Source organism: Lissotriton vulgaris, chromosome 3_1 (assembly GCF_964263255.1).
Source record: "Lissotriton vulgaris chromosome 3_1, aLisVul1.2, whole genome shotgun sequence".
Classification (NCBI taxonomy): Eukaryota; Metazoa; Chordata; class Amphibia; order Caudata; family Salamandridae; genus Lissotriton; species Lissotriton vulgaris.
The window spans coordinates 22886212-22958300 of NC_141689.1; the positions used below are offsets into that span (position 1 = coordinate 22886212).

The window sequence follows — 72089 nt, forward strand, 5'->3', positions numbered from 1 at the left end:
ATATATATATACACAGTATATGTAGCCATTAACTGATCAATATAAAATAATAATTAATCATTTCTTAATTATTGCTTAATTAACTACCCACCCTCTACAAAACCAACAACCTACACTTAACATATAACTTTAAAAACAAATATTTTCTAAATGTTTTACAGAATTACATAATAAATATTTATGAATACATTATTACTTAATTAACTTTGCATCCTATACCGTTGCAAACCTAATAGCCTGCACCTAAAATGTAACTTAAACAAATAATATGTACACAATTTACATAATTATCCATTTAATAATTAGTATTAATAAAAACATAATTAATAATTAATGATACTTAGTAAACTTCCCACCATTTAACACTATAATACTCCTAACCTACCACAAAAACATTAACAATTATATACCAAATATATAACATATACAATTAAAATAATATTTAAAACACCTAACAATACATTTTTTTTACAATTATGTTAATGCAAACAATGTTAACAATAACGCTAGTCTTGAAAACAATATTGCTGGCCCTAAAAATCTATTTTTTTTAGGGATATTCCTGTACCAAGATAATATTGTGACACAATATTAGCATCGCTCAATATTTATGACTCAATACTTGTCCAAATACTGGTCCTAGTAGATATTAAGGCAAGGGGATCTCAACTTCCTATACATCAGTCTCCCCTAGTTACCCCAGAGGTATGGTGCCATGTAACTAGTAGGGATATTATAAAATGTTATATGTTCCCTGGTGGGGATAAAACTTCAAAAATTTCGTTGTTATCCATTGTAGATAATTAGCTCCGTAGGCTAACAATGGAATATTTATTTAAGTATACATAATGACTGGAACAAGCTAAAAAGTACATTTAAGGACTTAAAATGATAAATCCAACAATTTGCCAGTATTAGATTTGTAATAACATCACAGAAAGTAAGTTGTTAATCTTTCTCTTCTATAAGCTTAAATCTAGCCTTCAAGGAGCCCCCTCCTGATCAGCTACACTCTAACACCTGTTTGTGGTGAACTGGAGCTGCAGAGGCATCAGGCAGGATAGGAGTGGAGTAGCCACTCTGGTTTTCAAATGGGAAATCCCACATTTGACCAGCACATGCTCCCTCTCAGTCACACAGGAACCCCTGTAATTATTAGTTTAAGGAAGAGGAGTGTTAGGAAATGTGTAGCCACACTAGTGGGTCTAATCTCCAAGGAGAGACTTTCTCGATTATGGATTTTGGAACAATGGTGTTTTCTGGGGTAAATATATGCTACACTTTTGAAGAAGAGGTCATGAATTTGGGTGGCACCCTGCATCCCATTGTCAGGCGTGCCCCACCGCTTGACCTCCAAGAACTGTGAATAAATATGGAAGAGTTGCCATGCAACTCAGATCTGGAGTATGAATCTACAAGGAAAAGAAGGACTGCCCTGGAAACCTGATCTGCACCCCAAAGGTCTGCACTCTGAAGAACTGTGCCTGCTGCACATTCTGGGTCTACAGCCCTAAGGACGTTGACTTGCTTCAAGAATGATTAAGGAGTGGACTTCCTGCATGCTACAGGTTAACAGAACCCACCTGAGTCATCATCACCAAGAATTTCCTATTCTAAAGTACATCCAGTGAATGTTTAACGATCTGGCAAGTTGAATTGTGGGAAATGTAGTTCCAACATCCCAAGGAACATATCAGAGATTGTAGACCTTTGGATTGGTGTTGTGCAAACTTTGATCTCTCAGGGAGATCTTCTGGAACAAGATCTATAAGCATGGTGAAGTTTGGGAGCTTTTTGATTAAACGCTCCATAAGGTGACCAACTCGATGCTCAGAATAAAACAAGCGACTTTCAACTTCAACCTGGCCTGGATTTCAGGTTAATTCTGCTGAAAGCTAATGAGCTCCAGACTTCCAGGATTTCAAGGGTGGCGTGCAGAAAACCAAGCAAATGATGTTGATGGGAATACAGCGTAAAGACGAATCTTGATTGACTTCAAGAGAAAAGGAAAGTAAAATTTGGACCAAAGCCTCCTGCTTAGTGCATCCGATCAGGGCTCCAACAAGGTCAGCCTAAAACGTGTACTTTTTCATGGTCAAGCTTGACCTGTTGTCCCAATTTGGTGCTGTAGGTTTTTTAGCACTAGAACATGTTTATCTTTTAAAAATTAATATCTCTGGTTCCTTACATTGGATTATGTCATTTTGGTGTGTATTTGTTCTTAGAAATATAATCGTTTTTTATAAATTGTTGTTCACTTTTTATTGAGTGTTGTGTCTTACCTATTTAAATTATTGATGTTTTCAAATGCTTTACACACCGGTTTCCTAAGTTACACCTGCCTGCTGTTTACCAGCCACCAAGGGTTGAGCAAGGACATAATTTATTGAGACCTTGAATTAAGTTTTTACTTTGTTTGTGGGCTTATTACTTGTGGTAAATCCCTAATTATCACTACTAATAACCAACTTTCCAACACTATCCCAGACAACCCCTGAGCATGACCATGCAGTACCATGCCCCCTCCTCATGGCACTGTACTTGCCTCCCAAGTGTCCACAGGTCCCAATAGACATTGTGGCTTGCATAGTATGGGTATGGAAAAAAACCCAATGGCAATCCTGAATGGGATGCCTATTTGCCCCCTCATGCTACTTATTGGATACCCCTCCTTCCCCATTACCATTGATGTAGGACCCATATCTAGCTGTGCAATCTGCTGCTAACTTCCACTGGGCGCGTTGTATCAGATGGCACAGATACTCAATAGGCCCTGTAGGCCTCTGATGTCACTGCACATGTGACTAAAGACAGTCACAAATGATCAAATACATGCTTCTGTTCGGTCAATTCATGACTCTACTCCAGCAGCCCCACCTTAATTTCAGATTCTAGAGGCAATTATAATGGATCCCTCCCCATGCAGGCTGGTCATGTGACTCAATGCAGGGATGCAGGAAACGGCACCAATGAGTGTCCCCAGCAGCCAGCACGACTGGGAAACAGACGTGGCTACCCTCTCACTGTTGGCCAGTGGAAGTTCTGTTACAGCAAATCCTGGGCACTCTCCCTTAATTACAGTCTGCAGTTAGAGCAAGCCAATTATTTATACAGATTGTAGTGAACCCTGTAAAAGATGCTCATAATGGTCCTGATTGAGGATGAACGCTGTGTGTGATGTGTGGTGCCCTCATTGACTTTTTACACTTGGCATGAGACTGCCCTTCTGGCTCACCGTATTTGATGCACTTGAGGTAATCACTGGTTGCACACCTTACCATTTACAGCACATAGAGCTTATGGGGATATGTGAAGGAGGTCCCCCCAGACACACACACATTGACAGCAATCCTCCTTTAACTAATGAATCACCGACCTCCTATGTGTTGGGGCTGGCACCCTATGCTGGTGATTGGTATGGCTTTGGGACGCGCTTTCTGTCTGGAACAGTTAACGGCCTACAGGGAGTTAATACTGGCAGAATCCCTCCCCAAAGATATATGGTACTCCTTGGAGTCGTTTCTCGCTATCCAGGTGCTGTCCACATGCATCCCAGGCTTTGATGTCGGGCCCAATCTCGGGAGCCCCACAATGAAACATCTTCAGTTTTTGTCATAGTAAACAATACTTCCCACACATGGAACTCAGGGGAAATAGTGTGGGCTTTGTGTGCTCGTACTTACCTACAACTCTTGCAACCCCATAATTGGACCATTTATCATCTGAATTTTTAATCCCTGGTGAAGTTCAATGGCAATTGAACAAAACAAGTTGGCTGGAGCCTGTTTTGTGATTTCATTGAAATAAAGGAAAATAAACTCAAAGGAACAGTTGTACATCTGTATCTTTTGGAAGAGACACCTCTGTGGTGCACCTCTCCATAATGATTCAAGCTTTGCAGATGCTACATCACTCAGGGTAACTGGCCAGCCAGAGCCCTCTACCACTGCGATCCCAGCTCTATAGTTTTACTGGTTTGATTGCAATCCAATATGACTGTCAAAATCGTCTGAGCATGTGCCATCGAGATTTCTTTGTAGAGTCTTTAATTGTTTTCCCTAGCTGAGCAGTTTGCCCCCTCCTTTTTTCTCTACTCATTGTAGTTTGTTAATTGTGTGAGTAGCTGCACTGTAATTTCAGATGTTATTTGCAGGACACACTACCCCCAACATTATAGTATGTACTGGGTTGTATACTGCATGCTTATGCTTTGTTGAAATCCTAAATATTTTTTGAAAGAAAAAGTTGCTACAAGGTCAAAATCCTATGTTTTGGAGGGCCTATGAAAACAGTGTCAAGTCTTGGACTTTCAGAGTGCTTTGCATTGGCTTCCAGTAAGGGCTAAAAAAAAGTACGGCTGCATTGACTTCTGCGGTGTCTGTAACAAGCCACCAGTTTGTAGAAGAGATAAAACAATATGTATACTCCACCAGGGAGTTGACGTACACAGAGTCACAGTCTATTTGATTCCTTTTCGTCTTATCTCCAATAAATAATAAGCCATGATATTACAAACAAGGTCCACAGCACACGAAAAGAGTTCTTTGAAACGTAATCATAAATGTAAAAGAAATAAGATCATTCACAAATGGTTGTTTCTATTTGCTTTATAGGTGATCGTGGTTCTCCTTGCAGAGGAGATCCAGAGAACATGAAACCAGCCGACACGTGTTTCGTCAAAGCGGGTAGTTACCCGTGACTCTTCAGGGCTGAATAAGTACTAAAATGGGCGGTATTGGGGGACCGATGATAATTCCAACCGGGTCCAGGTTGGGTGAAAAAGGAGATGCCAACTACGGCCATAATGAGTATATAGGTCACAAATAAAGGTACCTGAGACGGGCTGGTCTCGCCGTCAATGTCAAAATCTCCAGCGTGGCAGATGCTGAGGCCAATGCGGAGTGCAGCGGGTACAAACTTTTTACCAGATACGGAAACTGCTACTTGATGAGCGCCACAGATTTCTGAATACTTTAAAACCCCTCCCATAACTCTCACAGTAAGCCATAGTATGTCTTCTCTTGGAATGATTTACACAATAGCATTCATTTTAAATTTAGACAGGTGAGCTCCACATTGGAAAATATCATACATTCCAGAAACAGAGATAATTGAAAATCACAGAAAATAAATGTTTAACATACAAGGTAAAACGGATATATGTACAGGGGAGGATTGCACATAGCAAATGTGGAAGCCACAGGCAGACAACATCAACCTAACACAGTAATTTATTTTCTTGGTACATAATTACTCAACAACATACTTTAGTTGATAACTTTTAGTTACATTATGAGCCTTTGTGCTGAGCTCTTTACCATGTTTGGGATATGAGTGAATGCTTCCATTGAAACAGTAATAGATTTTCTAATAGAAAAAGATGGACAAGCTCTTTGTCGAATCCCATGATGACAAGGGTATACATTTGATATTGTGATTATAAATTACTTCTGACTTCTAAATGCATTTTTTGTTTATATCTGGTCTGAACAGAATGATGTAACACTTGGGAATGAATATGCAGCCGAGCAGCCCAGCACTGGAAGCCAAGATGGCAAAGATCTCCACGGCCACCATGTATCGACCCTTAGTGCTAAGGTAGGCTGGAAGGAAGGATACCCAGACGCTGCAGAACACCAGCATGCTGAATGTGATGAGTTTGGCCTCATTGAATCTATCAGGAAGGTTTCTGGCTAGGAAGGCCACAGTAAAGCTGGCAAAGGCCAGCAGACCCATGTAAGCAAGCATCCCATAGAAAGCAGTGACAGAACCGTTGTCACACTGTAGGATAACCTTTCCAATTTCAGACTGAGTGTCAGTGGCTGGATGAGGAGGATAAGTGAGCAGCCAAGTGAGACAAATGACTACTACCCCCAGTGAGCACACGAGGACCATAGACGCAGACACCTGAGATCCCAGCCATCTGCTTAACCTGCTACCTGGCTTGATGGCATTGAAGGCAATTACAACAGTGATGGTTTTCACTAATACACAAGACACAGAAACAGTGAAAATAATCCCAAATGCAGATTGCTGGATCAAGCATGTTAATTGTGCAGGGTGTCCAATGAATAGAAGAGAAGTGAGGAAGGCCAGCAGTAGAGATATAAGGAGAGCGTAGCTGAGATCCTTGTTGTTGGCCTTCACTATTGGGGTGTCCCGATATCTGAGAAAGATTCCCAACACACCAGCTGTGGACATGGATAGTACAATAGATACAGATGCTAACACTGCTCCAAGGAAATCACCATAAGAAAGATAAACAACAGCTTTCTTAATACAACCATCCTTTCTATCAATGGGCCACTGGTCCTCCGGGCATCTTACACAATTTTCCATATCTAAAATACAAAACATAAGAATAAAATTTAGTTAAAAATATAACTATTGCAAAACGGTTGATTAACAAAACACAGCACACATGAAACTGAAGCTTCCGTTTGATACGAAATGTTCCAAAAGTTTCCACCTGAAAGAGCTATAGCTGCTACTGGCCTGTAAATCACAGTGATACTAAGGGGTCAATACATCATACAATTATATTTCCTGTGAACAAGATAGCACTGTCACAACACAAGTAATTACTGCAATTTGCTTTTCCATTTCTCAATGTAGACAATCTGGTGTTGAGTTTAGACAATCTTGAGTAAATGAAAATATTGATCAATGTGTTGCTGTACGATAACGATAAATCATTTAATGCTGTTGTGTTACCGCAATTTAGAATGCACCCCTCTTATTTCATGCATATCAGGTTTTCCTATTGAGTGAATGCTATTCTCCATGTTATGTTATGTTATTTGGGAATTTATTGAAGTGCACGTACACCAGCAGGTTTCTTTGCGCTGAGGTTCAGAAAAAGAGAGATCTGCCAGGCAAAGAAGCCACTAGTTATAGGCCAAAGTAAACAGCCATGTTTTGAGCTGCTTTCTGAAACGCATGTAATCCCCCTCAAGCCTCAATGAGATGGGCAAATAGTTCTAGAACCTCGGTCCCAAGAAGGTGAAACGGATCCCACCAGAGCGTATGCGTTTGAATCTGGGAACCACCAGAAGATTTAAGTGCATAGATCTCACAGTGCGCTGGGGAGAGTACTTGCTAATTCGTGAAGAGATGAAATTGGTCCCTGTTTCCTGAATAGCTCGAAAGAGAATGCAACCAGTTTTAAACATGGCTCTCTGTTCCACTGGGAGCCAGTGAAGATCTACGGTCTTTTTGATTACTATGAAACTACGAAAATAAATGGAACTTGGGACAAGACATGCGAAGATTGTAGACTCTTGGATTCATAGAATCAGGGTGGTTGCAACCTTAAAATACATTTTTGGAGTACAAACACCAAAATGCAATTCTACAGAATCATAATTTGGGTTTGCAATTCAGTATTTAGAAGGAGCTAATAATGATAATGACTCTCCTTGATATGTATTAATGTTTTGCAACCGACTTCCATTTGCAATACATTTATATTTTACTACCTCCTCAAGGGAGGTTGTAACCCATTTGCAAACAAAAATGGGTGGCTAGTGGATCCCTTCGCCATTGAGAATGTGAAAAAAATGAAGGGTAAAAATGTCATTGTTTTCTTGTGAAACACAACCCATTTTCCTTTGAGGAAACATGAGGAAAACATTCAGAATTTGTTTTGTAGCGGGTTGTTCTTATATTTAAAAAAAAAATTGTTTTATTTATAAGCAATCATAAATATGGTGCTCTACTGACCCCAGAAGACCAATATCTCTGGGATGGCTATCATTTCTGGATGGTCTCTACTGTGACCTACCTCATTAATATTCATGAGGTAGGTTGATTTGTGGCCCAAAAGGACTTTAATGTAAAAGCAATGCAGTATTTTTGGCTGCTGCACTGCGTTGCTAGAGAATTTGGTAAATAGACCCCTAGGTCAATTAATTCTCAAATGTTTATAAGAAGGGTGTGCCATAGAAGATGATAGTTATATTAAATATTTTACCAGATTTGCGACTTACAGGTTATATTTGTCTTACACTCTTCAGAATAATATAACATCAGTGCTATTGCTGTAATGAGACATGAAACATGAAGTAGTATACATTTTAATTACTTCTTTCACCTGTGATATTTGAAAACTCCCCTTCTGCACATGGCAAACACTCAAAGCAACAGATGGGCTTCCCTTCTATAGGAGCTTTACGGTATCCAGGAAGGCAACTCTCAGTGCAGGCTGAGCGGGGCATCTGTAGCTAAACAAGAGAAGAACAAGAAACATACCTTTTAGAAAGAGTGTGCTATATAAACACAATCACTGCAAGAAGGGAAACACATTCACCTACTGATCAAATAGATCTTTATTACAAACATCAGCTCACAGAGTAGATTTAACAGGAACATGCGGTTTGGTGGGTTTTAAATGAGGCCGGAGGATCCTTTCACTCAGAACACTGAACACTAAACATGAAGTAGGGTACATGAGGATAACAGATGCAAATATAAATACCTATTTAAAAGGATTCTTTTTTGATTGAACCCGGTTGTGTGCAGCACTGGATTTGAGAATGATTCCAAGACCTAGATGCTAAGTTATCCACTGAACATTCAATTGGGACCCATCAGAGTTCTTTTAGGGCTCAATTTGAATGGTTGTTCTTAGGGTAAATATACATTTCATTGAAAATTAATTTGACAAAGGAAGAATACTCATTCAACCTTAGAGTTAACTATAGGATGTGCAGTGAACAATCACAGGCTTCAAGTAAAAAAGATTCCAAGTGAGAAATCATAAATAGCGACTAACAATTATTTGCAATTTGTGATTTCTTATTCGCAATTTAGTGAAATGAATTCTGGAAAAGTAGTCGCAATTTGCGCTCCGACTCTAAGGAATGCTTTGGTATTTTGAAAACCGGCTTATGTACCAATAGGTCAGTTCACAAAAAACAGAATCGTATTTGGTCACAATATGACATTCCCTCATCAATATTCATGAGTTAGATTGCAAACTATGGTACACTACGATTGGACACAATGAGAGGGATGGTTACTGGGGTTAGCAGACTGCCATGTCTGTGATTGCTTTTAAATAAAGCAATATTCTTTTTTAAATGTAGTCCACTTTTCTTAAAGGAAAGCAGGATGCATTGAAAAATTACACAAACATTTCTTCTAAACAATCTTTGGCCACATTGATTGAAATGGGACTCACTTGCCACCATTTCTGGATTACCCCTTAACACTAGGATTTTTGGTATTACTTTAAAGTAGGTCCTAAGCGAGGGGGTCACTTTGATCTTATGAGCGGCACTACCTCTCTTTAGATTTTTTTTTACGAATTGTGCTTTCCTTACCCAATAATCCTCCTCTAGGTTTTACTTTCTTTACTTCTTTCCTGCTCATTCCTCACTCTTTAACACCTTTAGGAGTATTATCCTGCAGCTTGGGGACTTCCACCCTGCTCCCCTTACCCACTCTCCTCAACGAGTATCGGGAGATTCCCTTTGCAGTAGTATTCACATCAGTACCATTGCCCCTTCCCCCACTTTCTGTACTTGCTTTGTTAATTATTGCTCGTTTTCTTTACCAATTATCTTCAATTCTGGGGGCCCTACGGATAGAGGCACCACTAGTGCCTGTGCTTGCACCTCTGTTGTACCAGAAACAGAGTGGTCCTTGCTGTTATCGATACCCCCTCTAACCTCCACACTTCTGCTGGCTCCTCCACCGTTTCCCTGGAAGGGAATACTTACAGCTACCCAATGCCCCTGATGCACACCCAGTGCCGCTATCAGCCACGGCTGCTCTGCTGTGGTTGCTCTCTCCTCAGGACTCCTCCCAACCCCAAATAAAGGGACTCAATAGAGCTGCGATTGATCTCTCCTGCCTGGCCACCTGGGTGCTTTACAGCACCGAGCAGAACCATAGAATATACCGGTAAGCTTTGTTAGTCTCCAGCCGTAACTGTCTTTACTGCTACCGCTTCTGTTTTTTGTTACTGTTACTCCCCGCAATCAATCACAATCAATCGCGTCTCCCGCTCTCCATCACCAAAACGCAAAAATGCAAAAACTTCACTTGCCGCCTCCCAGTTCACCCGCGACCTGCCATGTTTTCCTCCTGCACAGCACTAATGTTTCCAACAGTCCAGTTTTTGAAACATCAATTAGTTGGAGAAGGGAATATAAGTGGAGATCCCAATCTGGGGAAATGGACAGGGCATTTGAGCCCAAATCGTTTTTAAGGTGTTGGCCTCAGAGATGGGGGGAGTAGATGAGTCTCTGGAGGGGGAAATTTCTCCAAATGCTAGTACGGGACTTTTAGACCAGTCCCACCATGACTCACCGGGTAGATCCTGAAACAAAAAACGAGCCAGATTGAGCTAATGTCTGTGGACCATCTAGTGCTGCGCAGAAAGAGATGTGCAATGTCGGTACAAACCACAAGAATGGGGATACCTCTATCACTAGTTTGCTTGCCAATCTCACGCAGGAGATACGTAACAGATTTGAAACCTCAGAGTTGAAATAAGGTCAGCGTGCAATGTTTTGGAGAAGAAGATATATGATTTAGGTGGAAGGACTCTAGCTTTAGCAGCAGAAGTAAGAGACCCTAAAGAAGTGGTGCAAGTCAACAGAAAATATAAAGAAGGTCTTAGGGCAAGGGAGAGAGATCAGGATGAAAGAGTGGGGCGGCTGGAGACTTTCCGGAGGAGAAATAATTAGAAAATGTTAAGACTCCCTTAGGGTAAGGAAGGAAGTGATATTAAGAGTTTTGTGGTTTGAATGCTTAAAAAGGAGCTTCAGTTGGAGGAAACAGAAGATGAAATTGCCGGAGACATGCAAAGGATCCACAGAGACCCGTTCAGGATAAATGCAAACAGATCTAAACCTAGGAGAATTTTAGGTAATTTCCTCTCGTATTCGTTGAAGGAAAAGATCCTGGCTAAGGCCTTGAAGAATAAATCGTTAGATCTGGTCGAACAAAATTAAAATAAAATTGGATCTCTTAGTAGTAACATCCAATAGGCAATGGGAGCTGGGGAAAAGCAGGGAGCCTTTAAGAAAGTTAGGAGCTTTGGTTCAGTTGAAGTTCCCAACCCTACTTAGGGGTCGATTCCGATTACGTTCGGAAATCGGCCCATCCGACTCGTTCCGGGAACGGAGTATGACCGACACCTACAGGCACCATATGACCCGTGCAGTACGATGTAAAGCCCGTGACCTACAACTGAGCCGTACGGAACACAAGCCAAACCGAACCGTAGAAAAATCAGCTATCCGGCTGGAAAATGGACAAGAGCCGCACCGACCGACACGAACCCGCAATGAACCCGACCAATATGTACCCGCGATGTCCGACACGCACAGTACGATGCAAAACGCATGAAACCCGACCAATTCACACGGAGCCCAAGCCGCACGACCGACACGGCCTGAAAACGTACCTGAAACGAGAGATTCCACCTCGATCGACTCGCATGCAACACAGAACACAATCAGCAGGAAAGACACGGAGCAGCCCGTACAAGCCAACATTAGCGTCCGACTTGGTCAGAAGAACGTCTCCAACATGCCCACAAAAAACAATGGGAAAAACACAAAAAAAGACCAAACAAGCATGACAATAAATAACAAAGCAAAGAAAGTCACAAAGACACACCCAAAACTCCACCTATAAAAAGGCAAAAAATACACTACCATGATCCTTTGCAGATACAACAGAGCAGCCAGCACAGAACAACTTGAGACACAAACCACAGACACACACACAACTCACCCATCACACAACCTACACACCATCAGCATCCCTCCAAAAGCTCTCACACAGACACCTACCAAAACAGACACCCACCCACCAACCCTCACTTGCACCCACCCATCCACCGACATCAATCCTCACCGCCACCCATCACCATGCCCCCTAAGAAGAATCCACAGTTCACAGACACTGAGTTAGAAATATTGGTAGATGAGATCCTCAGAGTGGAGCCACATTTGTTTGGCACATTGGCACAAAGGACCCCCATGTCACATAAAACCAAGATGTGGGAGAGGATCATGGACAAGGTGAATGCACAAGCACCAGTGTATCGCACAAAGACCGACATCCAGAACAGGTGGTATGACGTGCGCAGGAGGGGTCAAGATTAGATTAGAAGCTCCTCTAGAAGGAACACCGCTTGAGCCAGCGCACTGGCAGTGGCCCTCCTGCCAAACCAGTCTACTTCAGGTCCTGGGAGGAGAAGGTGCAGAACCTCCTACCACCAGAGGGCATCCATGGCCTAGAAGACATACCAGAGCCTGGTGAGTACACAACCAATATACTCAATATTGTGTCGCAATACACACACATTACCATTAAGGGGACGGTGAAACCCTGCACTGATAGCAAAGGCATAGTAAACAAAAGTCAATCAGCCCAACAACTGCATGCTAGTCAGACAAACACAATAATGGCCACATCATAGTGATTTTTAAGTGTGTCATGACATGTACAAATCTACCAACAAATAGGGCAAGACAGTGGCACTAATCTGAGTAAATATTGTCAGACATTCTTGCCATCACAACCACTATCTCACAGTGAAGCTGACTGACAGGAAGGAATAGTGAGTATGCTGGTGAAGTGTGTGTATACAAAAGCATAATCGGGTTGTTGTGCACAGATAATGCCCCCCCCCTCCCAATTGGACCATCAACATCTCTCTGAAGAATGAGTCAGAAGGAGGGAAGTGAGGGAATGCAGGGAAGGGGGTGTAGCCCAGAACATGGTGGGAGTTGCAGTCACTCACTGTGAGAAGTTGGCCTGGTATATAATGCTCACTAATTCTAGTGATCACTCTGTACCATGCCAAGCAACCCTTATGATGATTGGTTGTAATTCAACCTTGTAGACCAGTTATCCTAGTGGTAACGTGGACAAAGCAGTCTTAGGCTAAACTCTGAAAGGCATGTGAAGCCAGCTGTAATACCATACACAACCCCCTTGAATACCAAATGAAAGGGACACTACACAGATATATATTGAAAATATATATTGATTTATTAACTATAAAATCCCCTGGACTCCTTATGAGCACAGAAGCACAAGCGTTAAATCACAAGACAGTTTAAAATACACAAAAGTTGCACAATATGGATGAGCCCTAGGGGCCACCTAAACCATATACTAAGAAAGTGGTATAAGAGATACCAATAGGAAAGGGAACAGGCCTAGGGCCTTGGGAATCGCTGGAGCTATTCGAGACTAGCAGTGACTAAGTCGGGAAAGGCCCGCGGGACTCGGGTGCAGTGTTCAAAGTGCACGCACTTTCCAATGTAAAGTCTATGGTGCGTAAAAAGTACAAAGTTAAAGAGTTAGGAACCTTCCGAGTGACCTAGGACGCTGAAACTTAAGACACAGGCCCTTGAGATGTGTACCAGTGTAGGAACACTGGCGGAGCTGAGTTACCTCACCCACAGGAAGCGGGTGAACAGGGTCGAAGTAGTGTTGGGTTTCGTCCCGCTGGTCGATGGTGCTTGGAGCTGAAGATGCTGCAGGCGGCTCGATGTGAAGAGTTCCGGTGGATCCAAGGGTGGATCCGAAGATGTGAAGACCTGAAAGCAGAGGGGACAATGTTCAAAGTCACTAGCCAGTGACTACCGTGGAACCAGATTGGAACCAGGCGATGTCGGGTGCAAACAGGCGTTGTGGGTAGCTTCTCTCTGCAGCCACGTGGACACCGGGGGTCGAGGACGTCCAGGCGTCGGTCACGAGCTGTCCCACGCAGGCTTCTCGCTGTTGGCGGTATCGGCGACCTGATCGGAGAAAACAGGCCTTGGCTAATGCAAGCCATGCAGGAATCAAAAGATGCTTAACACTCGGACCAGCAAGGTCAGAGCGAGTGCTCCTTTTTACAGGAGCTTGGTTCGGTCTGGAGCAACCAGACCTGCTGTGTAGTTTGTCGGTTTCGTTGCCAAGATGGCCGCTGACCACGTGGCTAGTGGCCGGGATGGCGCGTCGAGTGGCACAATGCAAAAGGGCCCCACGCAGATCATGGAGATGCTGGGGGGCTGATCTTCGGTGCAAGGGCTGCTCGATGGTGGGGGTTCTCAGTCCCCAAAGCACAACATCGAGGATACCTCAGAAGCTGCGCAGTCAGCTTTTCGAGTGTCTTCCAAGAGGTCCGGTCCCACGTCACTCAAGGCCTCCACGGGTCCCTTCTTTGCAGGGACTGTAGATCGGGCTCTGAGAGGTCTGAGAGTCTGGTTCTTGTCGGGGTCTGGGCTCGGGCTCCGGCAGGAGGCGGCGGCAAAGCAGACGTCGAGTTGCTGGTTGGTGCCTGTGTTCACAGGGTGGCCACTCCTAGGCCACAAGGGAGATTCTCTTCAGTCTTCTGAGCAGCAGAATGTCGAAGTCCAGTCGTCTTCTTAGTTTCAAGTTGATTCAGGATGATCTGCTGTGCAATGGCACTGCTCCCACTCTTATTCCCAATCTGAGGGGTGGATCACCTACTAGGTCCCTCCTCTGGGCGGAACCAGGAAGGGGGGCGGTTACACCCCCTTTCCTTTGTCCAGTTCCGCGCCAAACCTGTTATGTTATGTTATGTTATGTTATGTTATGTTAATAACTTTTATTAGGCGCACAGCTGCCCCAGCAAAGGGGCGTCCTGGCGCCTGATCAAGTGCCACAACACAACAAATCGATGCTGGAAAAGAAAGGGAATCAGTCAACGGTAGGGAACAGATAAGTTTTTATGGCGCGTCTGAAGAGAGTCAGACTGTTCAGGGCACGAATATGGACAGGGAGAGAGTTCCACAATCCTGCCGCTAAAACTCGAAAGGAACAACCTCCCATCCTACTCAGTCTGAACCTGGTCTTAACCGCCAGATGAAGAGATTCCGACCTGAGAGCCCGCGTAGGAACATAGGAGGAAACAAGATTCGCAAGGGCTGGAGGAGAGGAAAGTTTCAAGATCTTAAATGTCAGACAAAGAGCCTTAAATTTAATTCTCTGTCTGACCGGCAGCCAGTGAAGAGAGGTCAAGACTGCAGAGACAGAGCATCGTCTAGGAAGGCCAAAAATGGCCCGCGCCGCGGCATTCTGCACCCTTTGCAGCCTAGTAGCCTCTGCCTGATTCACCCCGAGCAGCAGCGCACTCCCATCGTCCAGCCGGGATAGAATGGAGGCTTGGACCACCAGTTGCCGAGTAGGGGGGTCAAAGAATTTGAGGACTGGTCTCAGTCCTCGCAGAATACCATAACAGGTAGCTGCAATCTTCTTTGTGTGGCTGGTAAAGGAGAGTGTAGGATCCAGCCAGACCCCCAAGTTCTTAACTTCGGCAGCAGGGATGGGAGTCACCCCCAATTCTGGAGGCCACCACTGGTCTCCCCAGAGTTCCGCCTGCTTCCCTAGGATCAAGACCTCGTTTTTTTTGGCATTTAACTGTAGGCAGTTAGTGCGCATCCAGTTTGCCACGGCTATGAGTCCTGCGCGGAATCTGGGAGCATTTACCTCAGGGTCCCCACTGAGTGTCACCGCCAGCTGCGTGTCGTCGGCATACGATGTCATGGTTAAGCCACATTGTCTGACGACTGCAGCCAGCGGTTTCACATATAAGTTGAACAAAGTGGGGCTCAACGCAGAGCCCTGAGGGACTCCCAGCCCCAATAGATGGAAAGAGGACTGACCAGGTGGAATAGCCACTTTAAAAACCGGTCCGAAAGGAAAGAGCGAAACCATCGGAGGGCCGTCCCCTCAATTCCCACTTCCTCCAAACGCTGCATCAAAATGTCATGAGACACCGTGTCAAACGCGGCGCTCAAATCTAACAAGAGGAGCGCCGCTGTCTGCCCCGCATCCAGCACCGTACGCAAGTGCTCAGTCATAAAGAGCAGTGCAGTTTCGGTGCTGTGTTGTGCACAAAAAACATTCTGGCTCTCGTCTAGAATATTATTTCGAGAGAGGTGGGCAGACAAGATGGAGTTCACGTGTGCCTCAGTGACCTTGGCGGTCCAGGGCAGGAGGGAGATGGGACGATAGTTCTCAGGTAGCAGGGGATCTAGATTAGGCTTCTTCAAAATGGGGCTGACCACTGCCTGCTTCCAGGAGGAGGGGACCTCGCCCTCAGTGAGTGAGAGATTGATCAAATCCAATATAGGCTCACGACAAAGGGGCGGGAGAAGTGTAAATAGCTCTGGCTTAAATGGATCTAAAGGAGAGCCAGATTTAATTTTGAGGCTCAGAGTGTCAAAAGCCTCGGCAGACATAACAGGCAGGGAGGACAGAGTTTCGTGGACCGTAGCCATCACACCAATAGGCTCAACCCCAGGCACAGATGGCATAAATCCTCGGTAGATTGCCTGCACCTTCTCCACGAAAAAGGATGCCAAACTTTCACAGTGAGAGTCCGTGCAGATTTCTAGCGAGGTGGCCCGTTTCCCCACCAGGTCTTTGAGAACCTTAAAAATTAATTTAGATGGGTTAGGGCTGCTCAGAAACTCAGAAGCATTCTATGCAGCCCGGATTGGCAAAATGCCCTGTGATAGATTTTAAGCTGGGCAAAATAGAGAGATTTTAAAGTGGGATAAAAGGATTTCCTCCAGGCCCTCTCAGCTTGCCGGCACGTTCTCTTGAGCTCGGCAAGAGTATCATTATACCATGGGCTGCGCGTTTTAGCGTGACATTTCGACCAGCGCAATGGTATAAGAGAATCAAGGGCGGTTAGGACCCAGTTACAGAACTGCTCATATCCTTGTTCCACATTCAGCAGATTGCCCAGGGGCTGCGCCTCCAAGATCTTGACAAACTCCTCCAGCTTGAGCTTACGCCAATTCCTTTTAAGGATCAGTCTGTCCACAGGTTTACATTGTGGGTCATCTAAAGGGCAGGAAACTTTAACCAACAGATGATCAGTCCAACCTACCACCATCGGGTCAGATACCCTAGCCCGAACCAGTGTGGTAAAGAAGGGGTCAAGGATGTGACCTCCTATGAGGGTAGGGGAGGTAACTAGTTGGTTCAGTTGCATGGCTTCAAGGTCCGCTAACAAAGAACTGATGGGTGAGGATGACGTTTGGTCAAGATGTATATTAAGGTCACCTACGATGTTAAAGTTAGCACATCTAGGAGCTAAGGAGCTGACCACATCAGCAAGAGCGGCCTTGAAGACAGTGTCGTTCCCTGGTGGGCGGTAGATAAGCAGGCCGCTAAGAGTAAACTGATGACTGAAAGTGACCTTAAAAGAAGCGCTCTCGCACATCGGTAGATCAAGAGCTTTTCAATCAACCGGAAAGCAAGATTTTGTCGCCATGGCTATACCACCTCCCCTAGACGTGCGGTTCAGAGTAAACACTGTATAGGTGGAAGGGAATGCCAGATTGATTATAGCAGTGTCAGCGTCCTGAAGCCAAGTCTCAGTGAGAAAGATAAGGTCAGGAGAATCCTTATCGATCATGTCCCGTAGGGACTGATGGTGCTTGACCAATGATCTCACGTTCAGGCTCCATATGCTGAGTACACGCTCAGTAATATTAGTACGAGTACTTAGGGCAGTCCTTTCAACAGAGCGCACCCCAGTGGGGGTATCAAGAGAAAGACTGCCACAGGCACAGTCATAAGGCCCCGAAAGTGGGAACACCGAGTCATGAACACACACCGAGAGCCCGAATCTAATAGAAAGGAGATCGGCGTGATTATACCTGATCGTTGCAGAATTATGCATGGTGGTATAATGGCTAACAGCCAGAGTCCATAGCCCGCACCCGCTACCTCGACGCGGACGAGCGCAGACGGGCAGGACTCTGGCACGACTCCGGCTAAGCGACGGCGATCCACTGCGCGTTCCCGCTGCGCGGGAGAGGACGACTTTAAATAGGCGTCGCAATGAGCAGCTCGAGCGCCGGGACGCTCCAAGATGGCGCCCGCGAAAAAGAACACTCACCCAATCCAAAATGGTGCCTACAAGAATCCAGCCCCGGGACCCGGACCCGCCAAATGGCGGTGCGTATTCCACAAATTATGTGCAGGTAAGGGGACAGGTGCCCAGGCAAAGTAGTCAGATAAAAGCAGGGGATAAGTCAAATTAAAGTAACCCAAATACACAAAGGTCGTTAAAAAACGCAGCGCACTAACAGCGCGACCTGCACTAATGCAGCACCTAATCAGAAGGAAAAGCACGCGAGTCCGCCTTAAATAGGCGTCGCAATGAGCAGCTCGAGCGTCGGGACGCTCCAAGATGGCGCCTGCGAAAAAGAACACTCACCCAATCCAAAATGGCGCCCACAAGAATCCAGCCTTGGACCTGGACCCGCCAAATGGCGGTGCATATTCCACAAATTATGTGCAGGTAAGGGGACAGGTGCCCAGGCAAAGTAGTCAGATAAAAGCAGGGGATAAGTCAAATTAAAGTAACCCAAATACACAAAAGGTCATTAAAAAACGCAGCACACTAACAGCGCGACCTGCGCTAATGCAGCACCTAATCAGAAGGAAAAGCACGCGAGTCCACCTTAAATAGGCGTCGCAATGAGCAGCTCGAGCGTCGGGACGCTCCAAGATGGCGCCCGCAAAAAAGAACACTCACCCAATCCAAAATGGCGCCCACAAGAATCCAGCCCCGGGACCCGGACCCGCCAAATGGCGGTGCGTATTCCACAAATTATGTGCAGGTAAGGGGACAGGTGCCCAGGCAAAGTAGTCAGATAAAAGCAGGGGATAAGTCAAATTAAAGTAACCGAAATACACAAAGGTCGTTAAAAAACGCAGCGCACTAACAGCGCGACCTGCGCTAATGCAGCACCTAATCAGAAGGAAAAGCACGCGAGTCCGCCTTAAATAGGCGTCGCAATGAGCAGCTCGAGCGTCGGGACGCTCCAAGATGGCGCCCGCGAAAAAGAACACTCACCCAATCCAAAATGGCGCCCACAAGAATCCAGCCCCGGGACCCGGACCCGCCAAATGGCGGTGCGTATTCCACAAATTATGTGCAGGTAAGGGGACAGGTGCCCAGGCAAAGTAGTCAGATAAAAGCAGGGGATAAGTCAAATTAAAGTAACCCAAATACACAAAGGTCGTTAAAAAACGCAGCGCACTAACAGCGCGACCTGCACTAATGCAGCACCTAATCAGAAGGAAAAGCACGCGAGTCCGCCTTAAATAGGCGTCGCAATGAGCAGCTCGAGCGTCGGGACGCTCCAAGATGGCGCCCGCGAAAAAGAACACTCACCCAATCCAAAATGGCGCCCACAAGAATCCAGCCTTGGACCTGGACCCGCCAAATGGCGGTGCGTATTCCACAAATTATGTGCAGGTAAGGGGACAGGTGCCCAGGCAAAGTAGTCAGATAAAAGCAGGGGATAAGTCAAATTAAAGTAACCCAAATACACAAAGGTCATTAAAAAACGCAGCGCACTAACAGCGCGACCTGCGCTAATGCAGCACCTAATCAGAAGGAAAAGCACGCGAGTCCACCTTAAATAGGCGTCGCAATGAGCAGCTCGAGCGTCGGGACGCTCCAAGATGGCGCCCGCAAAAAAGAACACTCACCCAATCCAAAATGGCGCCCACAAGAATCCAGCCCCGGGACCCGGACCCGCCAAATGGCGGTGCGTATTCCACAAATTATGTGCAGGTAAGGGGACAGGTGCCCAGGCAAAGTAGTCAGATAAAAGCAGGGGATAAGTCAAATTAAAGTAACCGAAATACACAAAGGTCGTTAAAAAACGCAGCGCACTAACAGCGCGACCTGCGCTAATGCAGCACCTAATCAGAAGGAAAAGCACGCGAGTCCGCCTTAAATAGGCGTCGCAATGAGCAGCTCGAGCGTCGGGACGCTCCAAGATGGCGCCCGCGAAAAAGAACACTCACCCAATCCAAAATGGCGCCCACAAGAATCCAGCCCCGGGACCCGGACCCGCCAAATGGCGGTGCGTATTCCACAAATTATGTGCAGGTAAGGGGACAGGTGCCCAGGCAAAGTAGTCAGATAAAAGCAGGGGATAAGTCAAATTAAAGTAACCCAAATACACAAAGGTCGTTAAAAAACGCAGCGCACTAACAGCGCGACCTGCGCTAATGCAGCACCTAATCAGAAGGAAAAGCACGCGAGTCCGCCTTAAATAGGCGTCGCAATGAGCAGCTCGAGCGTCGGGACGCTCCAAGATGGCGCCCGCGAAAAAGAACACTCACCCAATCCAAAATGGCGCCCACAAGAATCCAGCCCCGGGACCCGGACCCGCCAAATGGCGGTGCGTATTCCACAAATTATGTGCAGGTAAGGGGACAGGTGCCCAGGCAAAGTAGTCAGATAAAAGCAGGGGATAAGTCAAATTAAAGTAACCCAAATACACAAAGGTCGTTAAAAAACGCAGCGCACTAACAGCGCGACCTGCGCTAATGCAGCACCTAATCAGAAGGAAAAGCACGCGAGTCCGCCTTAAATAGGCGTCGCAATGAGCAGCTCGAGCGTCGGGACGCTCCAAGATGGCGCCCGCGAAAAAGAACACTCACCCAATCCAAAATGGCGCCCACAAGAATCCAGCCCCGGGACCCGGACCCGCCAAATGGCGGTGCGTATTCCACAAATTATGTGCAGGTAAGGGGACAGGTGCCCAGGCAAAGTAGTCAGATAAAAGCAGGGGATAAGTCAAATTAAAGTAACCCAAATACACAAAGGTCGTTAAAAAACGCAGCGCACTAACAGCGCGACCTGCACTAATGCAGCACCTAATCCTGGGTCTGGAAAGTCCCAGGACCGTTTTGGACTGGCCTATGCACGGGGACACCTTGTGTGCCCCGGGCATGTCTGATTCTATTCAGCCCTGTCCTACCCAATACACAAAACCCTGTCTGGGGTGGTGCTTGCACCTCCCAAGGCAGGAAACCCTTTGTCCAGGCCACCATCTGCCGAGTTTCGGTCAGCAGCAGGAGGCCAGACTCGTGTCTGTGGTGGCAGCATCCATTTTGTGATGCTGAGGCTCTGGTTAACTTTAACCGGGGTTAAGGCTACACACATGTCGTGTCCGTCTAGAAGGGTGGAATGCTATCCCCGTCAACAGAACTGTCGAGGGGATAGTATTCCAATTTGTATGACACCTTACTCGACATGTTTTGATAAAGCCAAACCAAAGATAGCATTTAACCGCGAGGATTATAATGCACTTAAGAGTATATGGTATGGCAATATCCCGGAACAGCTTAGGGAGTGGTTCCCGACAGCTGCAGACAGGCTCAGCTCATGCTAGAGCACCATCTCACATATTTCCAAGCACTCTGCCTCCAGGATTGATGAGGCCTTCCATAGGAGTGGCTGATAGGAACATATGTGTCCAGTTTAGGGTTAGGCACAGGCATACTGTACCTAAGTAAGAGGTGATTACCCCAACTTACCCCAGCTAAGTGATCAGCCAGTTGTGTCAAATATGGAGGCCAGGCCAGGGGTGGCACAATACATGCTGCAGCCCCTGGTAGGCCTTGGAAACACCTATGCCCTGGGTACCTAGGGTACACTACTACAGGGGCTAATAAGGTGAACCAGTTCCAATTCGTAATGCACCTAAAGTGCATTGGCAGTAATTTAGAGAGAGAACAGCAGGCTGGGGGTCTGATTAGCAGGCCCACAGCCACATTAAGTCATAAACCAGTGAAGCAAAAAGCAAAAATTTGGGGTGACCATAGGATAGCAGACCCTACTCTCCTACACTCACGATCCTCAGCCACCTACATGACCCAGCAAGCCCACACTGCACCATGCTCTCCTCAGAGGGGGTGGAGATGGGCTGGCAAATACCATGGGACTGGGCTCTGTTGTGGGGAGCCCAAGGCCCTGCTGGGAATTGGCCACCACCAAACACTAGAACCCCACTGTCTGCCATCTTGTCAGCACAGGCACACACCCTCACAGGGAAGCAGAGTCAGAAGTAGGGAAGTGAGGGCATGCTGGGAAGGGGGGTGTAGGCCACAGCATGGTGGGAGCTGCAGTCACTCACAAACCTCAGCCACCTACATGGCCCAGCAAGCCCACACTGCACCATGTTCACCTCAGAGGGGGTGGACATGGGCTGGCAAGTACCCTGGGACTGGGCTCTGTTGTGGGGAGCCCAAGGCGCTGCTGGAAATTGGCTACCACCAAACACCAGAACCCCACTGTCTGCCATCTTGTCAGCAAAGGCACACCCCCTCACAGGGAAGCAGAGTCAGAAGGAGGAAGTGAGGGCATGCTAGGAAGGGGGTGTAGCCCACAGCTTGGTGGGAGTTACAGTCACTCACAAACCATTAGATACCTACATGGTCCAGCAAACCCACACTGCACAATGCTCACCTCAGAGGGGGTGGAAATGGGCTGGCAAGGACCCTGGGACTGAACTCTGTTGTGGGGAGCACAAGGCCCTGCTCGGAATTGGCTACCACCAAACACCAGAACTCCACTGTCTGCCATCTTGTCAGCATAGGCACACCCCCTCACAGGAGATACTGAGTCAGAAGGAGGGAAGTGAGAGCATGCTGGGAAGGGGGGTGTAACCCAGAGCATGGTGGGTGTTGCAGTCACTCACAAACCTCAGCCACCTACATGGCCCAGCAAGCCCACACTGCACCATGCTCACCTCAGAGGGGGTGGAAATAGGCTGGCAAGTACCCTGGGACTGGGATCTGCTGTGGGGAGCAAAAGGCCCTGCTGAGAATTAGCCACCACCAAAAACTAGTACTCCAATGTCTGCCATCTTGTCAGCACAGGCATAAACCCTCACAGGGAAGCAGAGTCAAATGTTGAGAGGGATTACACTCCTGTGTCAGCCACCTGATGGCCCGTGTGGACCAATGACCATGTACATCGCAATCCATACATGAGCTGGGTATGCGCACACATCAACATGCACATTTAAAGGCTTCATATTGGCAGGACAATGTGCTACCACAATATCAAACTCTGTCTGTGATGACTCAAACAATGCAGTGTTCAGGCATGCATCCTGACGTCCCATTGCAAATGTCATATATATCAAACATTGTTACAAAAATCAAGGAGTGGTGAATGGTTCTCTCTTCCTGTGCAACCTAGTTCATTACTTATTGTGTTGCCTCCATTCAAAGCTTCACATATGTACACATGCGTAGTGCATGATATCATGCTTTTCTGCATCAGTGTACTGTAGCAGCATCATCATTGGCTCCCCATATTTGCAAATATGCTGTGCCTCCCCCTGGAGGTAAAGTGGCGGGTTCCCCAGTAGTGCCCAGAGAGTAAAACTGAGAGTGGGTGTCTGTGCTCAAGTGCTGTGAGTCAAAATCACACACAACACCCAAAGGCAAAAGAAAAATGGTGTGCATTGTGATGTATGAAGTTCCAAACAAAGGCATGTATGGATCCAACTACTGATCCACCGCACCAGGGTCGGTCACTGTTGGTCAACATGTTGCAGCCCCATGTTATCCTAGAGCTAATTTCTCCTCTGGACACTACTGGGAAAGCAGCCAGTCTACCTCCAGGTGGAGGCATATTATATTTGCAACAATGGTGACCCAAAGTAAATGCTGCTACAGTACACTGAGGAGGCAATTCTAGAAGCACCGCCCCATTCCTGTATATGTATATGAGGGAATTTACTAAGGAATGAAATCATGTAAATACCATGGCTGCACATGGTGAGTGATCCCTTGCCCCCTCCTTCATTGTCAGTACTACTCATTGCAAGATGAATGTATCCGTACCACTTCCTCCCTCCTTGTTGCAATATACATAGGTTAACCATTGATGCCTGTAGTTACACAACTGACAATGTCTGTCTCTTCCAAACACAGGTGTTATCGGGGAAACAGCAGCAGGTGAAGAGGAGTCCCTGTCCCAGACTCTGGTGGAAGATGAACTCTCTGGTATGTATATGGCTCTGTCCTCTTCGGATGACGAAGATTAACCTGGCACCTCTGGTGTGAGTCATCATGCAGCCCCATCATCAGAAACACCTGCACCCCCTGCAGCAATGCCAACAACATCTGGCCACAGACCTAACACCCCCGCCAACATGGACAGACCTAGGACACCAAATTCAAACAGCAGAGGGACACCGGCCACCCAGGAAGCTACGAACAATGACACCAGAAGCAGCACCCAAGGAGGCCCACGGTCAACTGTGCATGCCACCACAGGTCCAGCCCATGTGTCTAGGGGTGGTGAGAGTGGTGTTAGGCAGAGGTCATGGCCTGCGGAGGGATCTGGACTGTCTGCTGACCCCCAACTGGATTCAGCCAGGTAGTGGGGATCCTCAAGGACATGCAACAGGAGCAGGCTGGCCATCATGCACGCATGGAGGCCAAGTGGGACAAACATACTGTGGTGCATAGCGGCATAGTGACCTGTCTCCGCCAGAACAGCAGAAATATGTCCAGACTTCCCTGTGTGCCCACAACATCTCTTACAACAACATCTGCAAATTCCACAGGAAGGGAGGATGAATCTGGTGGAGAGTCTGATGCACTGCCGAGGCCTGTACTTGAGGATCCCCTTGAAGAAGAAGAGGGGTCATCCTAAGAGGGACAAGTGAGCCACAGTTGCCCATGCACATCCCCCTGGAACACAGAAGCTGTTTTGGATACTGGTCTTTGTGTGCAAAGTGTTCACCTTGTTGCACATCACACAACTCCCCAACATGACATGGAGGGTCCATGTTGTACCAATGTCGAAGATGAATGTGGACTTCACTCTGGACATTTCATCTACCAATACCTCAAACTCATCTGTGAACTTTGGATTCTAAACCTCATGTACAGCACTATCTCCACACATTTATGTAAATAAACTCACTATTACACTATACTTGCCGATGTTGTGATTTAAATTTGTTAGTGTCATGGAGATGATGAAATGCTGAAGTACACAGTGCATGCTGACTACTACAGCAATGTCATTACCGTTATGTGACTCATGTTGATGTGACACACATGAGGGAGACACACCAATAGGGCACCACAGCACATACTCACCATGGACATGTGACACATTGCCTACAAAGATGTTTGCCAGATATGCGGTGGAATGTACAGACACCACACCTTTCCACAGTCAATGCAAACAAGCTCACAGGTGAGGTAACCAAATGTCAGTCAGATGTGTGAAGACATACAACACACAGAAGTAAGTGAAGCACAGGTTCATTACAAATCAGAAACAAGTTTATTACACAACAGAAGCAAGGTGAATCCACATGACGGGGCACACGGTCACCAAGTTTCGTCAAATAGCGCTTCAGGGGTGTCTGGTACATCACATGATGGCATACTAGAAGTCCCACCCTGGTATTGGATTCTGGTTGTCAGTGTCAGACTTGACCAAGCAACTGGCAAAGTACCTTGGAAAGGACAGAAATGAGACACAGTCAGAAGCACTCCAGAACAGGATGGAAATGCAATAATCATGTCACAAGCAACCTACACAGTAACAAATTAGCATGTCAACACCACTGTGGACTACAGACCATCTGAGAGGACACATCACTGCACGCATCCAGTCAAGTACCAAACGGACAAACTCAAACAGCAACTGAGCTGCACAAACACATCACAGGCTGACTCAGGACATTGACATGACAACCCTGTGAACTCACATTCAGCTGAAGAAGTTATTGAAGAGCTGTGTGCGGACGTCACCATCATCATCATCACTGGCCTCATGGCCCAGGCCAGGATTCTCCACAGGTGGTGGATGTTGGTCATCATCGTCCTGTATGAGAGGCACCTTCTTCCGCACTGCCATGTTGTGGAGCATGTAGCAGACGATGATGATCTTGCACACCTTTGCAGGCTCATATGGTAGGGTCCCTTCGGTCTTGTCCAGGCAGCGGTAGCGGCTTTTCAGGAGGCCAAAGGTACGCTCCATAACTCGCCTGGTTCTGCCATGTGCTTCATTGTAGCGCATCTCGGACGCTGTCACAGGGTTTCTGAGGGGTGTCAGCAACCACAGCATGTTGGGGTATCCAGAGTCACCTGTCCTGCGAAAAACTTAGGTCTGCAGGTTTGGTAACTGGGTGTCTCCCAATAAAATGACCCTCATACACGTGTGGTTTTAGATCGTTTGCGGTAGCGGTATATGAGGTGTCCCCGCTTATGACACACGTGCGTGCGTAATCATAGGGTCAAGTCATTCGTGTGCACCCTCCACCGGGAGGTTTTACCTTAGTTTTAAGGCAGTAGTGATCGTGGAAATAGGGTGATCAAAGTGGTGATGAGTGATTAGATAAAAAAGCTAGATTCTCAGAACAGGGAATTTATTAAGTCTGGATGCTAGCTTTGGTTAAAAGAAAATTCGTGCTGCTTCCGAATTTGTTTATGGATTCAAGCGCACTCAAGGTCATGTAAAATGGTCGACATGTTTCAGCTTTGGAAGACTATTGGTCTAATAGCTTTCTTCAGGACCAGGGGGTGAAAAATAGTGAATTAAGTGTTAGAATAGGTAAATTATAACCTGATTCTTGAGGTGAAGAGAGGTCTCATTGTACCTCTTTGTTTTAAGCTACTTGCTTCATCAGGAAGTGGAGGTTGTGATCAGGACGGTAGCGCTTGTGCAGTCGCGTCCTCGCTCGCAGCATGTGCTTTCTCTGCCTCCGTCCACCCGGAAAATCACCACGTTCACTACTGCCTTAAAACTAAGGTAAAACCTCCCGGTGGAGGGTGCACACGAATGACTTGACCCTATGATTACGCACGCACGTGTGTCATAAGCGGGGACACCTCATATACCGCTACCGCAAACGATCTAAAACCACACGTGTATGAGGGTCATTTTATTGGGAGACACCCAGTTACCAAACCTGCAGACCTAAGTTTTTCGCAGGACAAGTGATCCTTTCCCCATTGATAAAAAGCAATTCAACAGGAGTTTGAAAGGATCTTCTCTCTTTCTCCCTACTCCAATTGATTACCAGTATCCAGAGTCACCTACATATAAATAATCACACATTAGTTGAGTATTGTAAGGGGGTGGGAGACAACATTGCAAAATACACACATTGCTAAACAGTACACACCATCAAGCCAGGCAAACTAGTTTGGCATCTGTGACATCATCAACGGAAGGCGACTCCTCTTCAAGATGTATGCATCGTGCGCTGAACCAGGGAAAAGTACACACACATGTGTAATCACCATTTCCACCATGCATACCACCGGAGCATTGATTGAGTGGAAATGTTTACAGTTGCGGTATGTCTGTTCCTGTGCCTGTGGTGGTATCAGGGCCACATGTGTGCCATCGATTCATCCAATCACGTTTGGCATCCTCCCCAGTCCATAAAAGGCATCCTTAATCTCAGTGAGTTCACCCGGTCTAGGAAACTTGATGTAAGAGTCTAGGTAATTCAACATCCCCTCCATGACATCTCAAAGCACACAGCAGAACATAGTTTGTGACATATTACCAACACTAGCCACAGTGTGTTGAAAGGTACCAGTGGCAAAGAAGTGCAGGGCTGCCATCACCTTCACCTTTGGTGTCAGTGCTGTTGGGTATGTGCGGCCAGGTAGCAGATGTGGCGCCAACTGCTCCACCAACTTATCGATCAGGCTCCTGGTGAAGCGGTACCGTCAGGTGCTGTTGCGTTCCACCATGGTCTCGAAGTCAGGGAACGGTCTATGGACTGCTGGTGCCCTGCAGTACAGAGATGGGTAAAGTAACATTATAAATTCAGCTACTCATGAGGCAATCACCTTGCAAAACATCACATGATAAATCATAGCAATACACAAGTAACTGAAGTGTGTGCTGTTGGTTATGGACACATATGTCACCTTCATGCCCATCATCTCACATATCAATGACACATGAGTGCCTCGGGGTGCAATGGCAAAACATTGGTCTGTCGCACAGTACCTATGGACTGCTCTCACGTTCAAAACACACAACACAGTGACAAGTGAGGACTGATGTTTCACAGGCATCATACCTCCATGTCAGGGAGATAGTCATGGTCCCTTTATTGCCACATGTGCACTGGAATGACATGTTGTATAATGGACATCCCACAACCAATTATGAGTCCCACAGTTGATGACCCCTGTGGTCCCTGCAGGCCATACATGGATGTCCCTGAGACACACACACAGAATTAATGTGGATGCACAAGGCACATGGTGGACCCTTTCGCACATTGGGCACATGGACCCACAAACATCAGAGACTTTACATGCACACAGACTGTGGGGGTACAGCATGATTGTGGCCATGGGTCTTGCTATGATGTACATGACATGCAAAACCTGTACTCATGGTGTATGTGACAGGATATACACATCTCCAAACTGGTACTGTGTCCATGACTCATGCCCATTAGCCAACACTTGGACATTACATTTGTGAGGTGCACAACACCAAAACTAATCTGTCCCCATGATCCCGTGCCCATCCTGGGAGTGGCTGCACCTAAGAGCCACACAAGAATAGAAATGTTGCCCCCCATACACACACAGGTGATGCAGCCTTACATGCTATGTGATGCAGTGTGGGACATGCTGTTGTGTTGAAGGTGTGGCCATGGCAATGAAATCTGTGTGTAAACCGTCTGCAAGTCACACCAAGGTGATCCGACGGGGGTGACTTTTATGCAGACACGCCATACATGCATGGACCGAGTGGTGCGCACACCTTGTCCATTGACTGCACGATGCGTATGCATTACAGTCACCCACATCGGATCACATTGATGACAATAGGCAATGCGTGCGCATGGCTCGGTTCATGCATGTACGAAGCGTATGCAATGTGACCCGATGCGGGTGACTTCTACAGTGACACGTCGTGCTGTTCTGGTCCGAGACGTGCACACGCATAGCCCATAGAATCGTATTGAGATGGATGCGTTTGTTTTAAAAAATACGCGTCGTATGGTCAGTTTACCGAGCTGTGTGCACTCATTGGCAATGGGCTGTCATGTAGACAGACACAAATTCAAAAATCTCTCAGTCGTGCTTTGGAAATTCAGTTGGATGCCTACAACAATGTTGCAATCGTAGGGTGTCCTGAAGGTGAGAGTTTTGAACGATGAGAAAGACGTGTAGGAGTCTTACATTTCCATGGATTGGACAGATTCATAGAATGCATGCCTATCAGTAAGGGGCAATGTTACAGAATCTGCCTCTGCAGCACTGATTTAAGGCTAGCTGGCCCCCAGGGAGCCCACTTGACTGCACTACATGCTACAGGACCACATTTCAGATACCACTGCTGTTGTCTATGCTTCCTCTTGATCCTGTAATGGCACTTACTCTGTAGAGGGCCTCTGCATTCACAGAGGAGGAGAACCAGGCACTGCTGGATGAGGTCCTCCCACAGTACAGCAAGCTGTATGGGAAACCAGGGGAGCAGGTAGGTGTGCAGTCCACTGCCTATCATTTTCTGCAAGTTGTCTGACTAAAAGTAATAGAAGTGTGCACAGCAGTGGGAGGCATATGCACTGAGTACTTTCAGCAAGCAATGTATTTGGGTACATGTGATGAACAGGTGTCCTGCTACAGTAGTGCAGTAGTGCTAGCCTTAAATTCCTAGCCAATGTTACCATTTCAGACCTGCAGCTCAAATGCACATTTATATGGGTGCACTACCTGTGTACCTCTTTTAGCTTTGTGATGACTACATGTATTTTCAACTGTATGCAGCACAATTATGTGGCTGACCATCGCCCGGGCAGTGAGATCAGTGGGGGTCTACAAGCGCCGGATCCGCAACTGCCAGAAGAGGTGGCAGGACCTATGTGCTGGAGCCGGAGGATCGCAAGGGTCCAGCTGAAGCTGTCGCCTCCTCGCCGTAGGGACGGACACCGGACACTGACCCCCCATATGCTCAGGATTCTGGCAGTGGTCTTCTCGGACATGGATGGGCATATGAAGGCCAGACAGCAACAAGGAGGTGGTAAGTTAATGCCTGATCTGTGAACATGTCTGACATACTATTTGCAGTCTTTTGGCCTGGTCATACTCCCACATTACGTTGGTCTTGGAGTCTAGGACTCATGACCCTCAATTGTGTAAGTCACACTCCTCATCTGATCAACAGTTGTGGCCCCTACATTCTGTGACTTTTTTCACTTGGGCACAGTGTCGCTTCAATCAGCTATGCTGAGGGTCCTTCACTGCATTTGTTACTGGGACTTTGATGTGTGCATCATGGGTGGGTCTATTTTTTGCACTGTGCCTGGTCTCTGACATGTGTTCTGTGTGTGCCTTTTATATATATTCACCTGTCAGACAATTCAAAATGAAGATGCTGAATTGTCTGACAGGTGTACACCTGTCAGACAATTCAGCTATCCTCCTTCATTTGAGGTTAGGAGAAGGGAGTGTAAGTTCTAGGTGGACGTTAGACAATACAATTTTATTGGAGGATGAGATTGTCGAGATTTGAAGACAAGAGACCAAAGAATTATTTGAGAGTAATCAGGGCTCAGCCACGATTGGGACTGTCTGGGATGCTTATAAGGCATATTTAAGGGAAAGACTAGGAACTCTAGCGGCATGTATATGTATGTATAGGAATTTATATAGCGCACTACTTACCCGGAGGGTCCCAAGGCACTTCGACCGCTGCGAAACCCTTCCTGGCTTCCCTGAGAGATGGTCCCTTAATGGGTATCTCCAGGGTGAGACCAGGCATCCCCAGCGGTCTGGTGGGGCCGTTAGTGAAAATGAGGCAAGCTAATGCCCAGAGTTGCCGAGTGTGATCACTGATCAGAGTGGGCACCGAGGCGAGAGAATTATCGAGTCCGCTGACCCTGGTCCAGAAACCTGCCGCGCCGGGAATCGAACCCTGGTCCCGGGCCGTCCTCTGCTCTCGGGTCTGCCGCCTCTAACCAGTGAGCCACACTACTTCACTGCAGGGAAAAGGCGAGCTTACTATGGAAAAGATTTGGAATTAGAAGAGCAGATCCCGAAGCAGGAAGGGAGTTTTGAGTAATTTAGGAAGATCGGAGGGATTTGAGAGGGAGCTGGCCAAAATTACTAAGTTAAAAGCTGGTCTGTTTGGAGTTATACGTGATAGAGTTAGAAAGAGGTGGGAGTCCAGCCAATTGGCACATTTTAAATACGTCCAGTCCTACTTGGTTCTACCCCATGTGCTATCCTTATAGCATGATGAAATTGGTATACCCTTAATTGGCTATTTAACTTACATATAAGTCCACATATAAAATATATGGTACACAAGTATGCAGGGCTACTAAGTTAAATGCCACTAGTGGATTGCATCACCCATTGTGTAAAACATGACTTCAGGCCTACCATTGTAGCCTGACTAAAGCAACTTTGAAGCTGCCATTTGGTCCATCACAATGAACCCCTTTGACAGGTCAAAACCTTTGAAAATATTAATACATAACTCCTAGGTAGAGCTTATTGGCCATAAGGCAGAGTATATGGTATTTAGAAGTACGACATGTAGAAATGGATTGTTATATATCCCCTTGGAGTGAAAAGGACACACGTATCACTGTATCACAACTGGCTGTTGCATAAGAAAACACTAAGATGCTATGTAAAATGTATTAATGGTATCTTCTGCTAATCAAATAATAGAGATTTCATTCTTGGACTGTTTGGAACATATATCAAAAGCCCAAGTCACTGTTGGTGACTGCCTTTGGCCTATAGAGGCAAATTTGCACAAATTTGCATTAGCCTCCAGTTGAGCCCTGGGTGGAGAAGTGTGGCTCAATGGTTAAAGCCGCAGACCCTGATGCAGAGGTCTGGCCCAGGACCAGGGTTCTTGGGCTCAATTTCCCCGGACCTGATAATTCTCGCCTCGTTGCCTAATCTAATCATGGGTGCCACTCTGCAACTCTAGGAAATCTCTTGCTTAATCTCCACAACAGCCCCAACAGCGCTGAGATGCCTGGCTTCACCTTGGGGGTGCCCAGGAGCGGGCACTTCACAGGGGAAAGCCAGGAAGGGTTCCACAGCGGTATGCGTACAGCACCTAGAGGCCTCAGGGTATAAGTGCACTATACAAGTACGAAGTTTACAGTTTACAGAGGGCTTACTTAACCCTGAATTGTCACAGGGAGATATTAGGCACAGTTAGGAACATTTGCCACACATTCATTTGCATACACACTAAGTTTAGCATTCCTCAAACTCAGTTTTGCTGGAACACCACTTGGTATTCATTCTATCAGAACACCTTGAACATTCTGTACAAGGACTAAGTTCAGCTTGCAATATGTTATTTGGTTGTGGTCGCTCGGCAATATACCTATCACAAGAGAATAAACAATAGCAATCTGATTGGGGCTTCTGCATTGCAACATGTAGGATGCTATGATATACATGACACCAAGTCTTTGCTTATGAAGAGGAGCATTTTGTTGACACTGAGAGGTCAGTTATGCTGTAATTTCAGCACAGCGGATGCCTGTCACTGCATGTAAGTAATCCTGTCTAACTATACACAAAGAAGGGCAGTTTGCTGACACTTACCCACATTTAATAGGGAGTTAGACCACCCAATAGGGATTTGGCGGATCCATTCACCTTAGACATGATAATGTAGAATGTGCTGGGTAGGAGTACACTATTTTACAGAACTCTTATGCAAGCTTATCATTTTCTGTGATCAGCAAAACTATTGAATTGTTCATCTTTTTTATCATTTTTGTAATGCTAATCAAATTATTCAGTTCTCTCCATTAATCATTGCAGCCCAAGTATTTTACTCAGAATCACAATGCTTCAATAAATAATGAAATGCTTTACTGTGTATTTCTTGTGTATCTATTTGGGTGTGCATAAGTAACTGATCAAAACGGTGAGCTGAGCTAACTATAACTTGCGCCCCGCACTGCAGTGCTTATGACTTCACATATTACATCATTCATGACATGGTCAGGGACTTCATAATGATAAGTGTGAGAGTGAATGTATGGTTGTGTGAATGGGAATATGAGTGCCTGAGTAGATCTGTAAGTGGGTGTATGAGTGTCTCACTGGGTCTGTGAATGCAAATGTGAGTGGGTCCACAAATGTGTGTATGAGTCTCTGAGTGGGTCTGCACATGGGTGTGTGACTCTCTGAGTAAGTATGTAAGTGGGTGCATGAGTATTTGAGTGGGTCTGTGAGTGTGTGCATGAGTACCCAGGTGGTTCTGTGAGTGGGTGTAAAAATTTCTAAGTAGGTAAGAAGCTGTACGCATGAGTCTATGACTAAGTGCATAGGGAGGTACATGAGTCTTTGAGAGGGTCTGCAAATGGGTGCATCACTCTCCAAGTGAGTCTGTAAGTGGGTGCATGATTACCTGAATGGATATGTGAGTGGGAGCATATATATATATATATATATATATATATATATATATATATATTACCTACTGGCGGTCGCCAGTAGGTATATATAGTTAGGATTTTTTCTCTATGGGATTTTTGAAAATTCTATGTCTAATAACTTTGGCGTTTGTGGACGGAATTGGCTGAAATTTTCAGGAAAATGGAACATTTTGTTTCTGAGCAGCCCCTGACAATTTGGGGGGGTTTCATCAAGGGGGGGCCGAGAAAAAAGGGGGGTCCCAAAACGCATTTTTCCCATGTTAATTTCCATAGGGCGGTTGGCCTCACTTTTAGCTCGAACGGCTGAATGGATTTGCACAAAACTAGGCAAAATTCTAGGGACTGTTAGCCTGATGTGCCTTTGCTAGGTCTCAATATATGTGCTCCAGTGGATTTTGAGTAATTTAGGTTCAAAAAAATATATATATCTGGGCGGAGCCTAACCACACATCTGATCTGATTGGCTGTCAGCACTTCATCCAAGAAGTGTTGGCAGCCATCTTGGGACCAATATACATGATAGCACCTCATTAAAAAGCATTGTAGTTAATAGAGGGTTTTAGGACTTTAGTTACATTATCAATCATTTGTTGATGGTACCATACTCGTTTTAGGAATTGTGGTGGGTTCTAAGGTGATTTTACCATGTGAAAAAACCTTCTGCTGTGATATCATGAATATTGTTTGAAAGAAAACTAATATCTCATGATTTTCCCACAGTGGTTTGGAAGGGGATCTATAAGCTAAACTGAAAGCATATTTTCTGTAAATTCACATTATCTTTCTCAGTCATGTGAAAATGAAGTCTGACATTCTCAGTAAAACATGTACATCCAACAAGGACAGAGACTGTCAGTTGATTCCTTTGTGTTCTACTGCAGCCTCCTAGAGTGTTCTAAAGAACAACTAGAGCGCTAACAGTCCTACTTATTACAAAGGTATGGCACACCTGAAGCCATCTTGATTGGAATAAAGTGGTAACTCTTAAAACATTTAATTTAAAAAGAAACAACATGAAGGGGTATATTTTGCCATAGAAAGTATGATTAGTGCTGCAGAATGAAAAATTAGGGCACATTTTGAGTGACTTCCCAAATCCTTTTCTATTTCATTAAAACATTCTGACATGCAGTCTCCCAAAATGGCCACCAGAGACAAAAGAGCCCAAATGTAGCCCAAATATCACCCAGATGTAGCCCAAGTATAGCCCAATGACAGAATGTCCCAGAGTGTTCTAAAGAACAACTAGAGCGCTAACAGTCCTACTTATTACAAAGGTATGGCACACCTGAAGCCATCTTGATTGGAATAAAGTGGTAACTCTTAAAACATTTAATTTAAAAAGAAACAACATGAGGGGGTATATTTTGCCATAGAAAGTATGATTAGTGCTGCAGAATGAAAAATTAGGGCACATTTTGAGTGACTTCTCAAATCCTTTTCTATTTCATTAAAACATTCTGACATGCAGTCTCCCAAAATGGCCACCAGAGACAAAAGAGCCCAAATATAGCCCAAATATCACCCAGATGTAGCCCAAGTATAGCCCAATGACAGAATGTCCCAGAGTGTTCTAAAGAACAACTAGAGCGCTAACAGTCCTACTTATTACAAAGGTATAGCACACCTGGAGCCATCGTGATGGGAATAAAGGGGTAACTCTTAAGACATTTAATTTAAAAAGGAACAAAATGAGGGGGTATATTATGCAATAGAAGGTATTATTAGTGCTGCAGAAAGAAAAATTAGGGCACATTTTGAGTGACTTTTCAAATCCTCTTCTATTTCATTAAAAAATTCTGACATGCAGTCTCCCAAAATGGCCACCAGAGACAAAAGAGCCCAAATGTAGCCCAAATATCACCCAGATGTAGCCCAAGTATAGCCCAATGACAGAATGTCCCAGAGTGTTCTAAAGAACAACTAGAGCGCTAACAGTCCTACTTATTACAAAGGTATGGCACACCTGAAGCCATCTTGATTGGAATAAAGTGGTAACTCTTAAAACATTTAATTTAAAAAGGAACAAAATGAGGGGGTATATTTTGCCATATGAATTATGATTAGTGCTGCAGAAAGAAAAATTAGGGCACATTTTGAGTGACTTCTCAAACCCTCTTCAATTTCATTAAAAAATTCTGACATAGTCTCGCAAGATGGCCACCAGAGACAAAAGAGCCTAAATGTAGCCCAAATATCACCCAGATGTACCCCAAGTATAGCCCAATGACAGAATGTCCCAGTGTGTTCTAAAGAACAACTAGAGCGCTAACAGTCTTACTTATGACAAAAGTATGGCACACCAGAAGCCATCTTGATTGGAATGAAGTGGTAAGTCTGAAAACACTCAATTTAAAAAGGAACAACATGAGGGGGTTAATTTTGCCATAGAAAGTATGATTAGTGCTTCAGAAAGAAAAATTAGGGATCATTTTGAGTGACTTCTCAAATCCTCTTCTATTTCATTAAAAAAATTCTGACATGCAGACTGAAACATGCACTTTGAATACCAGCAGCAGACGTCCCTGGTGAGCAGTAGCTTTACTACAGTGATCTAATGTGCAACTAGAGTGCTAACATTCAGAATTTATGGCAAATGTGTGACACATCTGAATGCCTTCTTGATGGAACCAAAGTAAACAAGCATTGAAAATGCAATAGATCTCGCCCTCATTTAAGTTAAAGCCATTCTGTTTGTAATGAGGTGGCTTTTTAGCTTTGCTTTTATTAGTGTTTTTTCAACTTTCATGTAAATAACGCACCGTTTTCACCAAATCGACTTTGCCCAAGCACACCCTTCCCTTCGGCCAAAAAATCCCAAAAATTCGGCACACCTGCCGATCTACTCTCCCTACAGCTCACCCAAGCCCCGTCCCTCTAGCGCAACTGGAACACCCCAAATTCACCTTCTCCATGCGCACCAAAAACTCCCATTGAATAACATGACAATTCGCTACTCCGCACAAAAAATTGCTCTTTGAAGCACTTCCACTGCTCCGATCCACTTCAAACTTGGCTGGACACTAGTTCCAGCGATTCCCTAACATCTCACCAAAAATCAGCCCAATCCATCAACTGGAACGGGGACGAATTTCAACCCGAATACGCGCCCCCCGCAAACACAAAAAAAAGCCATAAAACGGCCAAATCTCGACCAAAAACCGCCAAAATCCCTCAAAACCTTGCCAACACCAATACGCACGAAACTGAACCGGCCCCTCAGCCCTAGGCTCCGGGAACCCTACTTAATTGACCCAAAAGCCCTAAAAAAGCAACATAATACACACGAAAACGCCCTAACAACCCTAAAATGCATATAAGTATATGTATGCATGCATTTATGTTTGTATTTATATGTAGATATACAGATGATATATGTTTATATATGTATGTATATATATATATTCACTGAAAAAACCATAGGCTATAGACCATATATAGTTAGGAATTAGCATTTACAAAACCTTGAAAATTCACTGAAAAAACCGTAGGTTATAGACCATATATAGTTAGGAATTAGCATTTACAAAACCTTGAAAATTCACTGAAAAAACCATAGGTTATAGACCATATATAGTTAGGAATTCGCATTTACAAAACCTTATTTTACTCACACAAAACCATTGAAATTCCATATATAGTTAGTTGCACTAACTATATATCGCGCACCCGCAATCCACTGCTGATGATGTCACATATTACATCATTCATGACATGGTCAGTGACATCACTGATGACATCACTGATGACATCTCAAATGACATCACTGATGACATCACTGATGACAACATCCAGTGACTGTATGTTTCTGTAAAGTTAAAATATGTCTTACATATTGAAGAATGAGTGGATGTATAAGTGTCTGGATGAAGGATTTAGTAGGTGCATGACTGACTGTATGAGTGAGTGATTAAATGTGTCTCACTGAGTGCATGGGTTAGTGACTAAACTGTCTTAATTTGTGCATCATTATGTCTGTTGTTCTGTAAACTGTTGCATGTGTTGATAAGTAGCTATATGAGTAACTATATGGGTTATTGATTGGTTGCCCAAGTATTTGTATGGGATACTGAGTGTGTGTGTGGGTGGCTGGGAGGTGTATGACTCTGTGCATAGATGTGTGAGCAGTTGATTCACTAGATGTATGGTTTCAAAAGTGCATGTGGAAACAGCTGTATGGGCGGTTGACTGTGTGCATGAGTGTATTGGTGAGTGAATGGATATCTCAGTGCTACATGTCAAAGTAAGTACATATGTAAAACACAGTACATGTGAGAGTTGACATATATAAATAACTGTGCATAAGAGCCAGTGAATGTGTGAGTGGCTGTATGGATCATTGTGAACTTGTATCAGGGATTGTATAAGAGAGTTAATATGTGTTAGTATATGTTTGAATAAGTAAAGTTTGTATAACTGTATAGTTGAGGAAATGGAGGTGTGATTGATTCTTTGATTGACTGACTAGGTGTGTGAGTAACTCCATGGATGAGTGACAGTCTGTGAGTGTCTGTTTACACTGATTGTATCTAAGGTTATATTAGAGTCTGAAGAGGTTCATCGTATTATCACATGAATGATATCATCAGTGATGTGATCAGTAATGTCAAATGAGATGTCATCAGTGATGTCATCAGTGATGTCATTTGAGATGTCATCAGTGATGTCATTTGAGATGTCATCTGTGATGTCATCAGTGATGTCACTGACCATGTCATGAATGATGTAATATGTGACATCATCAGCAGTGGATTGCGGGTGCGCGATATATAGTTAGTGCAACTAACTATATATGGAATTTCAATGGTTTTGTGTGAGTAAAATAAGGTTTTGTAAATGCGAATTCCTAACTATATATGGTCTATAACCTATGGTTTTTTCAGTGAATATATATATATATATATATATATATATATATATATATATATATATATATCTGAGTGGGTATGTAACTGGATCTACAAGTGTATGAGTGGGCATATGTATATGATTGGGTGTTTAAGTGTCAGAGTGAATTTGTGAGTGTGTGACAGTGACCAGCGATGGTGTGTGAGAGTGAGTGTGTATGTGTTTTGGACTTGTGGCACAAGTGAAATTTTGAGTCTCCCTCTTGTTTTTTTTTGCTCCGCCTCCAAGTCTTATTGATATACTCCTCATGAAACTTTCCTTCCTTCGGTCCTTCTCCTTGACTCTAAAATACAGTTTTCCTTTTACAATCTGCAGGCCATCTTCTAGTCTCATGCATGAATGAAAGGTGAAAGCTGAGCTCAACACTCATGCTTACCTATCAGAACAGTCCAGACAGACACAAAAGAGTGGACATTCCCGAAGAGAATTTAGATGCACAATCGTAATTTTCTTTTAAAAATCATATTTGGAGAATTGGGTGGGTTGGTTCACTCCCCAACTTTGAAGACAGAATATTTAGATATCTGATAACTTGGGTCTTGGGGGCAGAATGACTATTTGAAATACATTCAGCTGTACTCTGTCATACTCATGTCTTTGTTTCCTTCCACAACAGATTGATGATAAATGATGTGCTGCTCATTGCCTAGATTAATGTTGTCCTTGAGTAGTGTTTGTCTTTGTTAAACCTTTCCCCAAATCCCCCTTCCCATCTATTCATCGAACGCATGGACTTCTTCCCCCGGGCTGTGTGAGTTACTCTGATGTATATTAATTTATATCATCAATAGATCACACACTTGGTGGGGTGGATGTGGTGAAAGCAACACCAACTTACTGCAGGATCTTCTAAGCAAGAGCTCACACTGGCCCATTTACCCACCCGCGCATGAAAAGTGATCCATATCTTAGATATGGAATGAAAAACATCTGCATCATCATTCTGGCCCTGTGTTGCACAACTGTAAACGACACTCCAGACTTTGAGTCCCTGGTTTATAACTCAAGGATACTACTAGCTCTCCATTAGACAAAAAGCACTGATATTGCTATTTTTTTGTATTTTAGCACTTTCAGGTATTCTTGCTGTTTCGTCATGTAGTACTCTGGTGTCAATTCTTTGAAAAGCTTTCATAAAAATATAACCCATTAACTCAGTTTTTTTTATTTCCATTTAGTTGCCGATTATGGATAATCAATCATTCAGATGAATCACTGGGTAAAACTAGAAGTGGGACCTCACTTGCAAAGTTGTGATACCTTCCCTGTTATTGCTTCATCTATATTCAGTTAAGACAACTAGTATGGATTCAATTGAATGAGTGAACTTAGTAAGTAAGAAAATAACTGCTACTATTGTTTATCAGGTTTGTTGTAGACAATATAGGTCATGGAAGCATTCCCCCTAACCCTATAAGTTCTATATCTCTCTTACAGCTACAAGCACATGAACAGGCTGCGTAAAAGCTGAAGGCAGAAGTGAAAAGTAAAAGTTAAACTGACTACTTCACGCATACATATAAATAAATAAAATACGTTCCCCCTTTAGTTTTTTACAAAGAAACTCACCTGGTCCACCCACCCGACATGCACAAACCTCTCCCCAAATAAACTGACTCAAGCCCCAATGTCCCAAAATTCAAAATGTTCAAAGAAAGTTAAACTTGGTCCCAAATCCCTTATCACCCTTGACACCTAGTCCCAACAAAAACAAGTCCCTCCCACCAAAACAAACAAGCTCTCGGCATTGCTGTGGTGGGGCGGTGGGCGGGGGAGCGGCAGCCTTTGAAGTCTGATGCCGAGGCACAAACAAATGGTGGTGTGTTATGTAGCTGGCGTGCACGCGCATAGATCACATGAACTGTATGCGATCCGCAGCCGTTTTGGTAGAATTTTCTTTTCCGCTTACTATAATCTCGCCGGAGTAATGCGCAAGTGCATTGGCTCAGGCGAGACCTAAAAAAACTAAAAAGGGCTAAAAGAGGGTATTTTGTATATGTCGGTCCAGAACTGGTCCCGGATCTGCTCCATTGTGGTGAGCCGACTCTTGATGGAGTCGAGTCACTGCAGGATGTGGTTCAGCAATGGCCTGGTGGGTTGTCAGTGTGGGAGGGGGTGGCAGCAGTTGATGAAAGCTGGCAGCGGCGCTGACAATGGAATTGCCGGGAGGCTGAGGGGGGCCAGCTCCACCGGGGCCCTGTTGAGAGGCATTTGTTGCTTACTCCTCCTCTTCCCGGACCACCAACCAGCAGTACTCTTGCTGGATATGCTCCAGATTCTGCTGCTGTATGCTACTAGCCCCTGCCTTTTGTGGCCTATGGGTGGGCTAGCAGGAGTAGCTATATTGAGAAAAAACAAAAAACACAAATTGTAAATAATGCTCTTTGCAAATAATTCTTTTATATTACTGGGTGGCAACAAAGTAGGACATTGATGTACCTCCAGGGCCATTGGAATTTAATGTAATTATGATTAAGAGAGTCACAAGGCCAATTGCATGTTTTACCCACACATGCCTTGAAAGCACTGTAGTAGAAGAAGCTTTCCCAACATCCCAAAGCATGCTTTGTGTTTTGATTGTAATGATGATCGCATGCATGGCTCCCTGTCGTCATTACAATGAAAACAAACCTGAAACTTAGTTTCAGTTTTTCAGTTTCGTGCTTGTGGGGCTATCTTAGCCCCCGAGCCCAGAAACGCATGTAAGAGGTATCATTGGAAAGAGAAGAATCTCCCCTTTCCAATGGTACCATTCCCTAGTGAATTCTTGCTTGGGGATCGCCACAGGGGGCAATCCCCAAACAGGGATCCACCCACTAGCCACCAGGGAGGGGGGAGTGGCCCCTTGGGCAAGGGCCTTTGCTCACCCATAAAATATTACCACCAACAGTCTCTCTGCCCCCGGGGGGTAGATGGGGCAGTAGCCCCAATCCCCCCGGGGGGGACAGAAAGCACCTAGACGCCATGGATAATTATTTTTATAGGCCGGGGGGATTGCCCAGAATGGGAATCCCAATGCCCCTACCCCACCGCCCACAAAGTAGGAAAAAGACTTTCAGCCCCCCAAGAGGAACTCTTCATACTTTCTGGTTCTGGTGGAACCCACATTCATATTTCTGACCTAGAATTTACCAGTGCTCCTGTTTGTCTCACTTCCAATCCTGTACTCACCCTTGAAGGGTTTGCTGTTGCTGCCAATGGGGCACTAGTCTCCACTGGCCCCAAGGGCACCCTTGTCCCCATAGTAAGACTCCCTCCAGAGATGCTATCTTCACTTCTTCCCATTTGTTATTGTCTTTCACTATCTCCCATACTCGTATTGCATATGGAGACAACGGGTCCAATGGTAACCGGTACCGTATATACGTAACGGTGGGGGCTGCTCAGAAAGGGCATGCCAATTCCCCCACCAAAAAAAAATGCTACAGTCTTTCTGCCCCACCAGGGAGGCTGATGGGCCAATAGCCCCTTATATGCCCCCCTGGAGGGAAGAAAGCTCACTAATCACAAGGGATTTTGTTCCCAAAGTTTAGGGTGATGACTGCCCGGAATGGCATACCAATGCCCCCACCCCCCAAAAAATACCACAGTCCTTCTGCCCCTGATCTGGCCCCCGGGGGGGGGGGCAGCAAGCCCACTAGACATCAGGGTTTTTTTATATGTAGGGGTGGGAGATTCTCAGAATGGGCATTCCAATACCCCCACCCCACCCCACCCCACCCCCTAAAAATTGCGACAGTATTTCTGCCCAAACCTGGATTCATATGGGGCAATAGCCCCTTATCTGACCCCTTGGGGCAGAATGCCCACTTGGCACCAGGGTACATTTGTTTCAAAATGCCGGGGTGGGTGCTGCCCAGAATGGGTATGCAAATGCCCCCACCACTCCCAAAATGATGCCACAATCGCTATGCCCCTCCAGGAGGCAGATAGGGGCAGTAGTCCCTGATCTTCCCAATGGGGGGGGGGCACCAGTGATTATGCTGTCTTAGTTATTCATAGGGGTGGGGGCTGCCCAGAATGGCCCAAATCGTGGATTGCAGGGGATTCTGGGAAGGGAAACATTGGGGACCCATGCAAGCCATACCTCCCTGGACTCCTCCTGGTCTCACCTTTTGAGACATGTGTGAGTTTTTAGGTTTCCCTAGATGGCCGCCAAGTCCAGGACCAAAAACTCAAGTGACCCCCTTTTCAAAAGTAAATCGGTTTGTGATAGGTCATTTTGATGTCTCCATAATACGTTTTGGGCGCTTGCCTGTCGTGGGTTCTTGACCTACCAACACGAGTGAGGTACCATTTTTTATCGGGAGACCAGGGGGAACGCTCGGTGGTAGGAAATTTGTGTCAGCCCAGTGATCCTACAACTTTCCCACACAGTAAGTTGAGAAAAAGTAGATTTTTTCAGCAAAATTTGAGGTTTTCAGGCGATTCTGGGTAGGGAAACATTGGTTGATGAACGCAAACCATACCTCATTGGAATCCCTAGGGTGTGCAGTTTTCAGAAATGTGTGGGTTTGCTAGGTTTCCCTAGATGTCCGTGAGGCTGTGGCCAAAAAACCTGGTGTCCCCCGCAAAACCAGTTAGTTTTGTGATAGGTAATTTTTAAATTTCCACAGTATGATGTGGTCCATTTGCCGTTGCAGCCACTATGCCTATCCACAAAAGTGAGCTACCATTTTTATTAGGAGACCTGGGGGAATTCTAGGTGGTAGAATATTTGTCTCAGCCTTGTGATCCTACAACATTCCCACACAGAAAAGTGAGGAAAATGTGACTTTTTTTCAGCACAGTTTCAGGTTTGCAGGGGATTCTGGGTAGGGAAACGTTGGGGGATCCAGCAAGCCATACCTCCCTGGACTCCCCAGGGAGTCTTGTGTTCAGAAATTTGTGGATTTGGTCAGTTTCTCTAGATGGCCGCTGGTCCCGGTGCCAAAAACCCAGGTGTTCTCCCTTGCTAAAGCAGGTCGTTTTGTGAGAGGTAATTTAAATGTCTCAAAATATGTTTTGGGCCCTTACCTGTCACAGGCACTTGACCCACCTACACAAGTGGGGTATACGTTTTATCTGATGACTTTGAAAACTACGGGGTGGGCGGAATTTTGTGGATCCACGCAGAATTTAGAACTTTCTATCAGAGAAATGTAGGGAAAATGTTTTTTTATTTTACAAAGTTTGCAAGTGATTCTGGGTAAGAGAACCTGGTGAGAGCCACACTAGTCACCTCATCCTGGATTCCTCTGAGTGTCTAGTTTTCAAAATTGTATATGCTTGCTAGGTTTCCCTAGGTCCCTAGGTGCCTTTGCCTTTTGAGCAGTTTCCTGTCATGGACACTGGGCCTACCCACACAAGTACCATTTTTTTGGAAAGACTTTGTGGAATGCGGGGTGGGATGAATTTTCTGGATCCACACAGATTCCAAAACTTTCTATCACAGTAATGTGAGGAAAATGTGATTTTTCACAATTCTTTTTCTTTTTTGAAGGGATTCTGGGTATGAGAACCTGGTGAGAGCCAGACAAGTCACCCCATCCTGAATTCCCCTGTGCGTCTACTTTTTAAAAATGTATCGGTTTGTTAGGTTTCCTCAGGTGCCGGAGAATGCTAGGGTTCAAAATATTAATCTAGGCACTTTGCAAAAAAAAGAGCCAGTATTCACTGTAAAAATGTTGTGTGTCCATGCTGCGTTTTGTGCCGTTTCCTGTCGTGGGCACTAGGCCTACCCTCACAAATGAGGTACCTTTTTTCTCATTTGGGGAAAGCAGAGTGGGAGGAATTTCATTGATCCATGCAGATTCCAAAACTTTTCGTCACAGAAATATGAGGAAAATGTGTTTTATTTTTAATAAAGTTTGATGTGTGCAAGGGATTCTGGGTAAGAGACGCAAGTAACCCCATCCTGAATATCTCTTGGTGTCTCATTTACAAAAAGGTATAGGTTTGCGCTGTTTTCTGTTGCGTGCACTAGGACTACCCATACAAATGAGGTGCCATTTTTCTTGGAAGACTTTAGGAAGTGCAGAGTGGGAGCAATTATGTGGGTCCACCCAGATTCTAGAAATTTCCATCATTGTAGCTTGAGGAAATTTGTTTTTTTGACAACGTTTTAGGTTTGCAAGGGCTTCTGGGTAAGAGAACCTGGTGAGAGCCAGTCAAGTCACCCCATCCTGGATTTCCCTGGGTGTCTAGATTAAAAAACTGTATAGGTTTGCTAGGTTTCCCTAGGTGCCGGCAGAGCTAGGGTGTCCGCGTTGCGTTTTGGGCTCTGTCCTTGCGCAGTCACTAGACCTACCCACACAAGTGCGGAACCATTTTTTATCAGGAGACTTAGGGGTACACAGAATTGTAGAGCAACTGTTATTACCTTTTGACTTTTGATGAATTTCTGCCTTCCAAATGTAAGACAATGTGGAAAAAAAGTGTCAGTTTTCACTCTAAAAATGGGGTATGTCCACGTTGCATTTCGGGCCGTGTCCTTTTGCGGGCACTAGACCTACCCAAACAAGTTTGTAGCATATTTATCAGGAGACATAAGGTAACACATAATTGTAGAGCAACTGTAAATACCTTTTGACTTTTGATGAATTTCTGCCTTCCAAATGTAATACAATGTGTTAAAAAGAAGTAACTTTGAAAAATATCCTATCATTCACATGCTAGTATGGGTACCCACAGTTTTGGAGCAGTGCAAATAGCTACTGTTTCTAAACTCTATTTTTTGTTCCTATTTCATAAATACATAGGTGTCTTTTATACCAATCTTTCACTATTTATATTTTCCCAAATGAATTGCTATATATCCGGTACGCAATGATGAAACCATTGCAAGATGCTGCACAGTTATTGGCTTTGGGTTCCTCAAGTTCTTGGTGAACCTACAAGTCCTATATATCCCCACAACCAGAAGCAGCCTTCAGATGTAACTGTATAGTGCTTTTAAAAATCTGAGATACTTAGAAGAAGTTACAGATGAAAACATTAGCAAAAATTGCTGTTTCCTTCAACTCATTTTCAATTTTTTCTATTTTCAACAGTTAGTTTCTATAAGAAAACCTTGAAGGATCTACACAAATGACCCCTTGCTGAATGCAGAATCTTGTCCACTGTTTAGAAATGTATAGCTTTCCAGGATCCATTATTGCTTTTATACCCATGTTTACCATTATATGGAAGGAGGTTGAAAGCACAGAAAATAGCAAAAACATTCTATGACTTAGTAACATGCCAAAACTGTGTAAAATATTTAGCTTTTCTGACAAATGTCTGTCAGTCCCTTAAAGCAGGATGGATGGTGATTTAATCACCATAAATCCATTGTTGATACAATTTGCAGGGAAAATACCTGAAGCTTTCAACTGCAGCACTGTTTTCCCATTAACATTTTTTTTCTATTTTAGAAGTATTTTGGCATATATCTGGGTCCCCTCCAGGGCAATCAACAAACCCTTGGTACCTCTTAAATCCCCATGATGTTGGAAGAAAAAGATGCAAATCTGGTGTGGATAATTATGTGGTCAAAATGTTACAGGGGCCTAACGGCGAACTACACCAAACAGCCCAAAAAAGTCTTAGCACAGGGAGGGAAAAGGCCTAGCAGCAAATGGGTTAATGCCACCAGAACATCTCAAAAAGTGAAATTCTGGTATCACTGATTCACTATATTGACAGGGGAACATTCAGCCATGGCTTCTTACTTAATCAGCCAAAGCAAGCGTCAGTGATATGTACAATTAGGTACCGCTGAGCAGAAACTAAACACTAGATCATGCAATAATATTGCAACGTAACCTAAGCGTAACTTACCTCTGAGTGTGAGCAGCATGCTATTTGGAAAAAAAATGTTGGTATTGTAGAACACAAACAGAGAAAATATTTGTAAATACAAACATAGCCCTAGAATCTTGAATCTTAGCAGATCAAGCAGTTCCTGTCACTGTCAAAAATAGCCATCCAGCAGTGCGTCAGCTGCTGGATGCTGCACCTAAGCTGGCTGGTGCGCCACATGTACCAGCGCACACTCCCCCAGCACCGCTGATGCTCTGTGCAAGGAGTATCTGTAACTGGGCCTGCCAGCATGGAGGGGAGGTGGCACTGCACAAAAAACAGTGTTGCCACGTCATCCTCACCAAAGATCACTCGAGGTTGCACACCGGTGAGGCGGTGCCGCCCACAACACAGCCACCCTGCCTCTGCTATTGCACTGGGTGGGGTTGAATAAAAAGAAAAGGAAAGCAAAGAAGAAAGATCAGCAAGTAAGGGAAAATTAACAAAATGTGACAAAAAACACAAACAAAATCCCAAAAACGTAAAATACACAAACATAAAGATACACACTAATATAAAAAATTAAAATGTTATGTTTTGTTAAGTGGCTTTTGTAAAGTACGCAGCTACTCAATAGAGTGTCCCGGCGCCGAGGTGTGATAACAACATTAGCTGTGTGCTATGACAGTCCAGGTTGATTGTTATTGCTAGATTAACAAGGTTTTCAAAGACTTCCTAAATGCAAGAAGGTTTTGCATTAGTCTTAGTTCCAGTGGCAGACTGTTTCACAAATGAGCCGCTTGTACCTGAAAGGAATGTCCCCCTATCCATGCTTGAAGGTATCTGGGGGTTTGCATGCCAACTGAAGTGTTGCGGATCTTAATGTACGGTGAGGGCAGTAGAACTGGACTCTCTTCTTGATGTACCCGGCACCTATGCCGTGGAGAGCTTAAAAGCCAGGCCCATGGCCTTAAAATGGATCCTCTTGTGGACTGGGAGCCAGTGTAGGGATTTCAACTGTATGGACATCCGTGCTCTTAGGCCAAGCATGAGAATTGCTCTGGCTGATGCATTCTAAGCCACCTGCAGCCTTGCTAATAGATGCTCTGCCAACCCTGGGTACAGTACATTTACGTAGTCCAACCTGGAGCCTACTAGTGCTTGTACTACGGTTTTCCTATGCATGATAGGCAGGAGAGGCAGAAACTGCTTTAGCATTTTCAAGACGCAAAAGAAGGATCCAACCACTGCCTGAATCTGTGCCTGCATGGAGAGATTCTCATCCAGCTTCACCCCTAAATATTTCACAGTTTTTACAGAAGTTGTAGGGGGAGACATATCAGCTGACCATCAGTTACGCCAAAAGTTGCTGGGGGGTTGCCAAAGAAGATGATCTCCGACTTTTCCGGATGGCATTTAAGCTGATTAGACTGGAGCAAGGAGAACCCTTCTGTTTAGCAGGAGTTAATTATGTTGCCTTTAAAATCTGTGTCTTTATCGCAGGTAAAGAGCAGCTGCGTATCGTCCACATATGATACAATTTTTACTCCAAGCCCCTCCGCCAGAGTAGCTAAGGGTGCCATATATAGATTAAAAAGTGTTGGGCTCAACATTGAGCCCTGAGGAACTTCCACCTCCAAAGGGAAGATAGGACAGCAAAAGGCGGGGACCAAACTGCTTTCTGGCGATCCTTTAGAAAGGAGGCAAACCAGTTGAGTACCGTACCCCCAAAACCACACTCCTGAAGTCTTACTAGGAGTCGGTTATGGGGGACGGTATCAAAGGTCACAGATAAGTCCAATAGTATCAGCACGGCCTTGCCCCCCTTATCCAAAATGTCCTTTATGGCCTCCCACACTTCCAGCAGCTCCGTCTCAGTGCTGAAATTTGCCATGAATCCAGACTGACTCTGGTGGAGTATTGAATTTGTTTCTCCAAATGAGGTGATGGCATGATTCACACGTTTTTCCAGGGCCCTAGAAAAGAAAGGAAGCAGAGGTATCAGCCTGTAGTTAGAGGCTAACTCTGGGTCCAATGTAATTTTTTATTAAAAGGTAAGAATTTTTGCCCTTTTCTATGTATCAGGGACCCGCCCGCCTGCAGAGAGAGATTTACCGCTGTATTAATAATATCCCCTATTGATGCCAGAATGGTAGTAGGGCCTGGATCAGGGGGAGAGGCGGATTTTAGGCCTTTCATGATTTCTAAGGATTTGTCCAAGGAGACCAATGGGAACTGTTCCAGAGATGGTTCTCTGACTGGAGGTAAGGAGAAGTCAAACTCACAACTGTCTCTGAGTGTCGGAGATGTTGTCGGGAAGTTCTCCTGTATATTTTTGATCTTGGCATGAAAAGAGGAGGCCATACGGTCAGTCCATGCCTGAGAAGGGATGAATGGCTTGGCTGCCACTGCAGGGGAGGACAATTCACTAACTATTCTAAAAATGTCCTTGTTTTTTTTCATTTCAAGTTCAATTTTGAAGGAGAGAAATGTTTTTTCCCCACAAGAACTTGTTTGCAGTGAGCCTTCAGTGCCTGTTTATAAATAATTTTTCATCATTAGGGTCAAAGTGCTTCCGCCAGATCCTTTCTAGGTGTTTTCAGATCCTCTTACTTTCTTTAAGGGTAGTCATAAACCAAGGAGCAGAGGATCGGACAGTCTTCCCAGGACGCAAAGGGGTGCAAGTTCCCCTGCCTGAAACTGGAGCCAGAGTTATGCAGGCCCGCAACATCCGCCTCCAAATCTCCGCTAAATGAATCGGATGCCAGTTGGTGGCAGTACTGAATGCATCAGGAGTAATTAGATGAAAATGAGGGGTAGATTAGTTTTAAAAGGGGGAGGTTTACACAGATAAAATAGAGATTACATTTTATGCCCAGTACCATACTGAGAGCAGACAATCAAGATGGCCACGCCAATGCGAATTGTGTGGGATAATTCGTGCAACATTTAGAATACAAGAACGCACTTGAGAACAGCGTGATGTTGTTTGCATGTAATATGGAAAACGAGAACGCATACTGTGTTCCCATTGCAATGTGAACAGGTGCGCTGGCAAACTTCACCCACGAGTGGAACTCCATTTAGTGCAGCAGAGGTCTTTTGTGACTTTGCGCAACTCACCGATTTCCGCCCATGGCTAGTAAGTAATCTTTACGTGCCAAAACAGTCACCTTTAGGCCAAAATATCATAACAAATTCTGACCATGCACATGACTCACATGTGTGGCATCTCTTATTTGGGAGAATGCTCATTTAAATGAATCTCTAATGTTTGGAAGGAGAAATACTAGCCTTTTGCCTAACTAACATTAACTAGTGAGTCAGTTAAGCAAGCTTTATTCGACGATTGTCATAAAAGCATATTCCATATATAAAAATACATGCATAAAATGAATACAACTAAGTCAAAATTCCAGATCATAAAATTCATAAAATACAATCAATTCATTACCAATACAGGTATGGGTGATACTATTACACAATGGTTTAGCAAAAATACTACATAATTCTGATTATTCTCTCAACAATCGGCCTCTAATTGACCATGCCCAGCCTAAAAATGTTGCCACCGCTATATACACTGTCATGTTTGGGCAGGTACGAATAATCCTAATTATAGTTATAGTTATAGTTATAGTTATTGATTTATATAGCGCTGAATCACCCATGAGGGTATCTCGGCGCATAGGCTGTGGAACCCTTCCTGGCTCTCCCTGTGAGTGGCGGAGCCAGGCATCCCAGAGCTGGTGAGCCGTTGTGGAGATTAAGCAAGCTATTGCCCAGAGTTGCAGCGTGGGGCCCATGATTAGAGAAGGCGCCGAAGCGAGAATTATTGAGTCCGCGGACATTGATCCTAGACCCGGCCGCGTCGGGAATCGAACTCTGGTCCCGGGCCTGATCTCTGCTTCAGGGTCTGGCGCCTCTAACCAGTGAGCCATACTTCTCCTAGTCCGCTACTAGTGCCCAGTAGCCTACACATCGGGCGTAGCCACTTCCGGCGGGGCTCCGCGTACACTGGGCACTCAAACAGGAGGTGGCCAATGGTTTCAGGAATATTCAGACAAGCTGGACAGGCAACCTTACCCCCACTACTCCACCAATTAGAAAACGCCCTTACTGGTAAGCTTACTACTTTTAATTGGAAGTAGAGCTTACGGTCAAGGGGCTTCGTGATTATATCCCAAAATTCCTCAAGTTTAGGCCACTCTTTAATTTCCAAGAACAAACCAGTAAGAGAGTGGGAAGGAGTGCTACTAAAGGCTTTTAAGGCCACACGGTTCCAATACAAGTTCTTAAGTACCTTCTTAGGTGAGAACCTAGCATTTGATGGGTCTTCCCACAGTTCTCCTAGGCCTAAATCAAAAAGAACACTCCGAATATGTCCTAGCCACTTGATTTTCCGGGAACCATAACTTTTGATTACATCCATCAACCCCCTGGTGTATGTGTCCAGTTCAGGCGTAGTCCAAATACGCCTCCAATATAAAATTGGGCGCAAGGATGCAATTAGAGCTATTGGCGATAGGCCCAGGTCATAAAATAGGGGGCTCAGTGGGGTGCTCTGGGGTAGTTTTATTAATTTCCTAAGAAATAAGTTTTCTGAAGCTAACATCCCCCTTAAATTCTCGTTTCCCCACAATTCTACGCCATACAAAGTGGAACAAACTACTTTGCCATTATAAACCGATAGCACTGGAGTTATCGGTTTAGTCAAAGACCTGGAGTGTTCTAGGCTCAAAGCTCTGGAGAGCTGGCGATGCTTCAAGAAGGCCAGCTCAATCTACTGCCTCCAGGATAAATCCTGTTGGATGCAGACACCCAGATAGCTAAATGCCTGTACCTTCTCCAGAGGACCATTGCTCATTCGTACAGTACCCTTATATGTATTAGGTGCATTAAAAGACATATACTTTGATTTAAGAACATTAACCTCCAGACCACGGGCAACGCAGAAATCTTCAAAAATTAACAGAGCCTTCTGCAACCCGCTCGGAGTTTTTAATACTATAAGACAATGGTCTGCAAACATTAAAATAGGGATTTTGGCTCCTGCGAGGATAGGTGCATCAACATTAGAACCAATTAAAATGTTGGCAACATCGTTTATATACAGAGAAAATAGTGTTAGCGCCAGGACGCAACCTTGGCGAACACCTGCTTCTACTGGGAACTGGGATGTAACATTGCCAGGACTCCTCTACCTAATCTGAGCAAAATTCTCCCGGTGGAGTTTTTTGATTAGTGACAAAATGTCCCCTGGCATACCCATGTCATTAAGCACTTTCCACAGAGTTGAGCGCGGGACCAGATCAAATGCTGCTCTTAAATCTATGAATGCAGCATATAGGCTGCCACGTCCAATTAACACAGTCTTCCAGTACAACATTGCAAAATGCAAAACATGGTCGACCGTGCTAATGGAAGTTCTAAAACCAGCCTGCAAGTGGGACAAGATGCTATGGTCCCGTTCCCAAGCCTGAACCCTATTTAAAATCAGCCTACCAATGATTTTCTGAGTAGTATTGATCAAGCTGATAGGACGATAGTTTCCAGGCTGGGATTTATCCCCTTTCTTATAAACTGGGATGATTTCGGTCCCATTCCATGAATGAGGAATGGGCGCTCCCCTAGCAATCGCATTCCCCAAGAGTAGTATATAGGGGCCCCAGGAGGCTTTATCTTGTAAAAATAAATCAGCTGGAATCCTGTCAATTCCTGGCGCTCTACCAGGAACAACGACATCTAGGGCCAGCTGGACATCCCCCAAGGTGAAGGGGTCTTCCAAAAAGGGGATAGAGGACGCCTCCATGGATAAGTCTTGGTTATCACCCGACGCAAACTGTGGTTTGAAATGGGATACCCATTTATCCTGCGGGACCCAGTTCTGTGGCTTGTCAGAGCTACCATCCACACCCCATTTGTAGACATTCCGAAACTTTCTCGGTCTTTATGGTGTCCTGCTTCTTTCAGGTCCAGCCACCTTTGTTCATCCCATAAACGCTTAGATTTAAAGACAGTGGATTTGTACGCCGCCCTTGCAATGCGCGTACTCACACTTGAGCCACTTTTAATGGCTCTACCCAATTCCAAGCGAGCCTGCCTACATTCTCCTGAATACCAGCGAGGCGGGTGGGGAATTCAAGTGCCACTTTGCTTACATGGCTTAACAAATAAAGTTCTCAGTTCCTTAAAGAAAGCCTCATGAATCCTGGTTCCACTTTCTATGTTGACAATCGGACAATCCTTGCTCAATAAACCCTTCAAATCATTTGTTGCTTGGGCAAGCTTGCTAGCTATAAAATCAATGTTCCCTTGAATGGCTTTAGACCTTTAGAAATGACAATGTCCACTGGGGAATTGGTATCCACCTCCCTTCCCAGGGGTCCTGGAGTTTTCCAATATGTTATTTTTGCCGATAGGGGATTATGATCACTCTCTATTCTGTCAACAATTTGCATGTCCTGAAGGTGTCTCCACAAACCTAAGCTAACTAGGATGTAGTCTATTCTGCTCTGCCGGGGACCGTTCTTAAACGTATTAGCCCCAAACTTGTCCCCTACTGTTCTACCATTGGCAGATCTAACACCTTTATTTAGACAGAGTGAGTTAAGCTGTAATGCTATTTGTGTCCACCTTGTGATGGAGACAAGGACCAATTTGGGAACCCCCTTTCCCTGTCTTCTTCATCTGTTAGATTCCAATTGTCATTCAAGAGAGGTTCAAAAGTTATATTAAAATCTCCACCTATAATTATGTTAGAGTGGAGAAGATTACTTTCTAACTGGTCTTCCAGAAGTGTTAAGGTTTCCGAATTCTTCCCCCTGGTGCTTCTGGCATATGCATTATATATATAAATGGGCTCTCAATTTGCAAACTCTAGCCTAAGGGCCTGGAGATCCCTGTGGTTAGTGGATATAGATTTAACCGTTACAGCAAGATCCTGCTTGATCCAGACTGTCAGGCCACCTGATGGTCGACCTTTCCCTGACTTTTCGGTTGAAGTACTATAATTTAAATACCCCGGGAAATACAACTGTTCTAAGGACCAAGTTTCCTGTAATAGACATATTTTGTGATGCCTGATAAAAGAAGCCCATTCCGGGGAATCCATTTTGTATCTCAGGCCGGCAATATTCCATGAGAGAACTGATCCAATTTTACTAGTGAGTGAAGTGCATTCTACAGCTTGCGGTTCCTCCTGGGTACTGTCTGGTACACTATTCTGGGAGGGCAATAGCCTTGGGATGGGTGGGATTACAATAGTGGTGGGGCCCGTGGGGCTAGTTGTTCCTTGGTCAAGGACCTCCTCACTGCACACTTCCCTAGGTGTTACTTGTGCGATCTGAAATTGTAGTCAGTCGTTATTATCCAATCCAGAAGAGGCAATATCTAAGCTCTTCACAGGGTTTTCTCTATTTAACAATCTTTTCTGATGGGGAGTTGATCTTATTTGGATCCCAGAATTATCCAGGGAACAGGTTCTAATTCCAATGCCAGCAGATCTTGTGCTATCTTTGAATTTTTTAGAACCAGCTCAATACAGTCAGATGGGTCACCTGGTGTTGTAATCCTTGCGGCTCCCTGATGACAGACCTGCATCCCCTAACATACCGAATCCAATGGATTGCTTTGTTCGTTAGGGAGTCAGGTGACTCATAGCCTCGACCTATGGGTACTTTGGGAATATTCACCATATACACTGCCTGCGGATTACTTTGATGACTATTTCGGTGAGGAACATATGTGTTAGAGGGGACAGATCTAATATCTTGCCGACTACTTGTAATCATCATCTCATCCGATCTAGCTCTAGCTACGGGCGTACCCACTTGTTTCGAAGATGCTCTTTTAGATGTAATTACAGGAGTTATCACCTTTGCTTCAACATTGGCTCTAGCTTGGGGTACCCCCCTTTCTTTCCTCACCATCTGGCTGAATGTCAGTTTTGTGGTTGGGGGCAAAGTCACTGGGGGGGTGGCACAAGTACTTTCCCTTTGCTACCTACCGAACTTAGATTCATTGGGCCTGGCAAATTTGATTTTATAGAATTTGATGTACAATGCCCTGGGTTACTCCTCATGTTATTAACTGTGGTAATCAAGAGATCAATTTTAACTTGTAGTGACTCAACCAACCCACACAATTGCTTTATAGTTTCCCACTGAGAATTATCTCTTAATTCTGGAGACTTGATAGCATCCTGGGCTCCAGACACAGAGAGAGGTCTTTCAGCAGGGGGTGAAGTTAGCATGATTCTTTCAAGCCTCGATTCTAGCTGACATTTCTCCATTTGGGCCAGGACAGAGAACCTATTATTACTGAGTAGGGTTGCTAGGTCGTCAGGATTTAAATTTAATGCTAGGGGAGGATTAGTCTGATCTATACTTAGTTCTCTCTCTTTAGGTGACACAATGTTTGGTCCTGCCCCCGCAACTGATTTGCTTAAAAACATATCTGGAATGACCACTACCCCCTTCTCCTGCCTTTTGCCCGTGCTATTACCCAAATTTACAATACCCTCCTGGGCTTGCTCAGCGGGTTTATAAGCTTCAGTCAGTATATCTCCACAGTCTCGCACCAGTTCATCTATTCGGTCCATAACACAGTTTGCTCCTGCATGCGGCACACGCTTGCTAAATGACTTTGCTTTAGATTTTCTAGCCTTTTTTCCAACCTTAGACACCACCACTATGGTTTCGCAAGAATCCTCTGTAGATTTACATTTCCCCATACTTTCAAATGGATAATCCAAACAGATAACAGATAACTGTTAATAGTCACACAATGTACCTTGGTAACAAATAAAAAGGGGGGTGGCCCAGCCCTGCCCCCTCCTGTCCCGGACTGTCGCAGACTGTCCCGCCCTTGTCCCGGGCTTAGCCCGGGCGCTCCCGCGCGCTCCTGCGACGCGGAGAGGGGCGCGGGTATTTGTGCGCCTCCTGGCGCGGAATTCAAGTGTGCGGTTTCCGGCCGCAAGGAGAGATGGAACCTGTAGTTCCCTGGTATGACAGAGAGCTCGCCCCCACTCGGCGGCTGCACCGTAGGTGGAAAGATGCAGTGGCGGGGGGTGAGCGGGAACACCAGCGGGGAGATGTGGGTCCAGCAGGAAAGGAGAGCTCAGTTATCCCGCCAGCAACAGGTAGGGGACTTCAAGGCAGCCCAAGTCCGTTTGCAGAAGAATAACATTAACTAAATATTGCTGGGTTTTAACACACTTTTAGCTGGTTGTTTACCACACAAAACAAAAGTAAATATTGGTGTATAGGTAAAAGGGAAAATATCTTGCCTGAGGAGAAAATAAATAAGGGAAAATATCTTTTTTGTTAATTTCACTATGAATTGTTTAGTAACGTGACATCTATAGAGATAATGTGGTGACGTACATCCATGAGCAAAGCATACACAAAAACATGGTCATCAATTATTTCCATATATTCCTGTGACTTCAGAGTCTATGGATGCAAATGGAATAACAGACTTCAGAGATTATGTAAAGATTTATGCATTTAAATAAATGACTCATATAAAGAAACCCATAAGTTATTCTTCTTTTGTAATTACAACAACTGAAGATAGAGCTAGTCAAACATCCTCACTGTATTAAAGTGTACGCAGGGCATAGCTTAGCAGGGATACCTGAGGCAGACTTGCAATGACAGATCCATTTTCTGACCCATTGAATTGCCAGATGAGGGTGCTCTCATTGATGGAAAGCTGATGTCCTGGTGGAGCTGATTGATCAAAAGTTCCAACTTGGACTCTTGAGATGGTTCCATTAGGAAAGAAATCCCAAGACATAACATCAAAAACAGCTGGCACTTCGCCATTGTCATTAAAACCAAACTCAGCTCCAGCCGGTGTCTTGAAATGAATATTCTTAAGGAATTCATTTACCTAAAAATAAGATAAAATATATTTGATATGGGTGAGAGTTAAAGTATGATAGCATTATTGTTTGTATACTTCTGAGTCATCAATTATATAACGCCTGTTGAAAATAACACATTTGTTAATGAATGAGATAAATTCTGGCACACTAGTATTCCACATATTTTAAAGCTTCTATTTGGGTGAATACAAATAAATTGAATGAGAAGAGAACCCATTATGAATATTTGCACTTTATTCAAGCCAACTACAGTTTCAAGTGAACTACAGCTTAAAGTCAAGTGGGCCAGTGCAGATTAACTGTTAGATGGAGCATAGTTCACAAAGTTTGGGGTTGAAGAGGTACTCCTTGATAAATACGGTAAATCTGTGAGTCCCTAATGTAGGTTGCAGAGGTTGTTTGCACTTAGGTCCACAAACCATATGAGACAGTGTCACAAATATTATATGATGTCATTAGTGATCTGTCAGATGTCATCAAAGATGGTATTTCAGATCATGGTGCAAGAGTACCTGTGTTTTAAGCAGGATTGTTTTTGGGAAGGAAGGTGCACCTTCCTGCACAAAAACAATCCTCAGGGTGCAGTACACATAGAAATTAACAATGTGAAATAAAGGTATTTCTCCTTGTTACGCCTCACCAGGGAAGGCGTACCATTTTGACTCATTCCCATGTCTGCCAGTTATGATAATATTGAATTTGGGAATGTACCAAAATCCACTGTTGACTATGTGCGAACCCCATGCCCCACCTAAGGAACACCTCCCTAGGGCAGAGTAATGCAACACAGTGATTTGCACTGCATCACATTACTCTAGATTGATCAAACCATGCAATGCTTGAAAAATCTTACTTAAAAGTTGCATCGCTCTTGCTCCACAATGCGTGGCACAAGGGCGATGCAATGCTTTAAGAAATATGCCCCTAGCTATGTATGCATTTTGATGTCTACTTTGATCTTCCCACAGAGTTTAAATGATGTTACATGTTGTGTCCTGTATTGCAAATACATTTAAAAGTTGCAGCTTCAAACAAGATGAAAAGGAAGGGCTTTCAACGTACTCAGATGAAATGCAAAGATCTAATGCACAAACTAGAAAATGTAACTGAGCGTGTAATAAGGTGCAATGACATTTGCAGCCACATAGTCTTATGGTCACCTTTTGATACCTGGAATGCCCATGTTTGGGGCTGTCAAGAAAAGTGGGAATCTAGAAATGCCTCTTTTAGAGATAACAACTGATAAAAATATGTTAAGTATATTTAATCCAGGGATATGGGGTGATGATCAGGTACTGGACCAGGTACTGGATGATCAGGCAATCCTAATTCCGGTAAAAATGGATAATGTAAATCATTTTCAGGGTGCTCAGAGCCCTGCAGATCTTTCATTCTTGGACACATATGACATTTTACCCAATGTTGATGGTCACATTATAAAAAATATAAATATAAATGATATCTGTGTATTGAAATGTGTACTAAATACAATAAATGTTATAACAAGGTGCACTTGATTTCCATTCGAATAAACTTGAAATCCAGGTGGATCTGTTAAATACTTTACCAGTCAATGTGGCCGGTATTGACTCAAAATTACAAAACATGACAGGATTGGTGGTTAAGGCCCAGGCGGAGGTTAATGACCAATTTATAAGATGTACATGTTCTCATATGTTGGATAAAATGGCTGAGCTCCCAGAAATGTTAGGTTCTCTTGTGAAAGACGTTAAAAAAACTACAGGGAAACTAGTTTTGGAGAGAAACTTGGTTTGAACAAAGGAAGGGGGTGATAGAGTATATGTGAAAGGAAGTTGTGGCGAAAGTGAGTTGTGATAACTCTGATTTGCTAAAGGAGGTAGATGGGGAGACCGAGGTCAGTCTGTGTCTAGATGTACATGCAGAGGATGGTCATGTCTTCAATGGATTTAAGAAAGGCAAGTCACTATCTACTGCCGAACCCCTGTGCATAAGCTGAGGGGAAATCTTAAGTGATTTCCCCCATTATCTAAAGGTTCAAGGATAAGGCTGCGGAAAGAGCGGAATAAGGCCAGAAGGACAGTTGCCTTACCAGCTACAGCAGCAAAGGCTACAGATTATTATCCTATTGATCTTTGTAATTTCTCATGAATTTGTATTGCCCCTTTTCTTGTGATTGTAGAATGCTTTTATGATTTTTAACTAAATAGAATAAAGTGGTTTTTGACTTGACTATCCTATAGTTAAACCAGCTGTTAAGAAATTCTTACATCAGGTCGATGTTGTAGCAGGCGGGATTCCTCTATAGTATTCTTGTTACCAATGAGGGATAATGATCAGGTATCTGCAAATGGTAGTAATATTTAGGCTCTTAGACCTAATGATGTAATAAAATCAGACTTGGTAGATATCAGTAAGTAATGCGACATTAAATTGGAGAATAAACCACAGGTGCCAGGACTTTTGCCCAAAGAACAAGTTGTTGATTCACGGAAACAGTTAAGTACCATAGAAATGCTTGAATCTACAAATGCCCAGAGTCTATCACCATAAAAAATATTCCCTAAATCAACTTTACCTAAAGAAAGTAATTTAGGTTTATTAAGCCCCATGTGTGGCCAACAGGAATGCAAAAATGGGGACACCAAACTAGCAATGCACCCCTTGTATGTATCCCAGGGATCCTATGACAGCTCAACAGGGTTTTAATATTGAAAATCATTTCAACTATCACTGACTTAGCGTATTTTAAATCCACTGATTTGGTGTTGGTACAATTTAGACAGGTACAGCCCAACACTCCTTGAGAGTCCACTTTTACAACTTGGTCTTCGAGTGATATTGTAACTAAGATTTTAGGATCAAGTATGCACTTTATGGAATGCGGAATTAGGGTCAAGATCTGAGCCAGAGTACAATATCCCCTGATCTTGAAGGTATTGGCCCTTAAGGTGGATAAAGTTTGCAAAATAGTTGAAAGTAACAAGCCAAATCCAGTACTTAGAGGAGCAGCTGGTCAATCAAATAACCAATCTTGCAGTTCTGGTCTGTTTATTACCAATCCCCAGTGAGGGGGTTGGGTTTTCGAGTGGCTACCTGAAAACCACGTGCAAATGGAGGACTGGTCTTGGCAGCCATCATCATTGGCAAAGGTGCCACATGGAGATGGTAACTGAATAACCGAAGCTATTGATATTAACGTAAATGAGATAAGTGTATGCTCCTTGAATGTCCACAGACTGAATCATTTATTGTCTGACCCAGATACGATATTAATTTTAAATTCATTTGCATTTTTATTATTCCAGGAAACATGATGAGAACAAATGACTCCTCTGTCTGGATTTAATGAATATAGTATTCCAGCAGTAAAAACCAATACATTTGGCCATGCAAAATGTGGATTGGTGTGTTATATTGCAGCCCACTTAAACCTAGTTGTGGAAGTGGTAGACTTTAATTTGGGTTGGCTACAATGCCTTGTGGTAAACACCATTTACCATTGATTTAAGTTTAGTTATTCTTAACGTGTACCTGAGTGCCAATAAAAATAAGTCTGCACAGTTACATATCCTGCAGGATATTCTGAGTGCATTATTAATCCAATATCCAGGTGTTGGCTTAACAGTATCAGGTGATTTTAATTTGCAACTATTTTGGTTTTCAGAATCTGATTGTAAGTTGGGAGGTCTGGCAAAGGACTGCTGTGACATTATGTCTGAGGCTGGAGCCAGTTAAAAGAATAATCTAGATTTACTCCCACGTTTAGAAATTCTAAGCAAAGTTCAATCATTGAGTATACATTCATTTCAGACAATTTGAGATCAAGTATATCTAAATGCAAGGTAATCGGCTGGGCAGAAAGTGATCACAACCCCAAGGTTGTAAAATTTTATTTTTCTGTAGAATGTCATTCTAAATCCAATGATCTTCCCAACATGGCATATTCTGCATAGAACCTGAAGAGGCTGGTAGGACATCGAGCCAAGAAGAACGAAATTATGCAAACAGCTAAGGCATTGACTAAGGAATGTGATCAGGTTGTTCAGGGAGATAAAATATGATTAATAAATGGAATTGTATTACAACATCCATCGCGGGGAAATTTGCAACTGAAAAAAATAGGAAAATTAATACCAATCTGAATATTCAAAAAATATGTTTTCCCCCAAACTATTAAAGTTAAAGAAATTACTCAACAGAGCTGTCCATGAGGCATACCCCGTAGATTCGTCAGACCTATTTAGTGTATACAGAAAATCTGAAGGAACTTAAGAAGACCTACAAAGAAGAAGCATAGAATCCAAACTTAAATATGAAACTGGGCTATGGAATGGTTTATTATCCGCCTCTAAGCAAACTAATGCAAACACATTTTGGGCAGTTAATAATAAGCTCGAAAGGGGAGGCTGTAGGGCTTTTTTCTGTAAATATAGTGGAATCCAGTTGGGTAACATTTATAGCCAATTTGTATGGTTTACCGGTTCAGATTGGAAATCAACCAGACAGGTTGGCTGTGTGTGAGATAAATGATATATTAACAACCATAATGTGGAGAATTGTGAGTGTCTAAATGTGTATGTCATAGATCATGTTATTGCTTCTAGTCTAGATCCAAATCTTGACTTAGAAATTCCAAGTTGTAATCAAGTATTGACCCTGTTACGTGGGCTTCGAGGACATGGAGCCTCTGGTTCTAATGGGCTACCTGATGCCCTATTTTGTGTTAATAGTGATATGTAGGCTGGCATTCTGCATAATTTATTTAGGGAAGTTTTGACACTGGGGTTGTCCCAGAATCATGGCAAGGTAGCATAGTGCAACCTAATTCTAAAAGCGCCCTAGTGGCAAATCCTGCTAATTATCAACTAATCTCGTCGACTGATGTAGATGCAAAGGCGCTTGCTTCTTCTCTTCTGATAGAATTGAAAGATTGGGCTATGCAGGAGGGTATTATTCTATTTAATTAGACTGGTTTCCGGAAAGGACAATCCACTACTACAAATTTGTTGGCTCTAACCTTACTTGCAGAGAGGACTGTCTTGAACAAACAAAATGTATATATTGCTTTTATTGATCAAAAGGCAGTCTTCAACTCTGTGCCACAAAACTTGTAATGTAAAAAAATTCAGATAGGGGTATTTCAAATACATTGTTGAAAACTATCATACTTCTGTCTACCAACACTTGGGTTCAAGTTAAGCTTGGGGAGGGCAATTCCTTATCAAGGAAGATTAGAGCATATAATGGCCTAAAGCAGGGTTGTGTCATTGGCCCCTGTTTATTTAATTTATTTTTATGAAATCTTTCTCAGCATTTGGATGTTGTTAATGGGCATGTTCCTAGGATGGGGGGGTGCAAATTAGTTACCTCCAGTATGCCGATGACACAATTCTTATGAGTCATACTCCTATCGACCTGCAAAGACTTATTACTGCCTTTGATGACTATACATAACAGAATGGCCTTAAACTGAATGTTAAAAAAAAACAAAGTGATGACAATTGGTTTAGTCATGTGTCTTTTAAATTTCATGTTAAGGATTTAAGGGCCAAGGCTGTGACCTTGATCCATGCTTTTAAATGTTTAAAAAAATCACTGAACTGTCAATCATATGAGTTTATTCTTAAAGTAATCAGAGCCAAGTTACAACCAACCCTCATTTGTGGTTCCCCCATTACTAGAGGAAAAGATGTCAAGGTGCTTGACCTATTGATTGTCAAGGTCTTCAAAGCAACTTTTGGGATTGTCAGGTCAGTGTGTCGAGCAGCAATAAGATTGGAATTCGGTCTCCAAAGACAGTGCCTGGTAGACAATCGGGCAAAAAGTTGCTGTTGGGGCACCGTATCGAAGGCAGCAGAGAGGTCCAATAATATCAGAGCCGCCCTGACGCGTCAAGGCACTCCCTGATTGCATCGACCATCTCAACCAGTGCCATCTCTGTGCTGTAAGAGGCCCTAAACCCTGATTGCGCGGGATGAGGAGCACCTGAGGACTCAACAAACGCCTCCAGTTGCCAAAAAAACACCTTTTCGCAAGCCTTCGCCAAGGCCGGTAAAAGAGAAATAGGGCGGTAGTTAGAGGAGATGGAAGGATCGGCAGAAGGTTTCCTGAAGAGAGGAAGGAGTTTGGCTTGCTTCAATTGCAGAGGGATGGTGCCGGACTGAAGCGAGAAGTCGATAATAGATGTCGCCTCTAGATGTACTGCCTCGGCCACCCCGCCCAGGGCTCTGGCCGGACATGGGTCAGAGGGGTATCCTGATTTCAGGGATTTGAGGATCGCTAAGACATCCTGCCCATCAGCGGGCCAAAACTATGTTAGAGACTGGCTGGGTGCTCTGGAACATGGGAGCGGCAGCAGAGGGAGATTCCTCTGCTCTCGAGATTCCGTCCCTAGGCTATCCTGAATCTTTTGAATCTTATCAATGAAAAAGGTGGAGAGGTCCTCACACCATTGTGATGAGAAAGGAAGGGTTGGTTTTTTGGCACAGGGGGACAGAAATCTGCGAATGATAAAGAAAATGTCTTTACTGTTGTTATTGGCCTTGGCAATTCTCTCTGCAGAAAAGTCGCCTTTAGCTTTCTTAATAGCTGCATAATAATCCCTCTGGGCTGCCTGGAGATCCGCCTTGGCCAGAGGACAGTACTCAAGGCGCCAGTGCCGCTCAAACTTCTTACAACCTAGCTTGAGTTCTTTGAGGGCATTTGTGAACCATGGTTTGGACAGAGCACACTGCGATTGTCTTCTGGAGGAGGGTTTGGAGATAGAGTCAACCCCCTGGCTAATCCAGGTGGAGAAGCACTCCACTGACTCTTCCAGATTTGGTGCAGCAGCCGTACCACCCAATAACAGAGCTTCGGACAGAGCCGGAATGGTAATCTTCTGGGGCAGCGGACCCGTTGGCAATGGGGGGTGAAAAGTGTCTTTCCTACGCCCCAGGAAAATCTGATCAGAAAGTGATCTGACCATGTAACCGGGGTGGGATCCACATCAAAAAGATCAAAGTTGGAGCACACTATGTCGATCAGATGGCCACATTTATGCGTGGCCCCCTTGATACACTGAGTCAGGTGAGCAAGATTGCATGAGTCCATAAGATCCCTGACCCCAGGGGCCGCAGGGATATCCAGGTGAATATTAAAGTCACCCAGCAGCAAGAACTTGGAAAAGCGGAGAGCCCGAGAGGCAATGGCATCGTCCAATGATTTCAGAAAAGCTCCAGGAGGGCCAGGTGGGTGGTAGACCAAGGTACCCCCCAGCGTAAAGTGGGGGGACAGGATCAATGAAAAGTGCAAGGCCTCGCCATCCTCTATCTCCTCGGACATCTCACTGGTGAAATTGATTGCTCGTGTCAAGTTGCCATCTAGTAGGTCCGTGGCAGTGTGATAGATCTGTATACCGAGGTATTTAAAGGTATCAGGAGCTATGTGGAAGGTCCAGAGGCCGAAAGTCAATTGACCGCTTCTCGCTGAATTATAAAATAAATATGCATACGACTTGGCTGCATTATTAGCCAGGTCAGAAAGTTGCTGGAATGACTCAAAGATGGAGGGCATCAGGTGTGGATCTCCTGTAGAAGCTCAATATTTAACTGCGAAAATAAAAAGATCAATGACAACAGTAAAATAAACAATTCGCTCTAATGCACGTTTAAGTTTGTAAGATTTATTGGGAACCCAATTAGAAAGTAATCACAATGCAATATACGTGCCACACGGAGACCTCAGCAAAGCTTACTGAGTGCCCAATTGGTATGACAGTGCAGAGACATTTTATAGGTATAAGCCCTCACAGGATGGGCATCATAGCATACGTAATCTGGATCAGGCTATGACCTGCTGGACCAATCAGTGAAGTGCACATATGGTGTGATACCCTTTTAAGGCTCGATGTGTGCCTACATTACCCACGTGTCATCTACAAGAGCAGAATTGGGTTTTTCCCTAACGGTGAAATCTGCGTTTCTAGTGTATGTGGATTTGGCACGTACTTGACCAGCTAGGGCAGGTCATGTCGACATCTTTTACTGGAGATATGAGGTTTAGCAATAGCAAGCTAAAAGCTGGAAGCTGGCGTGTTGTTCTCAGAAGCCTTGCGTTGCTTTGCACGTTGCAGCTGACTGAGACTGACTTGACACACAAAATGGAGCGTGCGACCATTCTGTGGATTTCTGCTGGTGTCTTTCTTTAGTAGTTCAAAGAAGACTATAGGCCTGAAAACATATGTATTTGGTATCATATAAATGTCTGCTTCGTCATCCCCAAATCTGATACTAAATCATATGTTAATCAGAAGTCATCCATCCTTATCATCTCCTGTCCCCCATCCTCATCTTTATGAGTGTGGTGTGGTGAACCACCTTTCCTGAATATGCAGTTGGCACAGGAACTGAAAATTGCTGCACAACAAGATGGGCATATTCTTATCAGGAGGCACAGTGTCAAAAGGGATGCTACCACTATTATAACTGCCTCAAGTATCAATGATCCCCAGCCTGTGAACCATTTCATCACATCTTCCCATAGACTACCTGTGTGTATCCCGTGGGCCTCATCACTTATATCTTTAATTTTTTTATGGCTTTTATTATATTCCCACTGTTATCCGGAATGAATATACAGCATTGGCTCTAAGCCAGGGAAGATGCTGGGGAAGATGCCTCATGGAGGACGGAACAGACTCCTCCCTTCTTGGCCAGAATCATATCGAGAGCAATCCGGTTTTGAATTACGACAGCCCTCATGGAGGTGAGTTCTTCCGTTATGTTTCCTAAGGCATCAGTGGTAGAGTCCGCTAGATCTTCAATCATCCTGGACAACTGGTGTATCCGTTCTGAAGTATAGATATTGCCTAGTATTGGAACCATTGCCCCAACACCTGTTAACACGTGGTCTACCCAAGCGGCCGTTCTCTTGGCCATCACCAGTGTCATCTTTGTTTTTTCTGCTGGCACTAATTTTGTGAAGTGGGTCATCTGTGGGATGATGGATGCTAGGTAGCAACTTCTATACCATCCTGGAGGCAGGTAGAAGTATGCCCATGGACCACAAACAAAGAAAAGGCCTTTGTAACCTACCAGACCTGGTGACGGCTTGTCACGACTCCTAACTCGAGTTAGTCTGGTTGTGTGGTTACAGCTGCTCCTTCCCATGTAAATCTGGGGAACGGCCTTTATGGGTGGTATGCCTGTTATCTTGTTTATCCTGTCCTCGCAATCAAATAGGCCCTGCTCTCCTTGAGTGACCTCCTCGAAGGTGCATCCAAATGAAATGCACTCTTTCCAGTTGTCTTTGGACAGTAGTTCTGAAAAAGTGCACGTTCTGGTAGCTCCCTTTGGAAGAACCGGCACTCTTTTGGGTGTTACTACTTCTTCCTTGAGGATGCAGGAGGGGGCTGGAACTTCCCCTACCCTGAACCTTGGTATTTTCAAGTGTCCTGTTTCTATGTCATCCCAACCTGCCCTGCCCTTCCATTCCTTGTTTCTGGACGCCCTGTCAAATCCCTTTAGCGTCTCTAGGTCTCCCTTAGTTGGCTGCATATTCATACAAGGGATCCTCTTAGGTCTGAGAGGGGGTCTGTTGTCCTTCTGCTATAGCTATACGCATTGCTACCGCTGGCATCAACAGTCAGTATTTCAGATGAGGGTGTACCTATCGACACTGATACAGACATGACTTTGTAACATGCCCGGTAATAGGACACAGCCTACATATTTGGATAGTGGCAGTACGTTGTACTTTAAACTATGTGTGGTGTCTGTGGGCAGGTGTGTGCAGACATAGCAGTCAGATATATTCAAAATTGTCACATACAGTTTCAACATTTCCACATATTGGTTCCCTTCGTAGGTATCCCACAATCCTTCTCGGTCCCCTTTATTCACATCCGCCCCCACATTAGTAATGTTCATTGTCATATTTTGTTCATAGTCTCTTGGTGTTTTTGTTGGCTCAGTTCCATCACTACCATCCCCCACCCTTCCATTGAGATGTGGTATTTCAAGCTCAGCAGAATATGCTATTATAATTGCTGTTACTATAACCGCAGGAACTGGTAACAATATTGCAAGAATCACCGCTCTCCAATTACATGTGTGTCTCTCAGTGGACTGCATGACTCTGTACAAATCTTTCCCTTCCCTATGCTATGCAATCTTCTTGTGAATAGGCCCTAAATTTATTCTTGGTCCACTCGGGCTTGTGAATAGGCCCTAAATTTATTCTTCTTCCTCTTGGCGCTATGCTAGCTGACCCTTAGAGTCAAGCATTTAACCACTGCTCTTCTCTCAATTTTCAATATCTCGAACAGGTCTAGGACCAGTGACTTCTGTTGCAAAAGTGGCACAATGGATGGTGTTCAAGGTTTTGAATAGTGCTAGAACCAGTACTCTGTATCGCAAAAATAGAACTATTGAGAATGTCAAAACGTAGGTCTGTTAACTCTTGCTCAGGAATTTGGGAAGGCAATGTCATTAAAAATTAATCGTATTAGCTCACTGAGCAATAGTGGCCCCGGTACCAGTAGGGTCAGAGTTGCAGTTATGTCTTTTCCCGGGCATAAAATGGTTAATTGTATCCTGGACCGTTGTCCGCAGGCTTGTATTGACACAGATGGAAGTCTATTTGTCAGGAGCATTGCATTTAGCCAGCAGTCCGTTGATGATTAACTGGTTTGTTCATGTTTCTGTTTGCTGTGGGAGCGAAGGTGGTATCCTTTGCTGGGCTCGGCGGCCGATATCTGAATCGGTGGCGTCCTTTCTCCGTCCGTTACTTTCTTCGTGCGTGACGCGTGGATCCACGGAGCTATGCCGTCACACTTCACAGCTGTGGCCGTCGTGAGGATGACCTGTCTTGGCCCCTTCATCTTGGCTGCAAGCAATTCCTCCGTGTGTGGGCTTTGACCCAAAACCAGTCACCAGCTTTTAGGTCGTGGGCTGGTGACGTCGTGGCCTCTGGAAGGGACGTCAGCACCTGGCAGTGAAGATAACGTAAGACATGCGTTAACTCTTTACAGTAACACAACAATAAGTCGTCCATTACTGACAGGGGGGCTGTTGACATATGGCCTGGAATTTGCATTGGTATGCCAAATACTATTTCATGGGGACTTAACTTTGTCACTCTGTCTGGTGTACATCTCATTGCTAGAAGCGCTAGAGACAGCGCATCTACCCATGAGAGGTCAGTTGACGCACAAATCTTTGCGATTTTATTTTTCAGAATTCCATTTCTCCGTTCGACAGCCCCTGCTGCCGGCGGGTGATAGGCGCAATGTAGCCTTTGTTTTATGGCCAATCCCTTGCACAGTCCCTTTATGACATTGGAAATAAATGCAGGCCCATTGTCGGATGCCAGGAGGGAAGGTACCCCAAATCTTGGCAATAGCTCCTTAAGTAGACACTTGGCCACGCTCTGTGCATCACAATGTTTGGTGGGGTAGGCCTCTATCCATTTGCTAAACGTACAGACGATGACCTAAACAAATCTATATGACTGGGTGGGGGGCATGTCTATAAAATCAAGCTGAAGGCTTTCAAATGGTCCATGGGGGGGTGGGAAGTGGTCAGGCGCAGTTGGGATACCATTTCCAGTGTTGTACTGCGCACAGACAGCACACTGCTTGCACAGCCTTTCTGCTGTCTGGCGGAATTTCGTGTTGTACCAACACTGGGAGAATAACCTGACCATACCATCACGCCCCACGTGTGAGGGTCCATGGAACAATCTACTCATTGAAGGGAGCATGGTGGAAGGCAAGCAAATCCTGCCATTAGGTCCTACCCATAGTCCCTCTTCAGTTTGTGTGCATCCCTGTTGCTTCCACTCCTCTCTTTCATTGTCAGCGACCTCCCTCTGAATACGTATTGGATCAAAATGCAGTGAACCCTTACCCTCTTTTGTGTCTGTCTTGTTGCCTACTAGTTGTACCAAGCTCGCTCGCAGCCTGTAAGCGCTATTCTCTTTGCTTCTTGGTCAATGAAAGCATTGCCTCTGGAGATGGGGTCTTTTGATGAAGTGTGGGCAGCACATTTTATTATGGCCACCTTGAAAGGTAATAGCAGTGCTTGGAGGAGGTCACAAATCAATTGTGCATGCTGTATCTGCTGGCCTGCTGATGTAAGGAACCCCCTCATTGACCATAACTGGCCAAAATCGTGGACCACCCCGAAGGCATATTGACTGTCCGTGTATATATTTACTTTCTTCCCTTTAGCCAATGCACATGCTCTGGTAAGTGCCACAAGTTTTGCTGCTGTCAGTCTCCCTCCTTCAAATAATTTAGTTGCTGTGCCCACCGCATAGGATGCTTGTAATACTCCTGTGTCATCCCTTAAACATGACCCATCTACAAATAGATCTACTTGAGCATCTGGGAGTGGTGTGTCTTTAAGGTCTGGGCGTATCTTAGTATGCCTGTCTATGGCCAAGGCACAGTCATGAAAGGAATCATCTGAATCAAAATCCTCCAGCTCATGCTCCATGGGTAGCAAGCATGTCGGGTTCAAAGTGGTACACCTCTTGATGATAATGTGTGGTGTCAGGAGTACCAACTCATACCTGGTGAGGCGTGCATTGATGAGGTGCTGTGTCTTAGTGGATGTCAGAACTGTGTCCACGGCGTGGGGCACATGTAGCACTAGTGTGTGTCCTAACACTAAGTTGTCTGACTGTTCCACGGCGAGTGCTGCCGCTGTTACTGCTTTCAGACACGGTGGGAGCCCTGCAGCCACTGGGTCTAGCGTGGCAGAATAGTATGCCCCGGGGAGGTAGAAAGCTCCATGTTTCTGGGCCAAGACCCCCATTGAGCACCCCCCCTTCTCGTGGCAAAACAAATGAAAATCTTTTCCATAATCTGGTATGCTTAACGCTGGTGCTCCTTCCAGTCCTCTTTTTAGTGCATTGAAGGCTGCCTCGGATTCTTGTGACCAGGGTACAGTGTCAGGTATACCTTTGTGTGTCAGTTCCTGCAGGGGTTTTGCAATAAGAGAGAAGTTTGGTATCCAGTGACAACAATATCCTGCAACTCCTAAGAACGCTCTAACTTCCTTCTGAGTGCGGGGTCTGGGAAAATGGTTTATTGTCGAGATTCTGTCTGGCAACAGTTTTCTTGTTCCTTCTGTTAACTCATGGCCTAAGTATTTCACAGAGGTGAGGCAAAACTGTAACTTCTTTGGGGAGACTTTGTATCCCTTTAATGCTAAGTGGCATAGGACAGCGATGGTGTCCTTTACACAAGCCTCCTTTGAAGGTGAGGCCAATAGCAAATCGTCAATATACTGGATAAGTGTGGACCCCTCCTTTAGTACCAGGGAGTCTAAATCTGTTTTTAAGGCATGTGTGAAAATGGATGGTGACTCTGTATAGCCATGTACCAGCCTTGTCCAACAAAATATTTTTTGTCTAAAACTGAAGGAAAAGAAATGTTGGCTGTCAGGGTGCAAGGGGATGGTGAAGAAGGCGGAGCTAAGATCCATCACGGTGAAAGTGGTAGCCGACACAGGTATATTAGATAATATTGTTGCTGAGTTTGGGACCACTGGGAAAGATGGCAAGACTATTTTGTTCAATTACCTGAGGTCCTGAGTGAATCTATAGACAGGGGCCCCGTTCGGGCCTTTGGATCCCTTTTTCACAGGAAGTATCGGGGTGTTACATTGACTGTATTGAATCTCTCTTAAAATTCCTTGCTTTAGGAGGTCTTTTATCACTGGTGCGATGCCCTCCTCCCACTCCTTTGAGATCTTGTTTTGTGGCACTCTTGGGAGAACTGCCCCTGGCTTCAATTTTATCTGCACCGGTGGGTAGTTCAATACCCGCCCTACGTCATTGGCGCTTGTTGCCCAGACCTCCAGGGGCACACAATGGCGTAATTCTAGTGGTATTTGGAGGTCGTTGCAGGTCATAAAGGCTTGTATCATTAAACTGTTTACCTTACTCTCTAAAAAGACCCCTGTTGGTGAGCAGTGTATGGTGCATTGTAATTTGCATAACAGATCTCTCCCCAGCAAATTCACGGGGCAGAACCTGCTAGGAATAAATTGGTGGTGCACTGTTATCTTGCCTACTACAAACTGTATTGGCTCAGTATGGTATTCTGTAATAGGTTGGCCAGTCATGCCTATTGCGGTTATCGTAGTCCTAGAAAGTGGAGCCTCAGGCGTTGTTAGTGCCTTCAGCATTGATCTTTGAGCCCCTGTATCAATTAGAAATGGAACAACCCTGCCTAATACCTCTCCCTCAACATATGGTCCGGATTGATCTACTGCTATTGCTGGTGCTGTTATCACGCAGTTTCCCACTTTCAGGCATCCCTAGAATGATGCTGGGGGTGGGGGTGGAGGCCAGTCATTCATTACTGGAGTCCATCCCTCCCCCCCTGCCCATTGCTGCTGGGACTCATTTTCATGTGGCGTGTTGTCTCGGTACTCTGTGTGCCGAGTGTAGTTGGCGTGCTGGTGTCTGCCCTCTTGCCCGCTGTTCTGTTTGTACCTACTGTCCTCATTTCTTTTCTTTAATATTGGACATGCTGTTCCTTGGGGTGGCAGGGAGGTTTATCTGCGGGGTAAGGAAGGTGTCCTACCTGTCTGCTGTTTTCCTGCGCTTCGCACCCCTCCTCTATTTTTTTCTCTTCCCCTGGTATTGCTGTAAAACCGTTCTTGTGCTACCATTACCCTTACTTTTTCTTTCTTTAATTTTTCTGTCTCCATCGCCTGCGTGCTAGCCTGGAAATCTGCGCAGTATTTACCAGCCGATTGCACTTTTTCATTTTTCTCCTGCTGCCAGCATACGAAAGAAGTTTGCAGGTGTGTCCTGATGGGTGGTGCAAGGCCTTGTACAAATGTAGTTACCAGAGCTGGCATGGCATCTCCCATAGGATCTTTCAATCCACTGTTCTGCCTATATACTTGCAGGAGGCGGTCAAAGTATGCATTCACACTTTCATCTTTCTCCTGTTTGGTACTTGTAATTTTGCTCCAATCAACCCTATCTTCAGGTACCTTCTCCTACAAGTGTTCCACTACTTTTTTGTATAACTCCCCTACTTCTGGGCCTGGCGTCCCTCCTTTCCCCCGCTTTGGTTCAACATCTGGCCACTCAATCTTTCTTTTACAATCTTCCCAAAGATCTTTTGGGATGATGATGTTAAACAGCGTGTCGAGGTCGCGCCATATTAAACCTCCTAATGATGTCATTCTGCTAAGCTCTTCATACCACCTCCTAGGTTCCTCTCTTAAACGGGGAAAGTCTCTGCTGAACGTGCTAATGTCCTGCCTTGACCATGGGACATAAACATATGCTAAATCATTTGGCCTGCTGCCAGGATGTGGCGGTATCTCTCGTAGGGGCATGATAAATGATGGGGCCTCTGTTGTCGTAGAATTGCCTGTTGTGTTGGCTGTGGCGATGGAGTGGGCCAGGGAGTGAGCTACGTCAATTACTGCACATGTGTGTATTAGCTGCTTCCATTGTTGTAATTTATCAATAGCATATTTAAGCGTGTCCTGCAACTTAGACTCCTCCAATGTTATTAAATCTGGGTCTGTGAATCCGAACTTCCCTACCTCCCAGTCATATTTTTCTGGAAGTTGGGCACGACTACCTGTGGTCTTCTTGGCGTCGGCTTGCTTCGCATATGCTAAGTGGGCCTGGGGTACTTTGTTCATTAACTCTGCTCGTGCTAAGGACAGTGTTTTCTCTAAGTACCTCCTATGCTGTGTTTGTATAAAGGAGTTCACAGTTAGTGAGCCCTCAACAAGCCGCTGTAGTAGCGCTTGACAATTTAAAGAATCACTTTTTACCATCAGTTTTGGTGAGTTGGGGTTTGATGCTGAAGCTCCTCCCACCGTTCCTCCCAAACTGCCTCTTCTTTTGTTCTCTGGAGCTGACTCTGTTTCTGTCAAACACTGCTCTAGTGTGGAAATGTTGTGTTCTGTGTGATGGACATATGTAAATGCATCCCATATTAGCGAGTACCATTGTTGTTTGCTGAGTGAGTCATCCTGTGATTCATCCTCAAATAATTGCTGCCATGGTCTGTCTATTAGTTTAGGTATTTTAACCTGTTTTTTTAACACATTCTTTGAGAATACTGTGTTTTTTCTTGTTGTAGTCTGAAGCGGCTTTGACTGCTATCTCTCTCATTGATTTCAGCGTACCCAGGTCTTGGATAGACTCCAATTCCGGCCTCGCAACCTTATCTTTCAATGCTCTGTGTACAAAGGTTATGGCTGCCTTTCGTTACCCGGGAACTAGCTCAGTGTGTTCTGACTCAGGTGCCTGCAGCGGTGAATCACCACCCAAGCATC

At 44.7% G+C, this 72089-nt stretch overlaps 1 protein-coding gene across 1 annotated transcript; it reads right to left on the bottom strand.

The window, feature by feature from the left end:
• Positions 1–5457: 5457 nt before the first annotated feature.
• Positions 5458–55756, bottom strand: LOC147725842 (vomeronasal type-2 receptor 26-like). Its single transcript, XM_086962799.1, has 3 exons — positions 55572–55756; positions 8093–8216; positions 5458–6341 (listed from the first exon to the last, which is right to left on the bottom strand). Exons 1-3 carry the CDS (start codon positions 55710–55712, stop codon positions 5458–5460), a joined length of 1149 nt encoding a protein of 382 aa, XP_086818925.1. The 5' UTR covers positions 55713–55756.
• Between the last annotated feature and the right edge of the window lie 16333 nt (positions 55757–72089).

What these genes read in the sequence shown, in the direction of transcription:
- LOC147725842 (XM_086962799.1), bottom strand. Translation starts at nt 55,712, where the DNA reads ATGTCTTGGGATTTCTTTCCTAATGGAACCATCTCAAGAGTCCAAGTT. An exon ending in ATGGGTCAGAAAATGGATCT is followed by an intron (nt 8,217 to 55,571) that starts GTCATTGCAAGT and finishes GTTTAGCTACAG; the next exon opens with ATGCCCCGCTCAGCCTGCAC. An exon ending in GGAGTTTTCAAATATCACAG is followed by an intron (nt 6,342 to 8,092) that starts GTGAAAGAAGTA and finishes TTTGTATTTTAG; the next exon opens with ATATGGAAAATTGTGTAAGA.